Source organism: Coregonus lavaretus (assembly GCF_964263955.1).
Source record: "Coregonus lavaretus genome assembly, chromosome: 32".
Lineage (NCBI taxonomy): Eukaryota > Metazoa > Chordata > Actinopteri > Salmoniformes > Salmonidae > Coregonus > Coregonus lavaretus.
Genome location: NC_140019.1, coordinates 36,122,742 through 36,194,830, shown reverse-complemented (window position 1 = coordinate 36,194,830; position 72,089 = coordinate 36,122,742). Strand labels below are relative to the sequence as shown.

General features: G+C 43.0%; 2 protein-coding genes across 4 annotated transcripts; both read right to left on the bottom strand.

The window, feature by feature from the left end:
- Positions 1–24,097: 24,097 nt before the first annotated feature.
- Positions 24,098–34,855, bottom strand: LOC311107528 (ras GTPase-activating protein-binding protein 1-like). 2 transcript variants are annotated; one of them, XM_084150031.1, is made up of 12 exons: positions 34,711–34,855; positions 31,511–31,627; positions 31,289–31,370; positions 30,870–31,043; positions 30,652–30,742; positions 30,082–30,166; positions 28,125–28,350; positions 27,697–27,798; positions 26,080–26,197; positions 25,596–25,724; positions 25,146–25,255; positions 24,098–24,864 (listed from the first exon to the last, which is right to left on the bottom strand). In XM_084150031.1, exons 2-12 carry the CDS (start codon positions 31,603–31,605, stop codon positions 24,622–24,624), a joined length of 1,455 nt encoding a protein of 484 aa, XP_084006157.1. In that variant the 5' UTR covers positions 31,606–31,627; positions 34,711–34,855; the 3' UTR covers positions 24,098–24,621. The 2 variants fall into 2 exon arrangements, with proteins under 2 accessions (XP_084006157.1, XP_084006156.1); XM_084150030.1 differs by having other exon boundaries at positions 24,108–24,864; positions 26,008–26,197.
- A 5,661-nt stretch (positions 34,856–40,516) lies between these two features.
- Positions 40,517–67,678, bottom strand: LOC311107472 (SPARC-like). 2 transcript variants are annotated; one of them, XM_084149967.1, is made up of 10 exons: positions 67,576–67,678; positions 48,028–48,095; positions 47,797–47,835; positions 45,135–45,231; positions 43,938–44,059; positions 43,619–43,739; positions 42,615–42,748; positions 42,150–42,298; positions 41,618–41,766; positions 40,517–41,316 (listed from the first exon to the last, which is right to left on the bottom strand). In XM_084149967.1, exons 2-10 carry the CDS (start codon positions 48,085–48,087, stop codon positions 41,288–41,290), a joined length of 900 nt encoding a protein of 299 aa, XP_084006093.1. In that variant the 5' UTR covers positions 48,088–48,095; positions 67,576–67,678; the 3' UTR covers positions 40,517–41,287. The 2 variants fall into 2 exon arrangements, with proteins under 2 accessions (XP_084006093.1, XP_084006094.1); XM_084149968.1 differs by having other exon boundaries at positions 47,797–47,829; positions 67,576–67,660.
- Positions 67,679–72,089: the final 4,411 nt, after the last annotated feature.

The window sequence follows — 72,089 nt, the reverse complement described above, 5'->3', positions numbered from 1 at the left end:
GTGGGGGAGTGAAAGTAATATTCTATTGTTTCTAACCGCTGTGGTCAACGTGTTCCTCTATCTGTCCTTAACTTTATTTCTCAATTGCGTATCGTTTTTACTTTACGTGTCAAGTGTACATCATGTTGCTGTAATCAGCTCAAGCTCTTATTGGGAACGCTACATTCTAAATTCTAATTCTAAAGGGACATTTGCCATCATTTACATATCGTCATTGTTGCAAACATTTATTTATTTATTCACGTACTTATATCAAAATATGATTCATTAAAAGTGAATCTACACTGGAAAAGCATTTATTTTATTTTTTATCCAGATTCGTCCTACTCATTTCATTGAAGCTGTACGGTTAACATTTGTTTAGTTCTTTTCATAGCTTATTGCTTGTTGCCTAGTTACAGTAAAATGCCCAGAAGGCGATGGAGTTAATGAGTTAAGATTTAACAAGGAAACACCTACTGTACCTTAACAATTATTACCATGGATACATTTACACACATTAATAATGTAGCTAAACACACATGCATTATCATCATCATTTACTAAATATGCCTAAAGATATTCACTCAAAATCATGGAAAGCGGTTTGATACTTTAACAGCAATGATTAACACAATGTTCTCATTGGTGTATCATACAGTACATTTTATAGATCACTCCACTACAGTAAACCGTGCCACTGATTGATTGATTGATTTAACTAGTCAGTGGCTTGATTTAAGATACTAAAATCCATTACTTCTCACCAGGCTTTTCTATGCAATAATTAAATATATGCAATTATGTTTTATTAGCTTTACCATTTACAACACATTATAATGAATCTGTTTGAACTTGTGTGCCATCAAGTTTTTTAATCTCAGACATCACAGTGCTCATATTTCCAATGGTGGACATACATACATACATACATACATAGATGCATACATGAGGCCTTCATATCTACATCTCCAAGCATAATGTAAACTATTCACCCTCCTCCTAGCGCCATCATTCTAAACACATTTACATTAAACTACAAGTGGGCCAAGCTACAGTGGCTTTTCATATTGCATATTTAAAGACATTCTGCTCTCTGTGGCCCCAACCTCTGGCACATTGTTTAACTAGCCTGAAGTGCTGTCACCAAGCCCCAGAAATAAAGACTACACTACTGCTACCACAGGAAATGTGGCCTGCGACACGTTGTCATGGATGGGCGACTCGGACACAGTGGAAATAAACACTTGTCGAGTGAGTTTTTACATTTAACTTTAATGCCAAATGTTATTTTCCTCTACTTGGTTTTTATTCCAAACCAAATAAGTATTTTGTTAACCTATGATCATTGCCTTCCTGGTTCGGTGTTGAACATGATGACATAAGGGGAAAGATGCCAGAACACTTTTGCAACAGATATTATGCACTGGTTCAGGATATTGTTTAGGTTTTGTTGTCGTAACTTAAATCGATTCAGTTCTTTCCATTGACTTTCCAGTGTGTAGATAAAGTGCTTCCATTTATTTTTGTGGTGATATGACGCTATTCAATTAACAATATAATATATTTTGATATGAAACTTTTTCTGCTTCTTCATCCCTGTTTTATTTTCTTCTTGAAAAGTGTACTCCATTACTTTTTTAACAGGTCATAGATTTTCGAATGTGTTAATGATAGTTTGAGGTAGTTTGATGTTTGAGGCTTGATGGACTTGCACAAGAGATTACAACAATATTTTACATTTCGGTCAACTATTTCTTAAATTCATATTACTTTCCAGTTGAGGCAGTATTTTTCAAACAGACACGGTCCATGGGTAAACTGATTCGAAGGACTATGTTTTTCTATTAGTGTTATTTTATCCCAGCAAATTAACTTTTCAACATGGAGCATACTTACGTAATGTGTAATGCTTTACCCAAAACTATGCATTTATAAAAGTTAATTGCTAGAATGGGGTTAAAACATATTGGCCATTTAAAATATCAGCACGGTAATCAATATGTTTTGAAAGTGCTGGATGATTTGTTGATACAGTATTTATTTGTAGGCCGCAATATTTCAGTACAGAATTTTACCATGAATCTTTCCTCAGTTTTGACTTCCTCAGTCAAAAATATGAATTCAGTAAAATACTATCCAGTGTTGAATATGCAACTAACTAAGAACTAATCATAACATGTACCTCCACTCAACCACCATGATATTCACTCATCCATTCAATAGTCATGGATTGAACTCTTATGCCCTGACCATGTGAAGGATCACTGCACTTGGGAACATGCTATATGGATTTATTGTAACCAATTGCTTATTAAGGTGCATTATTACTAGCAACCTGTCCAGGGGGTATACTTGTACATCAAGCTGCCTCATGCTACAGAAACAGGAGATAGGCTCCAGGGTTGGGGTCAATTCCAATTAAAATTGAATTTTAATTCAATTAAGAATCGACCTGGAATTTGAATAGAATACATGCAAATTAAAAGGCAGAAGGAATTGAATTGGAATTGAATTGATGGAATTTACCCTGACCCTGATAGGCTCCTGCCCTACGGGACAAGGGGCAGGGGCTCGGACAAGGCTTACTTTGTTTATGTTATTCAAGATGGAAATTACACTTACTGCTCTGAATAGAGAACTTCAAGAAGGTCTAACGTATTCTAGAACACTGACACATTCTAGAACAAGAATTGTATGTTTAACTTAATTGCTCAGCGGATCAATGTTCAAAGTATGGAAGAGATTGGAATGTTCACTGATGGGGAAAACTCCATTGGACTGATAGGACTTCCTACCCTTCATATCAACCTGACCTATCATAATGTCAAATATTATTGACAATGAAGGAAGTTCATATAATATTTGGCATATAGGACAGTGTAATATGAACATTTTAAAAGTATGAAATTCAACTAGCATGTTATGATTTGTTAGTAATTGCTGATAACAACAGCTGTTTGGTTCTGTTTATTGTATTTGTAATATATCAGATGCCCTGGTTATGGTGATGCACTCACCACCCAGTGATAGAAATGGACAGAAATAACCAGTCATGAACTGAACTGTACACAAAAATGGAAACGTTTTTATTTATGTATTTTTATTAATTTTTAGCACAAGTTGGAATGGCCTTAATTTTGGTTTACTTGCTTAAATATTGTGTATTGGCACAAAGTGCACATCTTAATTTGCTAGTTACAGTTATCATAATAATCCAAGAGTGCACTTCAGAAGAAGGAAAAAAGTTCAGCAAATCTTTTTTATTTTTCATTAAAATGTGAAAACACTGAATATTTTGCATGAATATAAATACAATGGCAGATATTTTGGGCTTGTACAAAAATGTGAGCAATTTGAAGAAAAAAGGAATGTACAATTTCTGCTGTAAATGTATATAACTAAATATTTATTGAAATATGTCATTATAAGTAATTCAAATTACAATTAAAGGTTTTCTGAACAAACATTTCTTTACCTTTTTTTTGAAAAATTGTCAAGAGTTGGATGGTCGGAGTTGGACTATTGCTCTCTGTTACCCAGCTCAAGGATCTGTTTCCCAGATCAAGGATCTGTTACCCAGTTCAAGTATCTGTGTATAATCATAAGAAGTGTTAAAAATTGCAAACAATAAATTACATTCTATTGCTAACTAGCAAAAAGCCCTTGAGGAGACAACTATTTCTCTCTCCACTTTATGATTGAATTGGGCTTCCTATAGTTGACTTTCAAAAACATGTTACATAAATGGTAAGCATTTTAAATACAAATTGAAATTATTATATTTCAGCAGACGCTCTTATTCAGAGCGACTTACAGGAGCAATTAGGGTTAAGTGCCTTGCTCAAGGGCACATCGACAGATTTTTCACCTAGTCGGCTCGGGGATTAGAACCAGCGACCTTTCGGTTACTGGCAAAACGCTCTTAACCACTAAGCTATTGTGAAATGGTAGCCAAATGCTGTAGCCAAATAGCTATCCATGTGCTTTTTTCTCCGTGACCAAAACATGATGACTAGCGAGGGAAGGCGACTCTTCCTTGCTTTTACAAAATGAAATGACAAAAATAAAAATAAACTTTGCTCTAGCCTCCTTGTGAATTGGAGTGGGACCGGTGAGGATATCATGTAACCACAATGTGTCCGCTTCTCCAAAAATCCCACTCCCCCATGCGCATGCACATCAACAACGGAGTGAAGCTTGTATTAACCTTAAGGTGCCCTAGAACACAACACGACACAAAACAGACATGTTCCTGCCATGTTTCAGCCATGTTCCTGCCATGTTTCCGCCATGTTCCTGCCATGTTCCTGTCATGTTTCAGCCATGTTCTGCCATGTTCCTGCCATGTTCCTGCCATGTTTCCACCATGTTTCTGCCATGTTCCTGCAATGTTTCAGCCATGTTTCAGCCATGTTTCTGCCATGTTCCTGCAATGTTTCAGCCATGTTTCTGCCATGTTCCTGCCATGTTTCTGCCATGTTTCCGCCATGTTTCTGCCATGTTCCTGCCATGTTTCAGCCATGTTTCTGCCATGTTCCTGCCATGTTTCTGTCATGTTCCTGTCATGTTTCCGCCATGTTTCTGCCATGTTCCTGCCATGTTTCCGCCATGTTTCTGCCATGTTCCTGCCATGTTTCAGCCATGTTTCTGCCATGTTCCTGCCATGTTTCCGCCATGTTTCTGCCATGTTCCTGCCATGTTTCCGCCATGTTTCTGCCATGTTCCTGCCATGTTTCTGCCATGTTTCCGCCATGTTTCTGCCATGTTCCTGCCATGTTTCAGCCATGTTTCTGCCATCTTCCTGCCATGTTTCTGTCATGTTCCTGTCATGTTTCCGCCATGTTTCTGCCATGTTCCTGCCATGTTTCCGCCATGTTTCTGCCATGTTCCTGCCATGTTTCAGCCATGTTTCTGCCATGTTCCTGCCATGTTTCCGCCATGTTTCTGCCATGTTCCTGCCATGTTTCCGCCATGTTTCTGCCATGTTCCTGCCATGTTTCTGCCTAATGCCTCAGTACTTACATCCACCTGCAGTTGACTGGGCTGTTAATTGTGTTAGATGACAAGCACCACTCATACAAACACAAACACAGCTGTTAATTGTGTCAGATGACAGTTGGCTGATTGTCTGTGGGTGGTTCACCAGAACAGGTGCAGAAATGTATTCATGAATTCATCATTCAAGGAACCCAGTATACTGTAGACCTACAGACGTGTATGGATGGTATGACATATAGTGTTTTCTGACTTATAGAGGGAGACCATAGAGAGGGAGACCAATAGAGAGGGAGACCATAGAGAGGGAGACCATAGAGAAGGAGACCATAGAGAGGGAGACCATAGAGAGGGAGACCATAGAGAGGGAGACTATAGAGAGGGAGACCATAGAGAGGGAGACCATAGAGAGGGAGACTATAGAGAGGGAGACCAATAGAGAGGGAGACCATAGAGAGGGAGACCATAGAGAGGGAGACCATAGAGAGGGAGACAAATAGAGAGGGAGACCATAGAGAGGGAGACCATAGAGAGGGAGACCATAGAGAGGGAGACCATAGAGAGGGAGACAAACAGAGAGGGAGATCATAGAGAGGGAGACCATAGAGAGGGAGACCATAGAGAGGGAGACTATAGAGAGGGAGACCATAGAGAGGGAGACCATAGAGAGGGAGACCATAGAGAGGGAGACTATAGAGAGGGAGACCATAGAGAGGGAGACCATAGAGTGGGAGACCATAGAGAGAGAGACCATAGAGAGGGAGACCATAGAGAGGGAGACCATAGAGAGGGAGACAAATAGAGAGGGAGACCATAGAGAGGGAGACCATAGAGAGGGAGACCATAGAGAGGGAGACCATAGAGAGGGAGACAAATAGAGAGGGAGACCATAGATTGGGAGACCATAGAGAGGGAGGCATAGAGAGGGAGACCATAGAGAGGGAGACCATAGAGAGGGAGACCATAGAGAGGGAGACCATAGAGAGGGAGACCATAGAGAGGGAGACCATAGAGAGGGAGACTATAGAGAGGGAGACCATAGAGAGGGAGACCATAGAGAGGGAGACCATAGAGAGGGAGACCATAGAGAGGGAGACAAATAGAGAGGGACACCATAGAGAGGGAGACCATAGAGAGGGAGACTATAGAGAGGGAGACCATAGCGAGGGAGACCATAGAGAGGGAGACAAATAGAGAGGGATACCATAGAGAGGGAGACCATAGAGAGGGAGACCATAGAGAGGGAGACCATAGAGAGGGAGACCATAGAGAGGGAGACCATAGAGAGGGAGACCATAGAGAGGGAGACCAATAGAGAGGGAGACCATAGAGAGGGAGACCATAGAGAGGGAGACCATAGAGAGGGAGACCATAGAGAGGGAGACCATAGAGAGGGAGACAAATAGAGAGGGAGACCATAGAGAGGGAGACCATAGAGAGGGAGACCATAGAGAGGGAGACCATAGAGAGGGAGACAAACAGAGAGGGAGACCATAGAGAGGGAGACCATAGAGAGGGAGACCATAGAGAGGGAGACCATAGAGAGGGAGACTATAGAGAGGGAGACCATAGAGAGGGAGACCATAGAGAGGGAGACCATAGAGAGGGAGACTATATAGAGGGAGACCATAGAGAGGGAGACCATAGAGAGGGAGACCATAGAGAGGGAGACCATAGAGAGGGAGACCATAGAGAGGGAGACAAATAGAGAGGGAGACCATAGAGAGGGAGACCATAGAGAGGGAGACCATAGAGAGGGAGACCATAGAGAGGGAGACCATAGAGAGGGAGACCATAGAGAGGGAGACTATATAGAGGGAGACCATAGAGAGGGAGACCATAGAGAGGGAGACAAATAGAGAGGGAGACTATAGAGAGGGAGACCATAGAGAGGGAGACCATAGAGAAGGAGACCATAGAGAAGGAGACCATAGAGAGGGAGACCATAGAGAGGGAGACTATAGAGAGGGAGACCATAGAGAGGGAGACCATAGAGAGGGAGACAAATAGAGAGGGAGACCATAGACTGGGAGACCATAGAGAGGGAGACCATAGAGAGGGAGACACATAGAGAGGGAGACCATAGAGAGGGAGACAAATAGAGAGGGAGACCATAGAGAGGGAGACCATAGAGAGGGAGACCATAGAGAGGGAGACCATAGAGAGGGAGACTATAGAGAGGGAGACCATAGAGAGGGAGACAAATAGAGAGGGAGACCATAGAGAGGGAGACCATAGAGAGGGAGACCATAGAGAGGGAGACCATAGAGAGGGAGACAAATAGAGAGGGAGACCATAGAGAAGGAGACCATAGAGAAGGAGACCATAGAGAGGGAGACAAATAGAGAGGGAGACCATAGAGAGGGAGACAAATAGAGAGGGAGACCATAGAGAGGGAGACAATAGAGAGGGAGACCATAGAGAGGGAGACCATAGGGAGGGAGACCATAGAGAGGGAGACAAATAGAGAGGGAGACCATAGAGAGGGAGACCATAGAGAGGGAGACCATAGAGAGGGAGACCATAGAGAGGGAGACCATAGAGAGGGAGACAAATAGAGAGGGAGACCATAGAGAGGGAGACCATAGAGAGGGAGACCATAGAGAGGGAGACAAATAGAGAGGGAGACCATAGAGAGGGAGACCATAGAGAGGGAGACTATAGAGAGGGAGACAAATAGAGAGGGAGACCATAGAGAGGGAGACCATAGAGAGGGAGACAAATAGAGAGGGAGACCATAGAGAGGGAGACAAATAGAGAGGGAGACCATAGAGAGGGAGACCATAGAGAGGGAGACTATAGAGAGGGAGACAAATAGAGAGGGAGACCATAGAGAAGGAGACCATAGAGAAGGAGACCATAGAGAGGGAGACAAATAGAGAGGGAGACTATAGAGAGGGAGACCATAGAGAGGTAGACCATACAGAGGGAGACTATAGAGAGGGAGACCATAGAGAGGGAGACCATAGAGAGGGAGACCATAGAGAGGGAGACCATAGAGAGGGAGACAAATAGAGAGGGAGACCATAGAGAGGGAGACCATATAGAGGGAGACTATAGAGAGGGAGACCATAGAGAGGGAGACTATAGAGAGGGAGACCATAGAGAGGGAGACCATAGATTGGGAGACCATAGAGAGGGAGACCATAGAGAGGGAGACAATCAGAGAGGGGGACCATAGAGAGGGAGACTATAGAGAGGGAGACCATAGAGAGGGAGACTATATAGAGGGAGACCATAGAGAGGGAGACCATAGATTGGGAGACCATAGAGAGGGAGACCATAGAGAGGGAGACCATAGACTGGGAGACTATAGAGAGGGAGACTATAGAGAGGGAGACCATAGAGAGGGAGACCATAGAGAGGGAGACTATATAGAGGGAGACCATAGAGAGGGAGACCATAGAGAGGGAGACCATAGACTGGGAGACTATATAGAGGGAGACCATAGAGAGGGAGACCATAGATTGGGAGACCATAGAGAGGGAGACCATAGAGAGGGAGACCATAGACTGGGAGACCATAGAGAGGGAGACCATAGAGAGGGAGACCATAGAGAGGGAGACCAATAGAGAGGGAGACCATAGAGAGGGAGACTATAGAGAGGGAGACCATAGAGAGGGAGACAAATAGAGAGGGAGACCATAGAGAGGGAGACCATAGAGAGGGAGACCAATAGAGAGGGAGACCATAGAGAGGGAGACCATAGAGAGGGAGACCATAGAGAGGGAGACAATAGAGAGGGAGACCATAGAGAGGGAGACTATAGAGAGGGAGACCATAGAGAGGGAGACCATAGACTGGGAGACCATAGAGAGGGAGACTATAGAGAGGGAGACTATAGAGAGGGAGACCATAGAGAGGGAGACCATAGAGAGGGAGACCATAGAGAGGGAGACCATAGAGAGGGAGACTATATAGAGGGAGACCATAGAGAGGGAGACCATAGAGAGGGAGACTATATAGAGGGAGACCATAGAGAGGGAGACAAATAGAGAGGGAGACCATAGAGAGGGAGACCATAGAGAGGGAGACTATAGAGAGGGAGACGATAAAGAGGGAGACCATAGAGAGGGAGACCATAGAGAGGGAGACCATAGAGAGGGAGACCATAGAGAGGGAGACCATAGAGAGGGAGACTATAGAGAGGGAGACCATAGAGAGGGAGACCATAGAGAGGGAGACCATAGACTGGGAGACCATAGACTGGGCAGAGAGAGAGACCAGTATGCTATATGAACACAGCCAGTATGCAAAATGCATTGATCAAACACTGATCTGTTTAGTTATTTTTTTGTACAGGTTTAGAGTAGATATTTCTTTGAAATTAAATATTTTTCATTGTAATTGAAAATCATGTAGACACAAAGCTCATTAGTGCAAAGCCTCCCTATAGGTTTCAAGTAAACAGCATCTATCTGTATTATACAGTGTGAATGATCTCAGTTTCCCTCTGATAGTGCAATAAAATGCAAAGAGGCTGATGGTGATGTGCCCAGCAATCCAATTAGAAGCACTTTGGCTGCATTTAGACAGGCCGCCCAATTCTGATATTTGTTTCACTAATCAGATCAGCTCTGAAAAATATCTAGTGTGAAAAGATCTGATGTGATTGATCAAAAGACCAATTAGTGGGGAAAAGATCAGAATTGGGATGCATGTCTAAACATGGCCTACAAACAGGTTTCCATCCAACCATTTCATGAGGATGAATTAATTACCTGATGCATTAAAAAAGTCAAGACCGGGCTGATGGAAACAGGAAATGCCAGTGCAATTGTATAAATGCCGACAGTCAATTTGTTCGTTTTGACATATTTTTGTGTTGGTTGAATTAACTATGCGAAAAATAGCGGTGGAAACGCATTTATGCGCAAATATTGATATAATAACCATCAAATTGAAGTAAACTTGGAGTCACGCGATGATATATTGTGTAGTCCTCCCACTACGATTTGGGAAACCATGCAGTTTATTAGGCTACAGATGAAATAAGTTATGACGAACTTCACAGGGTGGTGAAAGTGCACGGTGATCTTGATGCTCCTTTCCAATAAACATCTTATTCTGGTGTCATGATGACGCTTATATATCTTATTCTGGTGACATGATGACGATTAAATATCTTATTCTGGTGACATGATGACGCTTAAATATCTTATTCTGGTGACATGATGATGCTTAAATATCTTATTCTGGTGACATGATGACGATTAAATATCTTATTCTGGTGACATGATGACGCTTAAATATCTTATTCTGGTGACATGATGACGCTTAAATATCTTATTCTGGTGACATGATGATGCTTAAATATCTTATTCTGGTGACATGATGACGCTTAATTATCTTATTCTGGTGACATGATGATGCTTAAATATCTTATTCTGGTAACATGATGATGCTTAAATATCTTATTCTGGTGACATGATGACGCTTAATTATCTTATTCTGGTGACATGATGATGCTTAAATATCTTATTCTGGTGACATGATGACGCTTAATTATCTTATTCTGGTGACATGATGATGCTTAAATATCTTATTCTGGTGACATGATGACGCTTAATTATCTTATTCTGGTGACATGATGATGCTTGGCTGCCGTTCGACAAATAAAACACATATCGCTCTTACCGTACTAATCTCATAATGCAGGTAGTTTACCCGCACTGTATCTCCAGGCGGTTGGCTAGTAGAGTTGAAAATGCAATGGAAACCCATTTAAATTGTATTTTTAATTCAGTAAAATGTAATTTAACCGCAAAAGTTATTTTTATGTGCACTATGTCATCACGCATAGCCTTTTATCCACAATGAGTCAGTTTGATGGAGATATCTTTGTAGGAAAATGCGCATATTGTGTCATGCAGATTAAAGAATATTCGCATGAAAACCTGTCGCAAATTGGATGGAAACCGTGCTCGTGACACTTCATTAAACCAGCTAAAACTTACATCCCAAATGGCACCATATTCACTACATAGTGTACTACTTTTAACCAGCTCTGTTCGAAAGTAGTGCACTACGTAGGGAATAGGGTTCAATTTGGTACGTAGAATAGGGTTCAATTTGGTACGTAAAGGCGCTCTCCCTCATCTCCCTACCCCCAAGAAACATATTGAGTTATGATGTAAAAATCTCCCCGCACACAGTGACTGACTGAACTTCCTTCTCCTAAACACACAGGCGGATTTCCATTGACCCAGGTTTTCGACGAAAGCAATGTGTAATGGAAACAGCAGATATATAGAATACCTTTCTATCTGTTCGACAGGGGTGGATTTTTATTTTGTTGAACTTTCTTTATTGCGACACCGTGTTTTTCAATAAATTATGATTGCCGAATAATTTTGAAGCTACACAGGCAGTCATGTCATCACGTAACTATAAAGCTCCACTTAACATTAAATTCTAAATGCCTGAACTTCCTCCTCTGTAATGTGATATTTTTAGCTGTTGGATGATGATGACCCATTAAAGGACTGGGCTCAATCATGGTTATGCACCCAAAATGGCACCCTATTTCCTATAAAGTGCACTACTTTCCCCATAGGGCTTTGGCCAAATGTAGTGCACTATATAGGGAATAAGATATATTTTGGGACATTGTCATAGCTCTGGCTCCTCTGCCCTTGTACAAGTGAGTGCCTAACAACTCACTGCCTCCCACCAGGTCCATTGGATGGCTTTGCAGTAGCAGTACACTACAGTAGACTCACTGGAATGACATTACAGCTGACACTGAAAACCTCCCCAGGGCCTGAAGCCAGTGAAACATGAAGGCTTTGACAGAAATGTGTTTCTCGGTGTATGAAATAAGAGCATTTGGCCTCCTTCTCTTGTTAAGGCAAAAGTTGGCACTTTTTAGCGTGTGATGATGGTGATAACGGTGGTAAAGTAACCCTATGTGGTTTTACCCAGACATTTGTTTCACAGTGTTTGAAATGAAAGACTTTGCTTTTTTTTTTGTGACCCTGCAAATGCTCCTATTTCACACTAACAAACAAGCTCCCTAAAATAAGTGATCTGTTTTTGTTGTGTTGATGGGGATGACTAAACCTTTGTGATTTCCCCCCATGATAATGACATTTTTTTACATTTCTTCACCCGCCAGGATGTGAACGCTAATAGATTCAAACAGTCTTAATGAGAGTCTTGATTGCCTCCAACGTGTTTGTTTGAGTGCCTGTGTGCATTTGTGTGTGTGTGTGTGTGCGTTCCTGTGTGTGTGCATTCCTGTGTGTGTGTGTGTGTTTGTGTGTGTGTGTGCATTCCTGTGTGTGTGTGTGTGCTAGAGAGACCCAAATGGCACTCCATAGTGCACTATGTATTTGGGATGCACCCTGTGAGGGGTTTGTCCAGCTGGAGGGCCGTATGCTCAGAGGGTTGTTGCCAGCTGTACCAGGACATTCTCAGCCCATGTGGGTCACAGGGTGGGGATACCAAATATAATACAGCCGGGACACACTGAGAGGTTATGTTGCATCCTCCTCCGCATCATGAATACTAATGAACACAGTCTCTGGCCACCTGCTGGAAGACCTTGTCCTTGTCAGTGAGGAAATCTACAGCACCATGTTGGGGTGCATTCATTAGAGTACAGTGTAGCAACCCTAACACTAAGTTCAGGTAGTACCACCCCGTTTCAACCCTAAGTTCAGGTAGTACCACCCCGTTTCAACCCTAAGTTCAGGTAGTACCACCCCGTTTCAACCCTAAGTTCAGGTAGTACCACCCCGTTTCAACCCTAAGTTCAGGTAGTACCACCCCGTTTCAACCCTAAGTTCAGTTAGTACCACCCCGTTTCAACCCTAAATTCAGGTAGTACCACCCCGTTTCAACCCTAAGTTCAGGTAGTAGTACCCCGTTTCAACCCTAGGTTCAGTTAGTAGTACCCCGTTTCAACCCTAAGTTCATGCAGTACCACCCCGTTTCAACCCTAAGTTCAGGTAGTACCACCCCGTGTCAACCCTAATTTCAGGTAGTACCACCCCGTTTCAACCCTAAGTTCAGGTAGTACCACCCCGTTTCAACCCTAAGTTCAGGTAGTAACACCCCGTTTCAACCATAAGTTCAGGTAGTACCACCCTGTTTCAACCCTAAGTTCAGGTAGTACACCCTGTTTCAACCCTAAGTTCAGGTAGTACCACCCCAAGTTCAGGTAGTAGTACCACCCCGTTTCAACCCTAAATTCAGGTAGTACTACCCCGTTTCAACCCTAAGTTCAGGTAGTACCACCCCTTTTCAACCCTAAGTTCAGGTAGTAGTACACCGTTTCAACCCTAAGTTCAGGTAGTACCACCCCGTTTCAACCCTAAGTTCAGGTAGTACCACCCCTTTTCAACCCTAAGTTCAGGTAGTAGTACCCCGTTTCAACCTTAAGTTCAGGTAGTACCACCCCATTTCAACCCTAAGTTCAGGTAGTACCACCCCGTTTCAACCATAAGTTCAGGTAGTACCACCCCGTTTCAACCCTAAGTTCAGGTACTACCACCCCGTTTCAACCCTAAGTTCAGGTAGTACCACCCTGTTTCAACCATAAGTTCAGGTAGTAGTACCCCGTTTCAACCTTAAGTTCAGGTAGTACCACCCCGTTTCAACCCTAAGTTCAGGTAGTAGTACCTCGTTTCAACCCTAAGTTCAGGTAGTACCACCCCGTTTCAACCCTAAATTGCCTCGTAAGGATCCGACGAGTGAGTAATCTGCCTCTTCGATCAATCCTATTAGCCAACGAACAATCATTGGAAAACAAAATGGACAACCTAAGATCAAGAATATCCTACCAACGTAGCTGTCTATTTACCACCACAAACCGACGCTGGCATCAAGATTGCACTCAATGAGCTGTATAAGGCCATAAGCAAACATGAAAACGCTCATCCAGAGGCAGCGCTCCTAGTGGCCGGGGACTTTAATGCAGGGAAACTTAAATCCGTTCTGCCTAATTTCTACCAGCATGTTAAATGTGCAACCAGAAGGGAAAAAAACTCTAGACCACCTTTACTCCACACACAGAGACGCATACAAAGCTCTCCCTCGCCCTCCATTTGGCAAATCTGACCATAACTCTATCCTCCTGATTCCTGCTTATAAGCAAAAACTAAAGCAGGAAGGACCAGTGACTCGGTTAATAAGGAAGTGGTCAGATGACGCAGATGCTAAGCTAAAGGACTGTTTTGCTAGCACAGACTGGATATATGTTCCGGGATTCTTCCGATGGCATTGAGGAGTACACCACATCAGTCACTGGCTTCATCAATAAGTGCATCGATGACGTCGTCCCCACAGTGACCGTACGTACATACCTGTTACAGGAGGGGGTCGCAGTTCCGGAGCGAACCACTAGGTGTCCTCCTCCGACAACCTTAGGCACCTCCTCACTCACAGTCTGGACTAATCATTATCCTAATGGTGTCATCTGTGTCTACCTGTTCACCTGTGTATTTATGCCCTCACTTCCCTGTGTTCCCTTGCTCTGTTTTCTCTGCTAGTTTCTCGATGCCAAACAGTACTAATCAGTGTCTGATCACGAGACGTATGTACAGGTACTTGAGAAGTGTTCTTCCTGTTTCATTGTTGTTTTAAGTCGTAGTTAGTATTTCGTATGTTTGCTGTCAGCCTGTTTTTGGAGACCAATTTGCTCCTCCTTTATTTTATCATGACAAGTCCATTATTTTGTATCCTGGTTTTGGGACCACCATTAAAGATCCTTGTTTCACCATCTCTGCCTACTGTCTATCCTGCACCACACCTGGGTCACACCTCACACCAACGCTTACAGAAAACAGAGCCAATATGGACCCAGCGGAGGCAGCACAGTATCGTAGCGCATTGGCAACGCAGGGAGCTATGCTGAACCAGTACGACCGCAGCCTGCAGCTGACGATCTCCGTGCAGAGCCGGGTGGACACCCGACCAACCCCGGCAGCCGGCGGAGTGGAAGCCGCGGCAGCGGCGTCTCCAGTCTCACCTGCGACATCGCGGGAACCCCGCCTACCACCTCCGTAGAGGTACGACGGACGTCCAGAGGGCTGCAGGGAATTCCTCACCCAGTGTTTCCTGGTATTCAGCCTACAACCCTCCTCCTTCCCGACGGAGCAGGGCCGGGTGGCCTACATCATCACTCTGTTGACGGGTCGGGCCCTTTCCTGGGCTACCGCGGAGTGGGAGAGCCAAACTCCGGCGTGCTCCGACTCCTACCAATTTACCCGGGAGCTACGCAAGGTGTTCGACACCTCTCGGGTGGTGTCGGGGCACAAGGCCGGGAGGCAGCTCACGGCCTGTCGGCAGTGTGATCGTTCGGTGGCGGACTACTCCGTGGAGTTCCGGACCCGGGCTCGAGAGGCAGGATGGGAGGAGGCCGCACTGGTTGTCCTTTACGCGCAGCGGCTATCGGAGGGAATGAAGGACGAACTCTCCTTCAGGGAGCTGCCTGAGCGACTGGACGGCCTCATCGACCTCTCTGTGCGGGTAGACAATCAGCGTCATGAGAGGGCGCACGAGAAAGGGATGACGCAAGGTGCGCTTGTCCAAGATGGAGAAGCAGCTACGTCTGTTCCAGGGATGTTGCCTGTACTGCGGCCAGACAGGTTACCACTGCGACTCATGCCCGGAAAAGCCGGGAAACAGGAGGGCTCGCTAATATCGGGAGGGTTGCTAGCGACCCGGAACCAAAACCCCAACCCCAGAGACTCCCAGACTTTTCAACCCGTCAGGGTTCAGTGGGCCCGCACTGCGCGTCGGGCGCACGCACTGGTGGATTCGGGGGCTGCGGGAAACCTGATGGACGCGGGGCTGGCCCAAGGGTGGAGCGTTCCGTTACTCTCCCTCTCTGAGCTGGTTCCGGTCATGGGCCTGGACGGCCGGCTGTTGGGGTCGGGCTTCATCACCCGGTACAGTGCGCATCCGGGTGGCAGGGGGGCTATGGGAGGATATCCTGTTTTTCATTGTGGACTCTCCGGAGAGGCCGTACGACTGCGCTATCGATCTCCTGCCGTGCCCCATGCCCACACAAGGACGATTGTTTTCTTTGTCCCGGCCGGAGACACTGGCCATGAGGGAGTATATCGACGAGGCACTCGTTGAGGGTCACATCCGTCCCTCTACCTCATCCGCGGGCGCGGGCTTCTTCTTCGTGGGGAAAAAGGACGGTGGGCAGCGGCCGTGCTTGATTACCGGGCGCTTAACGACATCACGGTTAAGAACCGCTACCCACTCCCCCTGATGACGAAGGCATTCGAGTCGTTGCAGGGAGCCCGGGTCTTCACCAAGCTGGACTTACGAAATGCCTACAACCTGGTGAGGATTCGGGAGGGGGACGGGCGGAAGACGAATTTTAACACACCCAGTGGGCATTACGAGTACCAAGTCATGCCGTTCGGTCTAGCCAACAAGCCTGGAACCGTTGGTCAATGACATGCTCCGGGACCTCCTGAACTACAGCGTCTTTCTGTATTTGAATGACATCCTAATATTTTCAAAGGACGTTCCAGCAGTACGTTTGGCAGGTCCTCCAACGCTTCTCCGTCACCAGCTCTACGTGAAGGTGGAGAAGTACGTGTTCCGCACAGAGACAGTCTCCTTCCTGGAGTTCATCATCACCCAGGGGGACCTACGGATGGACTCAGCCAAGGTCAGCGCGGTACTGGATTGGCCCCGGCCCTCATCCCTCAAGCAACTACAATGGTTTTTAGGGTTCGCAAATTTTTATAGGTGATTTATTCGCAATTTTAGCTCCCTAGCCGCTCCCCTGACGCCCGTCGGATGTGGCAGGGCTTGCAAACTATTACAGACTACAAAGGGAAGCATAGCCGCGAGCTGCCCAGTGACACGAGCCTGACAGACGAGCTAAATCACTTCTATGCTCGCTTCGAGGCAAGCAACACTGAAGCATGAATGAGAGCATCAGCTGTTCCGGATGACTATGTGATCACGCTCTCTGTAGCCGATGTGAGTAAGACGTTTAAGCAGGTCAACATTCACAAGGCTGCAGGGCCAAACGGATTACCAGGACATGTACTCCAAGCATGCGCAGACCAACTGGCAAGTGTCTTCACTGACATTTTCAACATGTCCCTGACTGAGTCTCTAGTACCAACATGTTTCAAGCAGACCACCATAATCCCTGTGCCCAAGAACACTAAGATAACCTTCCTAAATGATTACAGACCCGTAGCACTCATGTCTGTAGCCATGAAGTGCTTTGAAAGGCTGGTCATGGCTCACATCAACACCATTATCCCAGAAACCCTAGACCCACTCCAATTTGCATACCGCCCCAACAGATCCACAGATGATGCAATCTCTATTGCACACCACACTGCCCTTTCACACCTGGACAAGAGGACCACATACGTGAGAATGCTATTCATTGACTACAGCTCAGCGTTCAACACCATAGTGCCCTCAAAGATCATCACTAAGCTAAGGACCCTGGGACTAAACACCTCCCTCTGCAACTGGATCCTGGACTTCCTGATGGGCCGCCCCCAGGTGGTAAGGGTAGGTAACAACACATCTGCCACGCTGATCCTCAACACGAGGGACCCTCAGGGGTGCGTGCTCAGTCCCCTCCTGTACTCCCTGTTCACCCATGACTGCATCGCCAAGCACGACTCCAACACCATCATTAAGTTTGCCGACGACACAACAGTGGTAGGCCTGATCACAGACAATGATGAGACAGCCTATAGGGAGGAGGTCAGAGACCTGGCCGTGTGGTGCCAGGATAACAACCTCTCCCTCAACGTGATCAAGACAAAGGAGATGATTGTGGACTACAGGAAAAAGAGGACTGAGCATGCCCCCATTCTCATCGACGGGGCTGTAGTGGAACAGGTTGAGAGCTTCAAGTTCCTTGGTGTCCACATCACCAACAAACTATCATGGTCCAAACACACCAAGACAGTCGTGAAGAGGGCACGACGAAGCCTATTCCCCCTCAGGAGTCGGAAAAGATTTGGCATGGGTCCTCAGATCCTCAAAATGTTCTACAGCTGCACCATCGACAGCATTCTGATTGGTTGCATCACCGCCTGGTATGGCAACGGCTCGGCCTCCGACCGCAAAGCACTACAGAGGGTAGTGCGTACGGCCCAGTACATCACTGGGGCCAAGCTTCCTGCCATCCAGGACCTCTATGCCAGGCGTCAGAGGAAGGCCCTAAAAATTGTCAAAGACTCCAGCCACCCTAGTCATAGACTGTTCTCTCAGCTACCGCACGGCAAGCGGTACCGGAGCACCAAGTCTAGGTCCAAAAGGCTTCTTAACAGCTTCTAACCCCAAGCCATAAGACTCCTGAACAGCTAATCATGGCTACCCGGACTATTTGCATTGTCCCCCCCACCCCACCCTCTCTTTTACGCTGCTGCTGCTCTGTTTATTATCTATGCATAGTCACTTTAACTCTACCCACATGTACATATTACCTAAATTACCTTGACTAACCGGTGCCCCCTCACATTGACTCTGTACTGGTACCCACTGTATATAGCCTTCCTACTGTTATTTTATTTTACTGCTGCTCTATAATTATTTGTTATTTGTAATTTTTTACTTATCTATTTTTTACTTAACACCTTTTTTCTTAATACTGCATTTTTGGTTAAGGGCTTGTAAGTAAGCATACCTGTTGTATTCTGCGCATGTGGTAAATAAAATTTGATTTGAAGTTCAGGTAGTACCACCCCGTTTCAACCCTAAGTTCAGGTAGTACCACCCCGTTTCAACCCTAAGTTCAGGTAGTACCACCCCGTTTCAACCCTAAATTCAGTAAAGTTCATGCAGTACCACCCCCGTTTCAACCCTAAGTTCAGGTAGTACCACCCCGTTTCAACCCTAAGTTCAGGTAGTACCACCCCGTGTCAACCCTAAGTTCAAGTAGTACCACCCCGTTTCAACCCTAAATTCATGCAGTACCACCCTAAGTTCAGGTAGTACCACCCCGTTTCAACCTTAGTTCAGGTAGTACCACCCCGTTTCAACCCTAAATTCAGGGGCAACTTAAAGTTCATGCAGTACCACCCCGTTTCAACCCTAAGTTCAGGTAGTACCACCCCGTTTCAACCCTAAGTTCAGGCAGTACCACCCGTTTCAACCCTAAGTTCATGCAGTACCACCCCGTTTCAACCCTAAGTTCAGGTAGTACCACCCCGTTTCAACCCTAAGTTCAGGCAGTACCACCCGTTTCAACCCTAAGTTCAGGTAGTACCACCCCGTTTCAACCCTAAGTTCAGGTAGTACCACCCCGTTTCAACCCTAAGTTCAAGTAGTACCACCCCGTTTCAACCCTAAATTCATGCAGTACCACCCTAAATTCAGGCAGTACCACTCCGTTTCAACCCTAAGTTCAGGTAGTACCACCCCGTTTCAACCCTAAGTTCAGGTAGTACCACCCCGTTTCAACCCTAAATTCAGGGGCAACTTAAAGTTCATGCAGTACCACCCCATTTCAACCCTAAGTTCAGGTAGTACCACCCCGTTTCAACCCTAAGTTCAGGCAGTACCACCCGTTTCAACCCTAAGTTCATGCAGTACCACCCCGTTTCAACCCTAAGTTCAGGTAGTAACTAGGGCTGTTGTGGTGACCATATTACCACCAAACCGGCAGTCATGAGTCATTACTGCAATAAAATTCCACGTTACAATAGAGTCACGGTAATCTCATTTTATGCACTCTGGACATGCGTTGGTAGTACTCAATTTGCTAACGACCATCATGTCGCTAATGGCCTGGTACTCAGGGCTCGAATGTCCCTATAACCACTCTGATGCAAATGCATTCGGAAATCACATCAAACATCAAAACAATATATCGTTTTTTTTTTTTTTACTTCACTTTGATTTAAAGAAAGAAGTTCAACAACAAGTTCAAACTGAAAACATGGTCGTTGTGGATGTATTACATTGTTATTGATTACTGTGTAGTGTATGAAGAATTATGACTTTGCTAATGTTTTCAAGTGGAACCTGAGAGGATGTTTATTCAGTTTTAGAGGGAGCCGTTTTAGAGGAACACCATAGAACAGAGGAAGTCTGTTGTGTGGAGATAGGTGATTGGTCTGTAGGGGAACACCCATATCAGATTACATAGGATATATACCACAGTGAGGACAGAGGAGAAGCAGAATAATCATATTAGAGATGGGGCGATTATTCTCCGGGTATCTGCAGGTATCTGTAAATCGACGCTGTAACCCTTTGTTATGAATAAACCTTATGATAAAAATACAGCATCAGCGGGTCCTCCTTGGTCATCACAGCATAATTAGCAACGTTAACTGGACACTACAACTACATTGTTGGGTTTTGAGTTTGCAAGAAAGGCATTTCACTGTTCTTGTGCATGTGACATTAAAACTTGTTTCAAAGCCAAACAACGAAATGGACAGTCTTTCTAAGGTGATAATTAATTCAAAACACCCATACAAATATTAGATCTTTGCATATACTGTATATGAGCCCAAGTCCGAGAAAAATTATGAATGAAAATGATTATGCCTTTATACAATACATAGCATACAGCATATTATGCATGGCAGAAAAACATTTGTTTTTTAAAAACTGATTTAAGAAGTCTTTGGTACATAATTGGTCAAGCCTATACCCCAAAATTAAACACATTCTAGTAATGCCTTTGAGTGTGGACTGTATTATCATGCATACTGTTTGGACTGGTTACCTTATGCTACGCTCCAAACTTTCTATACATGAGTCTGGTAGAGAACATATAGACCTAGGCGATGCTGCTTGTTCATTGATTGTGCAGCGCATTTAAGATAGTGAATTTGTATTTGAATAGCCTAGTAATAGGGCATTCTTAGATTCTTTCATAATGAATAGGCTGACACATGACCTTTTTAGCTACAGAATATCTCAACACCGTGCCGTTTCCATATCCTCATTACTTTTTACAGAGAGAGGGGGTGTCAACAGTTTAATGAAATATGTTTAATTGTGAAAACATGTTACTATGGATGTTCCCGAACAGATTTCACTTGGTTTCCCAAATTGAACACTGGGTAGCTGCATGAACAGGGTTGGAGAGCCCCATGGCATACAGAGTTTGGGTGGAATATCACCTGTCGCGCAGCAGTGGCTGCAGGCTCCTCATAACTTTGGTTGATGCCTAGCGTGAAATATTCAAAGTAGCCTACCCGGTGGGAAAGGGACCTCCATTCGCTATTTGAGTGCATATGGATGACACTTTTTCCCCTAGCCCCTGTTCCTTCCCCTTTGATAATGGGCCATTCTAAATCGAAACAAATTTAACATATTACTAAAGATAAGATTCAATTGAGAACAGTCTGATGGGTGAAAATATGATCACTTGAAGAGAGAACTGTGTGCAGCCTGAGGCAAGGAACAGAGTACAAGCTTTTGTGGTGACTTTCTCAAATCATCAATAGCCCATATGCTTTGATTTCTAAGGTTTGTATCATTCACACCTAAAGTTTCCAAATTATTCTAAATGTAGCATGTTTCAAATGATCACTTTTACGCTCAACATATGCGCACTCGCGCCGGAATGGGAAAAATATCATTTCTATTGTATTCAGCTAAGTTCAATTATATTCTTCTTACTATAAAATCATATAATATAAAATAATGGCACAGGACTTAAGCATATCTGGTCTGCTAAATTAACAAGCCTACAGCATGGAGCATAGCCAGATAACATACAGTAGGCCAACTCATATTCTGTTCTTCTGAAATAAATTTTCTTCATATGTTTCTTTGGACCTGACAATTTTTTTTAAATGGAGTTATTGTGATGGTGTATATTAAATTGATTTGACTTGTTCGAAAGGTGCGCATTAGCAGATTGTATGCGTCTTGTATGTGTGGAGGCCTGGCAATGCTAAACGTGTCTGTTACTTCCAAAGTCATGGGCATTAACATGGAGTTGGTCTCCCCTTTGCTGCTATAACAGCCTCCACTCTTCTGGGAAGGCTTTCAACTAGATATTGGAACATTTCTGCGGGGACTTGCTTCCATTCAGCCACAAGAGCATTAGTGAGGTCAGGCACTGATGTTGGGCAATTAGGCATGGCTCTCAGTCAGCGTTCCAATTCACCCCAAAGGTGTTTGATGGGGTTGAGGTCAGGGCTCTGTGCAGGCCAGTCAAGTTCTTCCACACCGATCTCAATAAACCATTTCTGTATGGACCTCGCTTTGTGCACGGGGGCATTGTCATGCTGAAACAGGAAAGGGCCTTCCCCAAACTGTTGCCACAAAGTTGGAAGCACAGAATCATCTAGAATGACATTGTATGCTGATGACATTGTATGCTGTAGCGTTAAGATTTCCCTTCACTGGAACTAAGGGGCCTAGCCCGAATCATGAATAGCCCCAGACCATTATTCCTCCTCCTCCAAACTTTAATAATAATAATAAATAATATGCCATTTAGCAGACGCTTTTATCCAAAGCGACTTACAGTCATGCGTGCATACATTTTTACATATGGGTGGTCCCGGGGATCGAACCCACTACGCTGGCGTTACAAGCGCCGTGCTCTACCAATTGAGCTACAGAGGACCACAGCACTATGCATTCGTACAGGTAGCTCTCCTGGCATCCGCCAAACCCAGATTCGTCCGTTGTACTGCCAGATGGATAAGGGTGGTTCATCACTCCAGAGAACGAGTTTCCACTGCTCTAGAGTCCAATGGTGGCGAGCTTTGCACCACTCCAGCCGATGCTTGGCATTGCGCATGGTGATCTTAGGCTTGTGTGTGGTTGCTTGGCCATGGAAACCCATTTCATGAAGCTCCCGACGAACAGTTATTGTGCTGACGTTGCTTCCAGAGGCAGTTTGGAACTCAGTAGTGAGTGTTGCAACAGAGGACAGACGATTTTTATGTGCTTCAGCACTCGGCGGTCCCGTTCTGTGAGCTTGTGGCCTACCACTTCGCGGCTGAGCCGTTGAAGCTCCTAGACGTTTCCACTTCAAAATAAAAGCACTTACAGTTGACTGTGGCAGCTCTAGCAGGGCAGAAATGTGACAAACTGACATGTTGGAAAGGTGGCATCCTATGACGGTACCACGTTGAAAATCACAGAGCTCTCCAGTAAGGCCATTCTACTGCCAATGTTTTTATACACTTGTTTGCAACGGGCGTGGCTGAAATAGCCGAATCCACTAATTTGAAGGTGTCCACATACTTTTGTATATATAGTGTATGTTGACCTATTCAATTATATTCAAAGGTAGTCCCCAAGAGGGTGTTGGCCTGACAATGGTGTGCCCTTTGAAACCCTATAGATAGATAATGACGCTCCTGAGTAGCGCTAGAATATACTTTTCTTACATATAATATTGATCTTACCCATGCCATGGCTATAGTGCACTGTACTACAGCATCTGGTTGTCTGGATGAAAAGTCTTCCAGAGCTGCCTGTCGTCCATTGCAGCCGGCAATCTCCTCTTCCTTCTCCAGTCCGGTGTTGCTCGTAAACTGGTCCACATGACCCTCTTCCCTGCCCCTTCTGCAGTTTACATGACCATGCTTTCATGTTAGGAAGGATGTAAATCGATGCTACCCATTTTATGTAGGAAACACTGACTGACCTATAAGGAAAAATACTACTTATACATCTCTCCATTTCCCATCTCGGCAATACATTTTCTCAGTGTTAAAGAATTACTTCCTTCCTTAATCCTCTTGGTTCCTGTGTGGAACATAAGGCTTCGACTAGAGCGCTAATGCTTCCGATCTTCTGTCTTTTTGGAGATGGCATCTCCTCCTCCACGGCTCGTCTCCAGGTTTCCTTAGGGCGGCAGGTAGCTTAGTGGTTAAGAGCGTTGTGCCAGTAACCGAAAGGTCGCTGGTTCTAATCCCCGAGCCAACCAGGTGAAAAATATGTCGATGTGCCCTTGAGCAAGGCACTTAACCCTAATTGCTCCTGTAAGTCACTCTGGATAAGAGTGCCTGCTAAAATTCCCATAATTTCCCCCAAAATAAATATTGGCAGTTTCCCGGACACAGATTAAACCTTGCACTAAAAAAAGAAAACTCAACAGATAATCTCCATGCTTTATAGTCCAGGAGTTGGCTTAATCTGTGTCCAGGAAACCAGCCCATAAAGATCAACTCAATGTATAGACTACAGAAGTCAGGTTTAAAACACTAAATCATGTTTATTCAGTTCTCTCATCAGCTGATTGGTCATGATGAAGTGCATCAGTGAAAAGGCAGACAGGATGTTACATGCTCGATAATAACCATTCACAAGCATGACTCAACTCCACAAATTTAAAATAAAACCATACTTGCATTTGACCTGAAAAGACAGTGGCGGCAATACACAGGACTGCCCAAGCAGTACATACACGTTCCTTTAAGAAACAGGGAGAGAACGCCAAAACCAAACTGGATTGTTCCAATTCAAGTAGTTAGTTTAGAGCCTTTTTTGACTTAGTTCAGGATGATGTGAAAGACCAGGAGAGAATTACAGATCATGTCAACGTCGGGAGAAAGGAGCGATGGATCACATTCCAGAATCCCAATGTAGAAAACTAAAAGCAGAGGGAGGGATGGAGAAGCCATCTTTGTTTTATAATACTCAAGAGTCGGGGCAACTGACAGCAGTAGTAAACTGGCACGGTAGTGGGACATCAGACCAACTTCAGAGTGACGTTCACTGACGAGGTCCCGTGTAGCGACCTCCCTCGCTGGGTCCAGTGCCTCGTCCAGAGCCAAAGCTGGGTTTCTGTGCCATGCCACCCCTGGTGGGGGGGCCCCTGGGCCCTCCTATCCTCTCTCTGGGCCCTCCAGGGCCACCTTGACCCCTGGGGCGGTTGTCACGCCGGTCCCCTTCCCGGGCAGAGCGAGTCTTCTTTTCCTCCACGTTCAGTCGGATGTCTCCTCGGAACTTAATGGGCTACAGATGAAAGAGGACTGTTAGTACATTCATTCATTGAAATTATCATAAACAGATGTAAAAATCACAGAGTGGGCTTTTAAAAGAGGATTGTGTCTGTACATGCATTAAGATAATTTTTGAATAACATTTACTGCTCCCAAATGGATATTTATGGGAATGTGAAGCACCCTTCTACCATCATTGAAATGGAGTCCAAGGCTTTACAAAATGGAGGCGAGTTCATCAAATCAGTAATTAAAACACTCAGACTTAACATATATGTTGAATATAATTATTACCCGGTTGCTTAGGATTTTCTGTACAGGTTCCGAATCGTCAAACACCACGAATCCAAAGTTGGGAAGCTTTCCTCCGCTGTTGATCCGTAGCTCAAGCACAGTACCATACTCTGTAGGAGGAACCAGTTCGTATTAAAATTACATATCAACTCTTTCAATCAATTACTTCAATCAGTTCCTGCAACGCATGTACCGTATTCTGTTACAGGGACGCAGATCATTTAACATTACAGATCAATGATTCTAATCAATTATTTCAAACCCTTTTACAGGTCATTGGGGGAATATGATCAATTAAGACTAAATCTGGCACTACTAAACCTCAGTCCTGTCAGAGTTATTGATTACCATGTACTGTCCCTGTTTAATCAATTATTTGCCAGTTGAAACCATACAAAGTAATTAAAATGCTTTTTTGCAGACCATTTTGAAATAGAATAAGTGACATACGTTGGAAAAACTCCTTGAGCTCTGCCTTGTCCACATCATGGGGGACGTTTCCTACAAAGAGCTGGTGAGCGTCTGGATACCTCACAACGCGGCCAACGTCCGACGACTCTCCCGGTTCTCCTTCCCTCACTGCAAACCAAGAGCAGACAGTCATGCTAAGAGCAGATGGATAGAGGCATGAGAGGGTCATGCTAACGCATCCACGTCTGATGTTTCCTCAGTGTATATGACGCCTATTCTTTAAAGAGGGCATTCAGAGTTCAGACTAACACAGACAGGTTTACATCCAACGTAGACTGCATACTGTAGCAAAACATTTTATTTTTTACAACGGAAAACTTAAATCTGTGTTCTTATTGGACGAGGTCAGGTAGTACCTCCCAGTTTCACTTCATTTCAAGACGTTTTCTACCTCCTGAACATGACCCAGCTGTCTGGTGGATGGTACTGGGTGTTGGGCGAGATGCTGTCTGGTGGATCGTACCTCCTGGTCTGGGTCCTCTGTTGACTGGTGGTGGGCCTGGCCTTGCTTCCCGTGGTCTCTGGTCTCCTCTCGGTTGTGTTCTCTGTGCTGCAGCTTCTGTTTTCACCTCCACCCTGGGCTAGAGCACAACACACAGAGAAACCAGGCTAGAGCACAACACACAGAGAAACCAGGCTAGAGCACAACACACAGAGAAACCAGGCTAGAGCACAACACACAGAGAAACCAGGCTAGAGCACAACACACAGAGAAACCAGGCTAGAGCAGCAAGACAACACACTCAAAACTCCAGGCTAAATCACCTGTTGATTGTGTTCGTTGCCCTTTAAGAGGAACGTTGATTAAAAGGCCACCAAATGTAAGTGTTTCTGATACCTAATCATTAATATAGTACGTGTGGTCTTTCAACTGGTAGGATACATGCTAGATATGTAATAAGTGATTTTATCCCCCTTAGTAATCAATATACACTGCTCAAAAAGATAAAGGGAACACTTAAACAACACAATGTAACTCCAAGTCAATCACACTTCTGTGAAATCAAACTGTCCACTTAGGAAGCAACACTGATTGACAATACATTTCGCATGCTGTTGTGCAAATGGAATAGACAACAGGTGGAAATTATAGGCAATTAGCAAGACACCCCCAATAAAGGACTAGTTTTGCAGGTGGTGACCACAGACCACTTCTCAGTTCCTATGCTTCCTGGCTGATGTTTTGGTCACTTTTGAATGCTGGCGGTGCTTTACCTCTAGTGGTAGCATGAGACGGAGTCTACAACCCACACAAGTGGCTCAGGTAGTGCAGCTCATCCAGGATGGCACATCAATGCGAGCTGTGGCAAGAAGGTTTGCTGTGTCTGTCAGCGTAGTGGCCAGAGCATGGAGGCGCTACCAGGAGACAGGCCAGTACATCAGGAGACGTGGAGGAGGCCGTAGGAGGGCAACAACCCAGCAGCAGGACTTCTACTTTGTGCAAGGAGGAGCAGGAGGAGCACTGCCAGAGCCCTGCAAAATGACCTCCAGCAGGCCACAAATGTGCATGTGTCTGCTCAAACGGTCAGAAACAGACTCCATGAGGGTGGTATGAGGGCCCGACGTCCACAGGTGGGGGTTGTGCTTACTGCCCAACACCGTGCAGGACGTTTGGCATTTGCCAGAGAACACCAAGATTGGCAAATTCGCCACTTGTTTTAAGGACATTACATCAAAGTTGGATCAGCCTGTAGTGTGGTTTTCCACTTTAATTTTGAGGGTGACTCCAAATCCAGACCTCCATGGGTTGATACATTTGATTTCCATTGATAATTTTTGTGTGATTTTGTTGTCAGCACATTCAACTATGTAAAGAAAAAAGTATTTAATAAGATTATTTCATTCATTCAGATCTAGGATGTGTTATTTTAGTGTTCCCTTAATTTTTTTGAGCAGTGTAGTATGAAGTCTTTCAAAAATGGTAGGATACATGCTAGATATGTAATAGGTGATTTTATCCACCTTTAGTAATCAATATAGTATGTGTGGTTGTTTCTTCTACAGGTATTTAATACATAAATGTTGGCTACAGGAGGAGTGTTTTTACATAGAGAAAAGTAACATTGTATGTTTAACGTACCGGTGCCGACGGGACTTTGACTACGTGAGGGGGGACGCCCGAGACAGGCACAGCTCCACTAGGGGGGAGGTTCTTACTGGTGACAGACGCCCAGGAGAAAGGCTGGAGGAGAGACGAAACTATGACGTTATTAAAACGAACGAGGTTTGGCAGCTGTACAAGGAAAGCCCTAGAAGCTGGGCAAACCTAATGAAGAACATCCAAGGGCAAAATAAAATAAACAACTACTATTGCTGAGAAATTATCTACAAAATTAGCTATCAAAGCTGATGGCGATACAACCAAAAATGGTTCTTAAACCAAAATGGAATAGCCAGAGATGTAGAAAGGTCACATATTGCGTTGTGACCTCTTGACAGTGGATAACCAGCTAAAAAAAAACACAGCATCCAGAGAGGAATAGACAGCCAGGTCACACATAGCCCTACCCGGTTATCTTCAGCGGCAGGTGCAGGGTCAGCAGTGGCGGAGGGCAGGGGTGAGGAGACCGGACACTTCTCTCCCTGCTCCTCTGTGGTGTGTTGTTGCTGCTGGGTCTCTGGCTCCATGTCCCGTTTTCCATCCACCACGTCTGGCTCCGGCTCCACCTCAGGTTCAGCCTCAGGCTCTGGGATTACAACCACCTCCTCCTCCTCTGGCCTCTTGGCCTCGGTGCTGAAATAGCCCAGACACACACATTTCTCATATTAACCCACGAGCATATTCTGGCCATAGACTTCTCATTAAGAAACAAATCATTCTAATTTGAGATTAGGAAAAGGAGAATATCCCTTGCAGCATGCTACCATCCATGTTACTGTAACACATATTCTAGTGAAAAGCATGAGCTGGCACATTCCCAAAACAGTTTTAGGTGCTGACAGAGAGTAAACTGTAGGCAAGAAAAACAAAGTTCCACACTAGATAAGTGGCAAGTAATGTATTGGGTAAACCACCAACGTTTCGGCATCACAGAAAAAGAAAAGCCGATAAATAAAATTGTTAACGGCCAAATTGTCTGGGAGAAGAAACAAAATAATGTTGATTATCAAAGTTCCCAGTGTGCCCGCCGAGACGGGATTCTTTCTCCAAAACAGTAAAGACGGCCTCAAGATCGCACCTTCCTGAGGACAAAGTAACAAGGCTGATGGGCATCGCAGGCTGCTTTAAAAGGAGTTGGACAGTTTTGATTTCCCAACACTTTGAGCAGGCCAAGGACCACCGCAAACGCAAGTATATTAGAGGCAAATTGCGTTGGTCAGGCCGGTCCTAGCAGTTCTGCTTCCCTAGGTAAGATCAACATGTCGCACGTTTCATGTATAGTTTCTATAAAGTTTTGGAATAGATTGATAGACTAGAGTAGAGTAATGATGTGTATAATTTGGTGCATGTCAGTTGAGCGTATTAGGTAGCCAACTGCCTATAGCAGGAAACGGAGTTGTTATCAATAATCCACGTATATCACACACACACGACCACACGAAATTACATATTATAATAAACATATTTCATTAACACCATCCAGTAGAACTGTAAACATATCAAATTTGATTGGACAACATCGGTTTTATAATTTCTTCATTTTGTGGCTGCCTAGTATTCCCCTTCATTTGCTGTGGTGCAGAATTGCGGCCCGGTCACGGCTAGAAGGGATCCAGTTTTTGTCAAATGAACGTCAAAAAGTTGCATTTTCGCTAACCCTAACCCTTTTCCTAACATTAACCTAATTCTCTAAACCTGCTGCGTAAGTTCTCCTAACCTGATACGAAAAGTCAAATCTGATGTTAATTTGACAATAGCTGGATCCCTTCTAGCCATGACCGGCTGGCCTTGGTGTTTGTAGACAGACATGTTTTGTTATTTAAAAATGTTAATGCCAAGGCTAAATCAAATGAGAAAGGCCTAGATTGTACTTGAAAACAGCTCTGTTGTGTTATTTATTAATAAAAAATGTTCATACAAATGGCCTACAGGACAGGTTAGCAACTTATATTTGGAGTTGTCTTTTAGTACTGTGTAGGTGACTTGTTCTTCAAGGCTAAATGTTTTTATTTTATTATATTCATTTAGGATATATAGCAGGGATGAAGACTCAACAATGTTTTGCTTTTTAATAAAACCTGTCATGTTGGATTAAGAGCATCGTTCTACTGTTTACATTCTGTTAAGATTAATGACAATAATCTAAATATGTGATTTTGAGCACCCTGGGTGGACGCCTCTCGCACTCCCTCTCTCATGAAGGGCATGTTTGCCACCATTCATGCTATAGTAATACATAATCAACATCGAGGATGAAGTGGAATAGGATTGCTGATGTAGCACTGTCAAAGCTGTACAAACATTTTTAATGAGAAAGTCAAGACTATGATGCTAAACTAAGAGAAGATGGATGCGTTTCCTTACCAGGGTGTCTGTTCGTAGAAGGCTGCAGCCTCTTCCTGGACCACCTCCGGTGAGGGTACTCTCTCCTCCATCTCCTCATCAGACTCTGAAACACCAAGAACATGAGTGAGTCCCAATTACAGCAGTTTCAGGGCTGAATCCAATACCTGTTAGATTTTAGTCATTTAGCAGATTTACATTTACGTCATTTAGCAGACGCTCTTATCCAGAGCGACTTACAGGAGCAATTAGGGTTAAGTGCCTTGCTCAAGGGCACAGACAGATTTTTCACCTAGTCGGCTGGGGGATTAGAACCAGCGACCTTTCGGTTACTGGCACAACGCTCTTAACCACTAAGCTACCTGCCGCCTCATGGTGCCACCAGATGCTGCTATACCCCTAAACAGTGAAGACCTATTATTAATAATAGTGTTGACCCATATGTAAGGTACTGTATGAGTAAAATGCACTGCAATGGAGTTCAATAAGAGCAACACCTCTAGCCATTATGTATTAGTCATGAGAAGTAAATTACATATGAAAGAAAACCAGCTAACCGTAAAGTAGCTTTCTAATCTGTAACATGCTCACCTTCAGGGGGTTCTGAGTCAGAATCCCCAAACACTTCGTCTTGGTAACGGAATACATCGTTGTGAACGTAGAACTTGTTTGCTACAGTGCCCTGAAACACCAATGTCATTGAGTTCAACACAATTAACCCTTTAGCTGAACTGGACACTAATACATAAATGAAAAAAAGTTTCAAGGACACATTTCCAATTTCCATCTATACAGTTGAAAGGACCTACCTCAGGGGCCAGCACGAATGTCTGCATGAATTTGCGCATGGGCTGCATGTCGTTGGACAGCTCCCCCATCACTTGCACCACAACGCCCTCCTTCAAGGTCGCATGGGCGTCCACATGTCTGATCTTGGTGTGGCAGTCACGGAAGTTCAGCGCCAACACTTTTTTATGGATCTCCTTTATACATAAAATAAAGACCTTGATGAAAATCTCAAACTTAAAATGTGTTAGCCTTGTTTCACAAAGCCTAACTGAAAATATATTACCCATCTTTAATAAGAACACACTGATAGAGGTATGCCATAAAATCATGTGGCTGTGTCGCATTGGATATTTTACAAAGTAAACGTATAATACTGCCTCACTAAGGTTTCATGAAGTATTGCAAATATAATTTAGGGAAATTGTATTGCAGTACTCACCGACTGTCCGTAGACTGATTCAACTGGTTTACCATTGTTGTCCAGACCTCCATGTACATAGGAGGAATTTTTCCCATAAAACCTCAAAACATAAACAAGTTTAAAATCAGTTACTTCTTCTCTTAGTAGTAGAGGCATAGATCGCCCACTAATATTTGAAAGCAGATCATCATGGAATAGATACTGTTTGGGAAGAATGTTCTAGTAGTGTACTGGCTTTACCTGTGCAGGTAGTCGGGTGCTTGGTTGAGTAGTGTGTAGTACTGTCGGACAAACTCCCGCCCGACGAGCTGGGCACTTGGCTTCTCCATCACCATTTCTTTGGTCAGCAGGAGAGAACTGCAACAGGGACAAGAAGGTGTGGTTGTCATGGTGTGGATCATTGACTGGATGTGGATACTGGAGTCTGATCTGCACCTGTTCTGGTCACCATCCGTTTCTGTTCTGTCTGACAAACCCGGCAAGCCATATCTCCCAGCTATTTATTTTGCAAATCATGGCGACAAGTACCATTAGCGCTAACGTTATAGGAGGCTGTGCAACATCAGAAATAATTTGCATTCCAGCTAGTCTGTGGATAACTAGCTAGCTAGAAATCTAGTCAATTCAACCAATAATAGGTTTCAGTTCATAGTATGAAATTCAGTGTGTATAGACTGCTTTTTGGGTCTTTGAGTGTCAAAAAAGATACACGTCAAATAACACTATTTGACGCGTCAAATAACACTATTTGACGCGTCAAATAAGTTTGTTGACCAATCAGGACCTGAATATGACCGCACGTCACATAACAATTTAACACCTTTATTAAATTTTTACGTAGTTATTACACATTGGATTACACCATCACTCGTAGGTCATATGTTGCAACGATTCATCGATACGTATGCTATGATGCTGGTAAAGTTGTCTCTCGCACCTGCCCTCCCCCAAGCTCTGGACAGTGCTGGTCATAATTTTTTTTGCTGATGGATGCAAACAATGTTCTCCCCCAAAAACGACAATCTGTTTTAGTAGCTATAGTTAGCTAGCCAACTATCTTGCTAGGTGTCATCATTTAAACTACCCCTAATTTATAAAACTGTTCTTATTTGATTAATGGTGGTCGGACACACCTATGTGAAGCTAGCCACAATAAGGATAAGCCACAATAGTGGAATTTGCGGATAGCCTTCGAAATAAAATAATGTCATTGACAGTGATGCAAACTAATACAAATAATGGATTTTATGCCATGGATCATGCTAAACGATGTTGGAATGTTATATAAATTCAACAAAATAATTAGTTAATTTGACAAATCCGTTGAAATCACACTGGATGTATTAGACTTCAGAATTGCATTGGGGGCATACTTATTTTACTGTACAGCCATACTTATGGATCATTGACATGGAGTATCAGTCTATTCTGTGAAACCCAGAGAACATTAGCGTCGTAGCTCTTATTGCGGGACTCTGAAACCACTGTGAATTGAGCCACATTTGTTGTACCAGTCAACCTACTATGTGTATTGAACCCTATTCCAGAGGAAAAACAATACAACCTGGAATTTTGGGAGTCTGATGACTGAGGAGGACGTTGGAAAAAAAAGCACTTGGGTACTGAGTAGACTGATACCCAACTTCATTGGATCGCCAATCCTTAGGTAAGGCTGTACAGTGCAATATGAATCTCAATACGCACAATAGGCTGAATGGAGAGGTGATTTCACAGTCCCGCGATAAGAGCTACAACGCTAATATGTGTAAACTCTTCACAGTTGTGTTCTGTGGGTGTCACCGAGTAGACTGATACCCCATTTCATTGCTCCACATTCCAACCTTGTTTAACATTATCTAGTCTCAATATTGCATGATTCCACCAATTGTAACCTTCTGCGTCACTTTCAAAGAGGAACTTTTATTTTGAAGGCGAACCGCAAACGCCACTATTGTGGCTAATCCTTATTGTGGCTAAATTCACAACACATAACCCGGTCCGGTCAAGAATCACCACAGATTAAGTTTACTGGCTGTTTATAACGTTAATTTGGGCAACAGGGTTAATTGCTGGCTAGATAGTTATTTTCATGAACTGAAGTTCAATTTCAAGTGGTTACCTAGCTAATACTTACTCACATGGATTCCTAAATCATTGCTAAGAATATTGAAAATGACTGCAGTTTATATTGGTCATTGTGTTCTCAGGCTTGTTGCATTGGTGCTAGCGAGGTAACGTTACCAAGCTAAATCTAGCTAGTTACCCACCCCAGAAGTTGCTAATAAAATCTGTATCAAATATATTTTCAAACATTTATGATCCTGCTCGTTTGATCCGGTGGTATTGTAAGCACATCGTTCTGTGGCCGGTGTGTGCTTGTTGCAGACTTTTTTGTTCAGCTTTGACAGTGCTACTGATCCTAGTGGTGGCGCTTGGCTTGCACGTCCAAATTCAGCACACACAACATTCTATAATAGGATTGTATTATTTGACGTGTCAAATTAAAAGTTTAATTTGTTGAAATAGTGTTATATGACGTGTATCTTTTTTTTCCCACACGCAAAGACCCAAACGGCGTTCCATATTTGTGTGAGACAAATGGGTCGCCCAGACACACCCAGCTAAACTGGTTAGCTAACGTTAGTTAGCTTCTGAGCTGTGCTTCTATGGTCTTTGCCTAGAAAGGCCGAGTTGCAACACCGGTCACGCCATGGATAGAATACAAAAAAAAAAGTACCGAAATGTGACGATTTTGGCCTGCAAAAAGGCATGCCAGTTGTGTAGCTGGCCAGACAACAATATCCTATTACCTAATCAACTCTGCTAGTTGGAACTAGTTAGCTAATTACGATAAAAAAAAAAAAAAAGTATAACCAGGTATAACCAACACGTGCGGCAAATACAATGCTGGCTAACTAGCTAATTTCCTAGGCTAGCCATGGCTATTTTCCGTTCAGAGTTTATTTGGCGAGCTAACGTGTTACCTAATGTAGCAGACTAAACAGCAGTCAACTGTTAATCTTCGACATCAAACTGATATTATCGTAAACATTTAAACCAAGAGGCGTTGGTAAGACAGACAAACATCGCTAACTGGGCAACCATGGCTCGCTAGCCATTCCAGCTAGTTAGCTAAAGCCATTCTTTCAACCACCCCATCGGATTAGCTGACAATTTCGACAGTCCACTCAGGCATTGACTGACTGGTTTAACCCACGGCATCCAATTCAATAGCATTCGTGGCACATCAAACATTGAATAAATTAAGGCAAGAATGTCCTAACTAGCTAGGTGACGTTAACTGGCTAGCTAGCACAACTCCAAGAAGGACTTTAGCTTTATCATGCGAACTTGCGTTAGCATCAAACAACACCGTAAGATTACGAATATTACAGCAGCGGATATTTATTCAATAACTCCAAACAGGGTATTGTACTTACCAGGAGGCAATTGTTAAAACTGTTTATTTAAAAAAAAATGTGATTTCACTGAATCACCTCCGCTCTACCAGGCGGTAGCTAGACAGATTGTTCTAACAGGGCAGCGCACAACGTGTTCCGCTGCTCTTTCACCGGTCTGAAATGTGGGAAATGGACAACCTACCATGAATTTACACTCTAGACGCATGAACCAATGAATTTACGGTGAGAGGAAATATGTCACCAATCAAATGTATGTACTCTGAGATGTTTAGTGTACAACCAATCGTTGTGGAGTATGTGTAGACCTGTCATTCTAAATGTAGCCAATAGAAAGACGAGTGTGGTGGATTCCCGATCATGGCTATGGTTGGTTAATATCTTTACAGAGCGGCACACGCTGGATCATGCCCCGGTCGAAATTGATGGGGGTGTTTTTCTCTGCACTTGGTTTAGCTCTCCCAGCACACATTTTTTATTTATTTATTGGGTGATGTGGATTTAAGATACTGTTTGAAGAGGTATGGTTTCAGATGTTTTCGGAGGATGGGCAGGGAGCATGAACCTGCAGGAGCGAGTTTGATGTTTGCAGAGAACAACAGGGCTAGTTGCATCGGTGCTAGCTAGGTAACGTTACAAAGCTAAAGCTAGCTAGTTACCCCAGAAGTTGCTAATAACATCTGTATCAAAGATATTTGCAAACATGTATGATCCTGCTCGTTTGATCCTGACCTTATTTGAAATGCGCACACAGACGTTTTCCCATTCGGTCGATCAAATAATGCCTTATTACCAACGTGGTATTGTAAACACATCGTTCTGTGGCCGGTGTGTGCTTGTTGCAGACTTTTTTGATTCAGCTTTGACAGTGCTACTGATCGTAGTGGTGGCGCTTGGCTTGCACGTCCAAATTCAGCACACACAACATTCTATAATAGGATTGTATTATTTGACGTGTCAAATTAAAAGCGAGCTAACGTGTTGCCTAATGTAGCAGACTAAACAGCAGTCTACTGTTAGTCTTCCACATCAAACTGATATTATCGTAAACATTTAAACAAAGAGGCGTTGGTAAGACAAACAAACATTGCTAACTGGGCAACCATGGCTCGCTAGCCATTCCAGCTAGTTAGCTAAAGCCATTCTTTCAACCACTCCATCGGATTAGTTGACAATTTCCACAGTCCACTCGGGCATTGACTGACTGGTTTAACCCACGGCATCCAATTCACTCTGGGAGTGGGACATCGTGGCGTTGTCGATCGTGATGGAAACGTCTTGGAGTGGGCAGGCCTTTCCCAGGAGAAAGAGCAGCTCCGTTTTGTTGAGGTTGAGCTTGAGGTGGTGGGCTGACATCCAAGCTGAGATATCTGCCAGGCATGCAGAGATGTGTGTTGCCACCTGGGCATAGCCGTGGGAAGTAGGGGTGCTGACGGTGGTGCAGCACCCCCTGAAAAATCAGATGATATATTTTTTTAGCATAAACATTTTTGAAAAAATTACAAAATAGATATATTTTTGCACAAAAGTAGTGCGCTGGGCCTTTAATAGTCCTAAATTAGTAGACCTAAATGGCAGTCTGCAGCGCCAGCACCGGAAAGAAAAGATTTGTACAAGATTTGGGAAGGAGAAAAGTAGTTGAGTGTCATCCGCATAGCAATGATAGGAGAGACCATGTGAGGATATGACGGAGCCTATAGGTGTATAGAGAGAAGAGGAGAGGGCCTAGAAACTAGCCCTTGGGGACACCAGTAGTGAGAGAACGTGGTGCAGACACAGATCCTCTCTACATCACCTGGTAGGAGAGACCTGCCAGGTAGGATGCAATCCAAGAGTGTGTAGAGCCTGGGACGCCCAGAACTGACAGGGTAGAGAGGAGGAACTGATGGATCACGGTGTCGAAGGAAGCGGCTAGATCAAGGAGGATGAGAACCGAGGAGATAAGTCAGCTTTGGCAGTGCAGAGAGCCCTCTGTGACCCAGAGAAGACCAGTCTCTTCAATATTCACATCAATATATGAAAAGCAAAACACAATCATAGAAAACAAACACATTCTAAAGGAAAAAGGTCCTCAATCAGCCTTTTGAATTGCGCTAGAGGCACCAAGTCATCCAATTTTAGAGAGCCTTGGAGATTATTCTACAAGTAGGTGCAAAAAAACTATCTCATACGTCTGTAACAATGAAGTAAGGTACAGTGGAAGTTTATGCAGGAGGGCTTTATAAACAAAAAGAGTGCAATGGATCGATCTACGAGACTTCAAAGAGGGCCAGCCTACTTTCTGATAAGGAATGCAGTGATGTGTCCTGAACCCATCCAGTCATTGACTGAACCCATCACCCGTAATGAAGCGTAGTGCGCTAAGATAAACTGCGTCCAATGGCTTCAACACAGTGGCAGCTTCACCTGGTGGGCAGCGTTCTCTTTCAGCGCCAATGGAATGAACCCAAAACTGAAACTTTTGTGCCCAACAGGTGCGACAGGTGAGTTAAATCAAGCGTACCTATAAATTCTAGAGAAGTTATGCATTCATCCACTGGGAGGCGACACAAATCCACCCAGACCTCTTCGTGTCACATGGCGTCTGGACTGAACTGTAGCCAGTTGGGGTTATTCTCAATCCCTAATTGCATGATTATGAATTTGTGTTCATCTGATGGTTGACCAGTCATATGGAACCTTATTTTATGAGAACTTTTGCCCAATGTCATCCTCCCTCCATTCTTTTAACTGTCATGATCTAATTCTTGAAGATATTACATTTTGCAAAAACTTAATGGGTTGGGTTCAAAACGTAGAATTTTTCAATTTAAATTCTTATACAAAATTCTTGTTATATATATATTGGGGATACAACCTTCCCAGCTCTGCAGATTTTGCTGCGAAGATACAGAATCATTGGATCATTTATTTTGGTACCTTCCCTATGTAGCTTGTTTTTGGTCACAGGTCCAGGAATGGCTGAAGAATTGCAATATTTACCTGGAGCTAACTCTGCAGACAGCACTACTGGGGGATTTGAAAAGTTATAGTTAATCGATCAATAATATAATAATACTTTTAGCAAAAAAAGATATACTTAATTTACAATCTGTAGAAACTATGAGAATAGAAAGGTTCAGAACTTTTGTGAAACTTCACAGTACAGTTGAAAAATATATGGCAAATAGAAATCCAATATGGATGGTGTTAAGAGATAGATGGGAGGGGTTGAGTGGAGCTGAAGGGTGGGACTAATAACAACAAGATAACTCATGTAAAATATACTGTGTCCATGAAATGTATATATGTTCAGAACTTTTGTGAAACAGCACAGTTAAAAAAATATATGGCAAATAAAAATCAAACTGGATGGACATCAGAAATAGATGGGAGAGGTTGAGGGTAGAGGAAGGACTGAAAACAAATAAAATATAACTACTGTAAAATAGATTGTGTTCGTAAAATGTATATAGTATGTATAAGATGGAAGTAGAAGCCTAAGTGTTGTTGTTCATTAGTTTACTCCAATTAGGGGAGGGATGGTAGGGTTAGGGGAAAATAATAAAGGAAAATATAGATTTTAGCTTGTGAGGTGTGGAAACACTGTTGCTTTGATGTATTTTGTTTTGTTGCTTTTTGTGCTATTGCTCTGTCTGCGTGCTACGTGTTGCTTGTTCTGTGTTGCTCTGTCTGCGTGCTACGTGTTGCTTGTTCTGTGTTGCTCTGTCTGCGTGCTACGTGTTGCTTGTTCTGTGTTGCTCTGTCTGCGTGCTACGTGTTGCTTGTTCTGTGTTGCTCTGTCTGCGTGCTACGTGTTGCTTGTTCTGTGTTGCTCTGTCTGCGTGCTACGTGTTGCTTGTTCTGTGTTGCTATGCCTGCGTGCTACGTGTTGCTTGTTCTGTGTTGCTCTGCCTGCGTGCTACGTGTTGCTTGTTCTGTGTTGCTCTGCATGTTGCTCACTGCTCATTGTTTGTCTGTATTGTAATAGTTTTTAATAACCTGCCCAGGGACTGTGGTTGAAAATTAGCCGGCTAGCTAAAACCGGCACTTTTACTGAAACATTGATTAATGTGCGCTGTCCCTGTAAAAATAAACTCAACTCAAATATATATACTACCGGTCAAAAGTTTTAGAACACCTACTCATTCAATGGTTTTTCTTATTTTTTAAAACTATTTTCTACATTTTAGAATAAAAGTGAAGACATCAAAACTCTGAAATAACACATGGAATCATGTAGTAACCAAATTGAGATGGTTTGGGATGAGTCAGATCGCAGGGTGAAGGAAAAGCAGCCAACAAGTGCTCAGCATATATGGGAACTCCTTCAAGACTGTTGGAAAAGCATTCCAGGTGAAACTGGTTGAGAGAATGCCAAGAGTGTGCAAAGCTGTCATCAAGGCAAAGGGAGGCTATTTGAAGAATCTTGATTTGTGTAACACTTTTTTGGTCACTACATGATTCCATATGTGTTATTCCCCCCCCCCCCCCCCCCCCCCCCAAAAAAAAAATACAAACAAACAAATAATAATAAAAACAATAAAAACAACTTTATGGGTTGGGTTATTAGTGGTTGGGTTATTGGTGCATCCTGTGAATGATCAGTATCTCACTAGAACGATGCAATTGATCTCTGGTCGATTCAACATTGAACATCATGATAAAGGTGAACACATTTTCTTCTAGTAAGATAAATCAAGAATATGCCAAAGCATTTATTTAATTCACATTGTTTATCCCCCCCAAAAACTGTGGGAATTGTTATCAATAATATAATCGTTTTCAACTCTTATTTCCACCGTTTGTCTTGGAGAGAAGGGAGGACATTTTCCCCTTGTGGAAGAAGGGGCGGTGCCTCTGGCTGAGCCTTTGTGGACGAGGCTCGACAGTTGTTCAAGAGTCCCTGCCCTTCTGTACTGTCTGGCTGAACGGGTGGAGATGGTAACAGGGTGCTCTAGTAATGCCCTATAGGCTTCTCCATTCCTCCGACTCCCATGGGACCTTTCTTAGATTCTACAGAGAGGAAACTCTGAGCTTGTTCTAGTTTTTGACCAAATATGGAAATATGGTAATTTTATCTTTTTTTTTTTTTTAGAGGATACATTAAATTAATGTCTCTGAAATTTAGAGATGATTATACAAAACGAAACTAGCCTTGTCCTGGCAAATCTATTCTTCTGGGTTCATTGGGACAGGGTGTCCAGTTGGTTTTTACAAAGACGATGAAATTCAATGGTACAGTATTTTTCTCATAAGTCATTGCATGTGTGCCACAGAAGCACACTGGACTTTTTAACCGCATGGGGTTATTGGTCTCATAAAGAAGTTATTATATATGGTGGCTTCAAGCATATGCAAAGTGCTGGTTTGAACTTTTAAAATAGACTCTTAAATATAGGGTTAGAAAACTTTTGCATTCTGGTATACCAATGTTTTGACAAAACATACTGGATTCAAGGGTCAGGACTACACTCTGGGATTCTGAAATGAGATGATGAGTCATCACAGGATGTTGAGATGTGTACTGAGCCTGTACTCATAAGACTAAGGCGTAGCCTACAATGCAGTACGGAACACCTTGTACTGCAACTGTACGTGGCATTTATTTTAGGGCAAGGTGATTTCTTAAAAATTTCATTTAATTGATACTTCATGATGATGTACTTCATATCTGTAATATGGACGCTTTAGAGGTAGTTTTTCAAAACTACCGTGTAAAGACAACTAATTTAATGTCCCATGAAATGTTCTAGTCAGCGTTAGATGTTTTCCATTTGTTCCAGTTGAAATGTATCAACATTGTGAGGATTCTGAAGAAATGCAGATATGAACGCATGCAACAGTGTTGGACATTTCAATAACTTTTATTTGAGGAAAGACTTCTATTGTGCTCACATGGTGTCACAAACGCTCAACCTGCGAGATGCTTTCCTCGTAGAGTTTAAACAATATTTCCTTTTTATTGTCTCAATAATTTTTCAGTACACTTATGCCCTTGTTGTGTGACAGAATCTATGTAAGGAAACAAACCTGTGGATAGTCAGGCCTTAATTTAAAACAGTAGTCAAAAGTCAATGAACTAGCAAACAAAACAACAGAGATGACAAAATGAGTGAGTCCACCACCAAAGACTGCAAAACAACTAAATATGTTTAAAAAGCAAAAGGAGCATTTATTTAGAAACTTTATTTTTGATTTTACAAATTTGTCTCCTTCAAATAATTTTCAAATTGATGTTATAAATCCAAGCACTGATAAAGTGAGAAAAAAAAATTGAAATGTGATAAACAACCATTATCACAACCCATTCAACATACAGAGTCCAGTCATACATTTACATCTCCCTCCCGTCACAAGTCTCTTTCTGTTACTTCTTCTAATCTATATGGTTAAAAATGATTATTTATTTGCACAAACAAGACACATTTGAAGTTGCATCATGACCACGTTTCGTGATTGTTAGTTCAGACTGTGCACGTCTCTTTTTCATCAATTGCAGTGGTATAGGTAGGTCGTTAATTAGTTGCAGTTAGCACCGTTACTGTGTTTCTTTAATTTAGGGATCAGCTTAGCACCTCGTCCCAAAAGACTAGTTGTCATAGGTCAGCTGATGAGTTTAGATGACAAGGTCCTTGTCGACATCCTCTGAAAACAGAACAACAAGCCCCCGCATTAACAAGCAGTAATGAAATGGCCTGCTCTGAACCATTTTAGTAAAATAGACCGTAGAATAGAAGGAAGACATGGCTTGCGTCTGAAATGGAACCCTATGCCCTATATAGCCTATAGGGCTCTAGTAAAAGTAGTGCACTATGTAGGGAATAGGGTGCCATTTCAGACACAAACAATAAAGGCATTGTAACAGAGTGCCTTGGTCCTCCTAGTTTCTTTTGAGGCAGTAAAATAATGAGTGTAAACTGTGAATGAGGTTTTTAAAACTACTCACGCTCCTTGATGCTAAAGCAGTTGGCCCACTCCTCCAGGGCGATGTACTTGTCATTGTCGGCGTCGCACTGCTCGAAGAAGCGAGTGGTGCAGTGCTCCATGGGGATGAGAGGAGCGCGCAGGGGGGCCAGCTCTGTGTGGGACAGGAACCTACAACGCCACAGAACGAACACCTGTTATGAAGCATCTATGTAGGCCTTATAAAGGATTTATAAAGGCTTTGTAAGCTGTAGTTTTAGACCCCAGAAAACATCATAGAGAAACATGTTACCCATATGATCCTTTGGCATTTAAAAGTCAGTATTGTGAAGTATGAACAGCCCCAATGTAGCACTGTCAGTCGCTTTTTTGCTCATAAAACAATATATTCAGGCATGCTGCTAATATCCTTTCTGAGACATTTTAGAAATGTTTCAGTGTTGATGTCCTGGCTGGCACAGAGTTGAGTCAAAGGCCCAAGCAAGCCTGTATTTGTGTGATGTTGAAACAATCCAGCTGAAGCAGAAGACAAACTCTTCTTCTCCTCTACCTACCCATCGACGGGGTGCTGGTCTAGCTGACCGAACTGCCAGTGGACGGGGAAGATGTACATGTTGTAGTTCTTGTCAAAGTCGTGTGCCAGCAGGTCCAGGGAGTGCTCTCCAGCCTGCAGTCTCTTCTCATTCTCATAGATCTTCCTCACCTGCAAGGCAAGCAACATTTCTGCAAACATTAGTTTGTCTAATACTCATTTGAATAGAACAAACGGATAAATAATTCCCAGTGGGATTCGATGCACAAAAGGAGTCGACATCATAGTGAGAGCAGAACATCAAATCCTATAATCATATTTGGTTTATTCATTATTTTGACCCATCTGCAGAGTTTCGGTAAATGAACGCAAGCAAAATGAATCGGTTCTGTGCTATGTTTTAATAATGATTTTGACCCATCCTCAGTAGGCAAACAGTAAATGGGTTCTGTGCTGTGTTTTTATAGAAATGGCAAAGTGGACTTACTCTGAGCTTCTGCTTCTCAGTCAGGAGGTTGTTCTCCTCATCGCGCTCGTACAGGGTGACTAGAACGTTCTTCAGCCAGTCCCTCATACGCAGGGGGAACTCATTCAGCTCAGCATCCATGCAGGGCTCGATGACTGGAGAGACACACAGGAAGAAACATTAGGTATGGTCAGAGAGAAAAGGAAACGGGGAAGACCCAGGAACAGCTGGAGAAGGTTTGTTCAATGACCTATGGTCCCCAAGGAGCCAAAGGGTTTCATTTTAATTAAGTCAAGTAAGTCATGGTCAGAAAGTTGTTTTGCAAGTAGGACATTCAAGTCAAAATCTCCAATCCTGATCTCAAACTGTCTTTTGTCATAGAACATAAAACCCACAACTCACACAACATTTGACATTTCTGTCCATTGAAATGTATGGTTGATGCACACATCCGTTAAGGCAATTATTTTTTACCTTTTGTTTTATTCCTTGGTTGAATACTGTACCTGACATTTAGAGGCCACTAGTTTAAAAAAGTGTTATTTTAAGTTTTTGGATCCACGACATGCAACAACATGATCTCCATCTGTGCCCTTCAGTCCTAAGGTACTCATCACCAGCAGAGAGAGATGCATGGGCTTGGTTCTGTTATTTAATGAGAGACATTTAGCTGCAGATTCAGCAGTAAATTGAGAAGGGCAGAAATGCAGAGAGCATGTTACAGCCTGCCCTCCACTCTATGTGCTGGGGTCCTTAAGGCGAGGTCCCTCTAGTTCAGCCCATTCATCATTCTCTGTGGAGAAGCTTTCAGCTCCAAGACAGCATAACCAATCACACTGGGAACGGACTCTCAGAGGAAAATATGTCTTAAGGGGTATTCTCAAAAAGGTGAAAATTATTGCACTGAATTAAATGGTTTGATTAAAACGTTCTCAATGGCCCCTGGGAGGGTTAATACATTGAATTGAAATTAATTAAATAAACATTCACTCCATGAATGTTTGTAACTATAAAGCATAGCTCACATTTGCATGGCCCGATGTAGTCTAGGTGCAGCTTGTGGCCCTTCTTGGTCCCCTCCAGACTGCACTTCTGGGCAAAGAAGTGGCAGGAAGAGTCGTAGGTTGTGTTGTCGGTGGCGCAAACCTGGGATACACAGATTACATTCATGAATCAGATATAGTCAGAATTTATATCAAGAATGAGCCAATGATGCATATCAGTAGTATCATTATTGTACAGGTCAAGGTTCTATTAGGAACAGCGTTATATATGAGACATATCTAGACCTACTGGATGTCGGTCTGAACAGAGTAGAATATGATTTCTATGATGATAACTCACATGCTCAAACTCTCCAAGGGCAGCGGGGCAGGAAGTGGGGTCCTGGCAGACACACATGGGGGTGTTCTCCTCATCCACCTCACACACCTTTCCCTTCTTGCAGTGGTGGTTCAAGCAGGGATCTACGAAGGAAAGTGTTCAAACATTCTGGAACATTACAAATGGAACATATCGGAAGTGTTCTTTTGCCCTTGAATTTCCTGCTCAGATATTCAACAGATAGATATTCCTGGCGGTAGTTGTGCAGAGGAGGAGTGTGGCGGCACCCCTGCCAATTAGGAGAAGGGTTTATTTTCCGTTTCCAAGAAGCTTGGGTGGAACCATTGGGTGGAACACATGATGATAGGTCTCTCTTTTGAGACAGAAGCACTCTGTCATTACCAAGGTGTTCCCCACCTCTCTCTCTCTCTCTACCATCTAGCCAACATCTCACAACACAGCTGCTGCAAAGGAGCACCAACACACAGCTTCATTTGACTGATGTTGTCACACCTCTACTAAAGCTAATGGTACCTAAGCAGCCAAAAATATATAATAATATATATATATATATAATATATATATATATACTAGCCCAGGGATCATCAAGTAGATTCAGCCGCGGGACGATCTTTTCTTGAGTGGATGGTCAGGGGGGCTGGTACATCATTACAAATCATTTGTAGACTGCAAATTGACCACAAGAAGCCCAAACGGATATAATATTTGACTAAAACATAATAATTTCAAACCTTGCTTACATTTGTATACGATCACATATATCTCTCTATTATGCGTGGGAATATCTTGGAACAGATTTCCCAAATTAAAATCACTTGGAGCTGATTTGCTGGTGTTTTTACAGTCTCTTATTTCCAACAACGAACGTTTATTTTCCTTAATTTTGCTTTTATTTCTTTCACTTAGATAACTTGGGGGCCAAATATAATCACCCGTGTACCAAATGTGGCCTGCGGGCCGCCAGTTGGGGAACCCTGTACTAGCTATTGTGTGTTTAACTTTACAATAATAGCAATAATTTACTGTAGCCATGCAGACTGTTAGCTTGATGAATGTTCCCAATTATCATTGAAATATGTGCTAAACTAGGACTTTATAAGCTGTCCATCACAGAAGGCATTGGTGATTAGGTATTGTTTTCTCACAGCGTCTGTCGAGCGACAGTAGTGATTAGTGATTACAGTGGCTATTACTCACTCTCAGCGGTGACCTCCTCCTCCTCCTCCACATCGATGGCCTCGTCAAAGTCTCCGATCTCTACCTGCACTGGGTTGGCCCCCACCTCTGGCTGTGCCTGAGACAAACCAATCACAACATGGAACCATCAATAGAGACACAGTTTGACTCATCACATTTAAAGTGAATATATACCATATCAAAGATGACAGTGTTGTACATAAGCTATGGGCAATGTGCATGAGTTGGTAGCACAACTTTAGTACCAGAAAATGAAGCTGTAGCTAAATGGCATATTATATTATTATAAATCTCTTTAGTTATCAAGGTGCAGAAGAAAGTGTAGCCAACATCTGTACTTCAGACAGGTCTAGAGAGAGGTCTAGCAGAGATCTGTATTTCAGACAGGTCTAGAGAGAGGTCTAGCAGAGATCTGTATTTCAGACAGGTCTAGAGAGAGGTCTAACAGAGATCTGTATTTCAGACAGGTCTAGAGAGAGGTCTAGCAGAGATCTGTACTTCAGACAGGTCTAGAGAGAGGTCTAACAGAGATCTGTATTTCAGACAGGTCTAGAGAGAGGTCTAGCAGACGTCTGTACTTCAGACAGGTCTAGAGAGAGGTCTAACAGAGATCTGTATTTCAGACAGGTCTAGAGAGAAGTCTAGCAGAGATCTGTATTTCAGACAGGTCTAGAGAGAGGTCTAGCAGACGTCTGTACTTCAGACAGGTCTAGAGAGAGGTCTAGCAGACGTCTGTACTTCAGACAGGTCTAGAGAGAGGTCTAGCAGACGTCTGTACTTCAGACAGGTCTAGAGAGAGGTCTAACAGAGATCTGTATTTCAGACAGGTCTAGAGAGAAGTCTAGCAGAGATCTGTATTTCAGACAGGTCTAGAGAGAGGTCTAGCAGACGTCTGTACTTCAGACAGGTCTAGAGAGAGGTCTAGCAGACGTCTGTACTTCAGACAGGTCTAGAGAGAGGTCTAACAGATGTCTGTACTTCAGACAGGTCTAGAGAGAGGTCTAGCAGAGATCTGTATTTCAGACAGGTCTAGAGAGAGGTCTAGCTGATGTCTGTACTTCAGACAGGTCTAGAGAGAGGTCTAACAGACGTCTGTACTTCAGACAGGTCTAGAGAGAGGTCTAACAGAGATCTATATTTCAGACAGGTCTAGAGAGAGGTCTAGCTGATGTCTGTACTTCAGACAGGTCTAGAGAGAGGTCTATCAGACGTCTGTACTTCAGACAGGTCTAGAGAGAGGTCTAGCAGAGATCTGTATTTCAGACAGGTCTAGAGAGAGGTCTAGCTGATGTCTGTACTTCAGACAGGTCTAGAGAGAGGTCTAACAGACGTCTGTACTTCAGACTGGTCTAGAGAGAGGTCTAACAGATGTCTGTACTTCAGACAGGTCTAGAGAGAGGTCTAGCAGACGTCTGTACTTCAGACAGGTCTAGAGAGAGGTCTAGCAGAGATCTGTATTTCAGACAGGTCTAGAGAGAGGTCTAGCAGACGTCTGTACTTCAGACAGGTCTAGAGAGAGGTCTAGCAGAGATCTGTATTTCAGACAGGTCTAGAGAGAGGTCTAGCTGATGTCTGTACTTCAGACAGGTCTAGAGAGAGGTCTAACAGACGTCTGTACTTCAGACAGGTCTAGAGAGAGGTCTAGCAGAGATCTGTATTTCAGACAGGTCTAGAGAGAGGTCTAGCTGATGTCTGTACTTCAGATAGGTCTAGAGAGAGGTCTAACAGATGTCTGTACTTCAGACAGGTCTAGAGAGAGGTCTAGCAGACGTCTGTACTTCAGACAGGTCTAGAGAGAGGTCTAACAGAGATCTGTATTTCAGACAGGTCTAGAGAGAGGTCTAGCAGACGTCTGTACTTCAGACAGGTCTAGAGAGAGGTCTAGCAGAGATCTGTATTTCAGACAGGTCTAGAGAGAGGTCTAGCAGAGATCTGTATTTCAGACAGGTCTAGAGAGAGGTCTAGCAGAGATCTGTATTTCAGACAGGTCTAGAGAGAGGTCTAGCAGACGTCTGTACTTCAGACAGGTCTAGAGAGAGGTCTAGCAGACGTCTGTACTTCAGACAGGTCTAGAGAGAGGTCTAGCAGAGATCTATATTTCAGACAGGTCCAGAGAGAGGTCTAGCAGAGATCTATATTTCAGACAGGTCCAGAGAGATGTCTAAAAACAGCAAGCAGCCTGCAGCTGGATGGGATGGATGGCGCCTGAGCCACATGTGGTGAAGCCATTAAAACGTCATGGATTCCTTTCCTCTGTATTTATAACCTGTGGGATTCTGCTCTCTCTCTCTCTCTCTCTCTCGCTCTCGCTCTCGCTCTCGCTCTCGCTCTCTCTCTCTCTAGCTTAATTGCAGGAAATGGTCAACATTCAAGGGAAAACTCCTCTGCCACAAAATGGTGGAGATAAATTATTTTAGTCAAAGTTGTTTTTGTTTGTTAACTTGCTTTTTATTCCTAACTCGCTCCCACCTCCCCACTGGGCACAGACATCAATTCAACATCTATTCCACGTTGGTTCAACGTCATTTCATTGAAATGACGTGGAAATAATGATGTTGATTCAACCAGTGTGTGCCCAGTGGGTATGTTCAAGTTGTGTGATGTTGTTTTTCCCCTAAGCACACCTGTCCATAGAATTCTGTAAACAAGTCAATGAACTTACCTCCTCAACAACATCATCAACGATGGGCTCCTCCTCAGTCTGAAATGTTTATGATGATGGTGTTATTATGATTGCGTACCATGTTTTTTCAGTGACAATACAAATGAACGCACGCACGTACCCAGCAGGCACACACGCACACACATGCACACACACACACACACACACACACACACACACACACACACACACACACTCACACACATATACACACGTCAAAGGGACACTTACAATGGAAGCGGTGAAAGCCTGGCCAGCTAGGCACAGTAGGAAGACGATCCACACCTTCATCGTTCAGTCTAGAGAGGCACAAAGATGAACATTTAATACACATTAACACACATTCAATTCAACTGACGTTTGGTTTATAGAGAGGTGCAGTTAAGGTCATATTCCTTTCCAGTTTACCGCCTGTCTAGATTGCACCACTATGTACTTTACTATACACTGTGTATAAAGTTTATGGGCCAGACACAGTCCAGACATTTACTCAGGCGTGGTCAAACAAATCTTGCAGGGACAATACAAGACGCTACTCCAAGAATCACAAAGGCTCATGGGTAACATTTGGTTTCAGACAAACCGTTCACTGTCCTGTCTGATTATAGGGAGATAGCTATGTTCACATTATTTGTGGTTAGCTCAAATGACTCCCTTCAATTCAATCACCGGAGCTGAATTCAATCTCCTGTTCGACTTTGTATTTCCACCAAGTTAATAGATAGTAAGAGAAGTCATTTTGAATGTAGTCTAGTGCTAGTAGTCTACAGTATTACATTTGAAGTCCACTTGTATAGACTTTTAGTGTAGACTTTGATCACAATGCATCTTCTTTATGGACAGCCATCCCACTGGGCACACCATGTCATTTGTGGACATTTTTGGTAATATTTGGTTGAGACGTTTCAACCTTTACTCACCCACTCAAACAGATTGATGTTGATCAATGAGATTACAACCTATTTTCAAACACTCAAAAAGACAACCAGAAGTTTGTTGAATTCCCAATGTGTTATCACTATGCTTTCAACCATTCCAATGGAAAAACAATTTCAAATGTTTGGTTTAGTTGTCATCTAAATGTGTTGTCACTGCACTTTCAATGTCCGGTATTTAGCAGTTATACAACAACTTAATGTGTTATCACTGTGCTTCATCTAATAGAACAATCAAATGACCTGGATTCCAGTTGAGATTACATTAATAGTACATTAAAAGCACATGATCAATCCTGTTCGAGATTCTGCACAGCTTATTATAACAATTGTGAAGATCTCCACAGACCTGAAACATTTGCATGCTATCCTGAGCAATGCACCGCTTTCTATGATTACAAAATAAGACATTTATAGTTGCAGTAACCTCACGACCATGGATGTGTTCCTCATTTTAAGGTTGAATAAATACATTTGTTTGTAAGATAGCCTTAACTAAAGTAATATTGAATTGTGATTGGTTGGCAACCCAACCAAATATCAACTAGGTATATAATGCTTGGATAGTTTCATCTGAGCTACTGGTTTAATCCTTCTCTTTAACTTTTATTTATGGTTTAGTTGGAGACTTGAATCCAACGTATCGTTTGTTAATCAGTCCCGAGATCCCCCCAAAAAAATTGCCTTTTCATTTATCTGACTTTCATTTGTCTGCATACTTAGCCTCACAAAGAAGTGTTTTACCGTGTTCTTTTCCATGGATACAAGTAGAACACAAAATCATTTGACATAAACAGTTGCTTTCATTGGTTTTAATGACAAATCTGATAAAAATGAAACTACATGAACGCTGTAAGTAAAGACATTTGCTCAGTGGGAAATTAATGTCGAACTAGTCAGTGACAACTGTGTGGAGTTTGGAGTTTGTGACAGTAACTATGTGAGCTTATTACAGTATTATAGACACTATGACCTGGGATTTCCTATGATCTTCTATGTAGAAGAACCCCTTACCTTCTAACGACTCTCGTGTAGCTTGTGAGTGACATTTGTGAGTAAAACATGTTACATCTGCGTATTCGTGAGATTCTCAGCTTTTCATAGATAGCTTTTAATAGTTTGTAGCTCAAACCATTCAAACTTTACAGACGTTTTCTTTTAAAGACCCGTCCCCAAGCCCCTTCGGGATCTACCCTTGTCTCACACACACTGCTCTAGCTCAGCCCCCATTAATCACACAGACTAAATGTTTTGGTTGAGATGGAGACATGAATCCAACATATCAATGATTCATTTGTAGACAAACTGGAATTAAAGCCAGACTAAGTCAGTGGCACAGATGGAACTATCTAAGCAGAAGATACTGTACATTTCCTTTAAATGTTGATATTTGGTTGCATTGACAAACAAATAAAATTCAATAACCAGTCTTTATATGCTTCCCTTCCTGTCTAGTCCCATTACACCTGTTCTATATGCTTCCCTTCCTGTCTAGTCCCATTACGCCTGTTCTATATGCTTCCCTTCCTGTCTAGTCCCATTACGCCTGTTCTATATGCTTCCCTTCCTGTCTAGTCCCATTACGCCTGTTCTATATGCTTCCCTTCCTGTCTAGTCCCATTACACCTGTTCTATATGCTTCCCTTCCTGCCTCATCCCATTATGCCTGTTCTATATGCTTCCCTTCCTGTCTAGTCCCATTACACCTGTTCTATATGCTTCCCTTCCTGTCTAGTCCCATTACACCTGTTCTATATGCTTCCCTTCCTGTCTAGTCCCATTACGCCTGTTCTATATGCTTCCCTTCCTGTCTAGTCCCATTACGCCTGTTCTATATGCTTCCCTTCCTGTCAAGTCCCATTACGCCTGTTCTATATGCTTCCCTTCCTGTCTAGTCCCATTACGCCTGTTCTATATGCTTCCCTTCCTGTCAAGTCCCATTACGCCTGTTCTATATGCTTCCCTTCCTGTCTAGTCCCATTACGCCTGTTCTATATGCTTCCCTTCCTGTCTAGTCCCATTACGCCTGTTCTATATGCTTCCCTTCCTGCCTCATCCCATTATGCCTGTTCTATATGCTTCCCTTCCTGTCTAGTCCCATTACACCTGTTCTATATGCTTCCCTTCCTGTCTAGTCCCATTACACCTGTTCTATATGCTTCCCTTCCTGTCTAGTCCCATTACACATGTTCTATTTGCTTCCCCTCCTGTCTAGTCCCATTACGCCTGTTCTATATGCTTCCCTTCCTGTCTAGTCCCATTACGCCTGTTCTATATGCTTCCCTTCCTGTCTAGTCCCATTACGCCTGTTCTATATGCTTCCCTTCCTGTCTAGTCCCATTATGCCTGTTCTATATGCTTCCCTTCCTGTCTAGTCCCATTACGCCTGTTCTATATGCTTCCCTTCCTGTCAAGTCCCATTACGCCTGTTCTATATGCTTCCCTTCCTGTCTAGTCCCATTACGCCTGTTCTATATGCTTCCCTTCCTGTCAAGTCCCATTACGCCTGTTCTATATGCTTCCCTTCCTGTCTAGTCCCATTACGCCTGTTCTATATGCTTCCCTTCCTGTCTAGTTCCATTACACCTGTTCTATATGCTTCCCTTCCTGCCTCATCCCATTATGCCTGTTCTATATGCTTCCCTTCCTGTCTAGTCCCATTACACCTGTTCTATATGCTTCCCTTCCTGTCTAGTCCCATTACACCTGTTCTATGTGCTTCCCTTCCTGTCTAGTCCCATTACACCTGTTCTATATGCTTCCCCTCCTGTCTAGTCCCATTACGCCTGTTCTATATGCTTCCCTTCCTGACTAGTCCCATTACGCCTGTTCTATATGCTTCCCTTCCTGTCTAGTCCCATTACGCCTGTTCTATATGCTTCCCTTCCTGTCTAGTCCCATTACGCCTGTTCTATATGCTTCCCTTCCTGTCTAGTCCCATTACACCTGTTCTATATGCTTCCCTTCCTGTCTAGTCTCATTACACCTGTTCTATATGCTTCCCTTCCTGTCTAGTCCCATTACGCCTGTTCTATATGCTTCCCTTCCTGTCTAGTCCCATTACACCTGTTCTATATGCTTCCCTTCCTGTCTAGTCCCATTACACCTGTTCTATATGCTTCCCTTCCTGTCTAGTCCCATTACACCTGTTCTATATGCTTCCCCTCCTGTCTAGTCCCATTACACCTGTTCTATATGCTTCCCTTCCTGACTAGTCCCATTACGCCTGTTCTATATGCTTCCCTTCCTGTCTAGTCCCATTACGCCTGTTCTATATGCTTCCCTTCCTGTCTAGTCCCATTACGCCTGTTCTATATGCTTCCCTTCCTGTCTAGTCCCATTACACCTGTTCTATATGCTTCCCTTCCTGTCTAGTCCCATTACACCTGTTCTATATGCTTCCCTTCCTGTCTAGTCCCATTACGCCTGTTCTATATGCTTCCCTTCCTGTCTAGTCCCATTACGCCTGTTCTATATGCTTCCCTTCCTGTCTAGTCCCATTACACCTGTTCTATATGCTTCCCTTCCTGTCTAGTCCCATTACACCTGTTCTATATGCTTCCCTTCCTGTCTAGTCCCATTACGCCTGTTCTATATGCTTCCCTTCCTGTCTAGTCCCATTACACCTGTTCTATATGCTTCCCTTCCTTACTAGTCCCATTACACCTGTTCTATATGTTTCCCTTCCTGTCTAGTCCCATTACACCTCTTCTATATGCTTCCCTTCCTGTCTAGTCCCAGTACACCTGGTCTATATGCTTCCCTTCCTGTCTAGTCCCATTACACCTGTTCTATATGCTTCCCTTCCTGTCTAGTCCCATTACACCTGTTCTATATGCTTCCCTTCCTGTCTAGTCCCATTACACCTGTTCAATATGCTTCCCTTCCTGTCTAGTCCCATTACACCTGTTCTATATGCTTCCCTTCCTGTCTAGTCCCATTACACCTGTTCTATATGCTTCCCTTCCTGTCTAGTGTAGGATTATTTTATGTATCATTATGACGTGTAGGGAGATGCCAAAGGTAAAATGTAATAAACATGTTTGATGTTGTATAATTAAGAAATATGTTTAAATAAGAAATGTAGACATTAAGTGTATGCTATGTTTTAAATGAATGCATGTGTTCTTTCACAGAGGCTTTCAACAGTGTGCATTGCATTAGTTCTGTTTTAAGAAGGGGGCCTGCGTTACGCAGCCAATAGAATGATAGAATGAAAAGGCTTCATATAGAAAAAGCATTCATGACCTTTTGGAGTGGACATTATGTGACAGCTGGATGTTGAAAAAGAAGGGCGGTGCAGAACTAAAATAAGTTAGGAATGTGCGCATGTTTGTTTATTTGTGTGTATAAAAGAGATCTCTAAGCCAGAGAGAGACAGTTTATCCATGGAGAAAAAACTCAGGCTTTTTGTTATGCAATAAAGAGTCTAAATTCTTGAATTCACAGGCTTCCGTGTCTATAGAGATATTTTGTTTGAGTTGATTATTTCTTAGTCAAATGTTTCTACGACATATTTGGCACCCCAGATGGGACCTGATAGGGATCAGAGACGGTGTGCATCTGCGGTTGTGAAACGGCTTGGACGGACCATACAAACAAAAGCGGCCGCTTTTAAAAGGTAAGCCAAGTTCTTACTAATATAGTATAAACGTTTGTGTGGTCCGATCCGGGGCTCGGCAACATCTAAAGAAATACCAAGTAGGTCTCTCCAAATTTAAGAACCAGAAAGTTAGACACTAGGAGCTTTTGAATTTAAGAATACATGTCGCTGTTGTTTGTCAGAACCGTCTGTTCAATTGATTTGATTCATTTGATTCAGTTGATTCAGCTGATTCATCTTGCTGATTGCTCTGTCCGGGTCATTTCGACACGGGCGGCTGTCCAGCTGGTTGAGTGATCAGGAATAACATGTTAAGTCCTTCGAATACCGCTATGAACGTGTAGCAAAAGTATATCGTTTATAGGCTGCTTAGGAAGGCATAAATCCTGCGGATAAACGCTTTGGAAAGCTAAAATTCCAGAGGACTGAACGGGCAGGTCATCATCCTGTGTGTGGTGATGCCAAACTTAGGTCTTGAGAAAGCTTGAGACCTAGGGGGCTAATAAATATAAATCCTGTGAATAGACGCTTTGGGAAGCTAAAATTCCAGAGGACTGAACGGGCAGGTCATCATCCTGTGTGTGGTGATGCCAAACTTAGGTCTTGAGAAAGCTTGAGACCTAGGGGGCTAATAAATATAAATCCTGTGAATAGACGCTTTGGAAAGCTAAAATTCCAGAGGATTGAACGGGCAGGTCATCATCCTGTGTGTGGTGATGCCAAACTTAGGTCTTGAGAAAGCTTGAGACCTAGGGGGCTAATAAATATAAATCCTGTGAATAGACGCTTTGGAAAGCTAAAATTCCAGAGGACTGAACGGGCAGGTCATCATCCTGTGTGTGGTGATGCCAAACTTAGGTCTTGAGAAAGCTTGAGACCTAGGGGGCTAATAAATATAAATCCTGTGAATAAACGCTTTGGAAAACTAAAATTCCAGAGGACTGAACGGGCAGGTCATCATCCTGTGTGTGGTGATGCCAAAATTAGGTCTTGAGAAAGCTTAAGACCTAGGCGGCTAATAAATATAAATCCTGTGGATAAACGCTTTGGAAAGCTAAAATTCCAGAGGACTGAACGGGCAGGTCATCATCCTGTGTGTGGTGATGCCAAAATTAGGTAGGGTGGGACAGGTAAAAAAGTTGGGTCATCTTGAGTAGGTGAACGGGTTAAATAATCACAGGGGCTCAAACTTTTTGATAAAGTGTAAACCAAGACTAGGTCTGCTCATCTGCTCATGAGTGGTTTACCTTGGTGGCTGTGAGTCATTCAACTGTCTGATTCATTTGGGCACAAGTGGCTACTCATCTGTGTGAGTGAGAATAATATGAAATCCTGCAAGTAAATAGCCTTTCTGTAAGGAAAGGAAATCTATTTGAGGTTGTTTGAAGCTTCTGTCTGATGGACAAAGGGTGTGCCCAATCTCACATTAGGAAAGAGAAGAATAAATGGTGCGTGGATATTCATTGACCAACTGAGTGTAGAAAATTCACGTTACCAGGAGGGGTAGAATAAATCCTGTTGGAGGAACAGGTCACATTTATTGGTGTGGTCATACGACGTCTATGCATTGTAATTTGATAAATCTGTTAGGGTATGTGTCTGACATTATATTTAGAAACTTTAGAGGTAATGCAGTATTATGATAAATTGACTACGTAAAATAATAACTAGAATAGGGTTAACACTTCAAATTTGGGCCTTTTGATAGAATAAAATATTCCTGTAGGTTATACAAAGTAATTAAGGGCGTTTAAGAACAACATAAATATGGAATAAGAGTGGTATAATGATGTAAATTGGTCACACTCTGAAGTTTGAATGATGAGATATAGAGGTGTGTTTGATAATTATATATACATTGAAATAATAAGCTTTTCTTGTATATGATATCTTGGAGTTTCGTACAACAATGCCTGTCATAGAATTTTGTAAGATCGGGGAATAGTGACCAGCCTATATGATTCTAGGAGGATTCTATGACTAAGGGAAAGGATTTGAGTAATTTGTTGTTTGTTCTGCTGAGACTAGATGGTGATTAACAGATTGTGGCAATAAAGAATAATTAGAAACATGAAGGGTTTGGTAGATATGAATAAATTGGAGTATAATGAATTTTATGTGGGTATGGTAAATATGAGGGATTGGATAAAATTATAGGTGTTGACTTGCTCAAACACGTAGACAGACGTGGAAATGGGAGAGAGTACATAGGACATGTGGTAGAATTAAGCAATATAATAAACTATCTATTATTTCAGAAGCATATATATAATTCATTTGGTTAGGTTGTTAGATCTGTTTCCAAATCAATGAATGTGGGGTTTGACTTGTTGACTGCTAAGTTGAGTACGTTGAGCGTGTGAGATCTGTGTCCTTCAAAGCTATTTTCTGATAAAGTGTGGTATGTGTTAGATACTAAAATTACTGACCATTATCATTGGAATAACAGAGGATTAACTTGTCATTTCGATAAAGCATAGATTCTGCATCGCTGAACAGAGTCTAGGGTTTCTAAGTATAGTTTAGCTATAGTTGTGGGGTGTTTAGATTGAAGGAACAGTCAGGATAAGATTGGAAGATCTAGTAGCCTGCGTCTTTTCAGACTGAAGGACTCACTTATTCAACGGGAAAGGAGGAGTGTCTATAGTCTAAATCAGAAAGGACAGTTACATTTGAATAGCGGACTGGCAATTTGGATAAGAGATTTGGCCATAATTTGAATTGTTTAGGTAGACTGGAATGAAAGTAAGGTAGTTTAATATATGAATATACATATATTATTAGTTATTGTTGGGATGTGAATAGACTTTACTAATGCCATGAATTAGTTTCCGGTTAAAAGAGAGTCATACTTGTTTGACTGTATCGAGCTGAAATAGTTATTTAAAGAAAGTTTGAATAGCTGGATGGAAAAAATTTATTTGACAAAATTCTAATTGTTATTACTTTATTCTATGGTTTGCGTGACATCAGTAATGTATGCGAATATTTGGTGAATTTTAGAATGATAATGTATTTTTATTACGTGAACTAGGGGATGCAAGGAGCGTTGGCTTTTTTGCTGAGGGAATAGCATCAATTTATAGTGGGTTCTGGATTTGTTGAATAAACAAACTTATATTTTAAACTAAAGTAATGCAATAGGCTACAATTATAACATTATCAGAAAAAGGCACTATATGCTCATCTGTGGTCCGCTGTAGCTCAGTTGGTAGAGCACGGTGCTTGCAACGCCAGGGTTGGGTGTTCGATTCCCAAGGGGGGCTAGTATAAGTATAGAAAGGTATGAGCTCATGAATGGAGTGTTGTTTGGAAAAAGAGCATCTGCTAAAATGATAATGGGTATGGAGAGGAGAGTACGTGGTAGTCATTGAATAAGGTTTTGTTAGATTAAACAAATGACAATGGTGGAAGGTGTAGTTAACTTAATAAAATGGGTTGTTATCTAGTGTCTTCTAAGTGGGAGTTTTCTTTTAAGGATTGATGGGAGTCTCCTATATTATTAGGTTAGGGGTAAAGTAGGGCGACGTATCAAACAATTTTAAATGGATGCTGGGGTTAATGATTGTTGATGAGATAGGACTGGGGATATGTATGATGTTTTGTGTGTAATTACTATCTTTGGATTGTTGATTATATGTTAACGACATGTATACTTTCTCTTCCAGGAACATGGGGATTTCTTTAGTGGGAGGTTTAAAAAGTCTGTAGGCTAGGGTGGAACTAGATAGTAAAATTAAGTAGTTTTATTTTTAGGTTGTCATAGGGAGCTACAAAAATAAATAAGGCCTGGCCATTTTTGTTTGTTTATTGTTTTACTGTATGGTGTTCAAATAACCACAAACAAACTACTTAGTATGAAAAGTTAGTTGTATAGGATTTTTATTTCTATTTGGTTTTTTTGACAGGATGGAAGTGAAATATCTTAAAGGGGCATACACATGTAATTTGGGTTATTTACTGAGGGATAAGTAAATATGTATGATTTATTTTGAAAAGAGCTGTACTAAGGAATTACAACATCTATGAAAGGTTTTGATGGTTGTTAGAAGTAGTAGACTATAGGATGAAACAATTCATTGAATGATTTCAATGACCTCTGAAATCTGTCCTGGCTTCATAGTGTGACCTGATCACCCGCACTATGAATTCTAGAGGCATGCTGAATTAAGGGGTTAGATAAAATAAGGATAATTGTGAAGAAGTTTACAAATTGGAAAAATCCTATATATAAATTAGTCTAAACAGGACAAGGATGAAGTGAGAGAGTTAGTCCTGAAGGAGAAGTATTCCTTGAATAGTGTTATAGAATACAGTTAAGTAAAGATATGCTCAAGGGTTGTCATTTTAAGGTTAGTTATTATGTTAGGTTTGATAGGCAACATTGTTTTGTTTTGTTTTTTGTACACATGAATCACGATGTGATGTATGTGTCCAAGGGGGGAAGTATGCAAGGAGTATTAAGGATGTGAGCAGTAGTAATAATGTGTTATGGGTTAGGTTAAATCATTTTTGTTTTTGTAATAGGAGGCATGGTGTAGAGGTGGTCTGTCTATGAAATAAGTGGATGACAACAAGCTGGAAGCAGGTGTGCTTCATAATCTCAAGGCTTCTCTTGACGGATGAGAGGACAGGAGTAGCATACTGTGTCTCACCTAACATAACAATGTTCTTAAGATTTTATTTTCATGAGTGAAGATAACTCTGCCCAACTGAGTAGGATAATCTGAGTATTTTCTGTGCCCTGGAGACTATGTGATGGCAAAAGACTACAGAAGAAAGAGCTGGAAAGACCCTATGTGGAGGGGCCTGCACCAGGGTTGTAGGCTACCTTAATGATGGTAAAAGTGGTGGAGACAGATACTAAGATCCATGTTCCCCACTATAGGAGTGTTCCAACCTCAGCCATTGGGTAGCATTGTTGTCTTTTGTGTGTGTCTGTGCTTGTGTCTTTGCAGCAGTAACTCTGAGCTTCCCTATGGGAAGGCTGAAAGAAGGACACTTTTCACAGACCGATGTTTATAGATTGAGAGGGACTTTGGCTGATCCGGAGACCCTAGTGACGGGGGAAGGTTAACAACAGAAGTGACCTACATATCGTTGTCCAGGTTATACCAACGATGGTACTGATAGAGGGGAGTATTGGGTATCATCTTAACCATTGTACCAGAGTGAGGGAACTGATGATTGAGAGATCCCAGACCTCCAAGACGCACCAGATATCCTTATCATTGATTAATATGTACTAGACTAGTTACCTGAGAATAAGGGGAATGGAGTACTGATAATAAAATAAAGAGCAGAAGAACAAGACATAGAAGGGATATAGGCAGGAGTAGAATGTAGATTCTTGCACAGGCAGGAACCATAACTAAAAATACAGGAAGGGATCACTATTAAAATACAAGGGTTAAATAGTATTGGTGTGTGAGAAACCAGCACAAAGAGTATGGGGAAGTCACATGGGGTAGTGTGACTTTAGGGTAATGAAAGAAAGAGACAGGTGAATCATAGACATAAGGAAAACAGTCCAATACTTAGATAAACAATTTGATGTAGTATTTGGTGTTAGATTTCCAGGGGAAAGTGTTATTAGAAGAGAGAAGTGTAAGCAATTGGTATGAGCAAAAATATAGGAATGTTACAATAAAACAATTGGGTTATATAATTTGGAAGAATTCAAGGGAGAATGTGAAACATAATGATTTGTCATGTAGACAATGTTAATAGGGATGTTTTGGATTGGAAATTAACTCAACTGAACTGTTATGATCTGTCCTTTCCTGAGGTTACAACGGATGGTGTCGTAATGCATTGCAGAGATCAATTGGCTCAGAACGGTGTAAACCTCAATAAAAACCAAAAATCCTCTACTCGGCTGAAGAGGAACAACAAAGGCGTTGAAGATGTTCCTGTCTGACCCACCTCTGACCTGAATTCAACATCAAATCAAAGCAATCAAATGCTTTCTCTTTTGTGCTTTTTCTTTCAAGAATGTGAGGAAAGATGTCTATGCAAATGCAACATTCTTCCTAATTTGGGTATACTGGTTTGCACATGGACAAAACAGGATGATGGTGGAGGTGTGGTGGTTCAGGTGTGACATTGGAATATGAACTATGAAGAACTATGAAGGACATAATGAAGACGCCAGGAGATTGAGTGCCGGTAGAGGAAGGGAGTGTTTGTTGATTAAGGAGGTATTATACACTACTAAATTTATAGTAATTGGGACAATGCATTAGGGTACTGATCTGATGTAATTCTTGGTATGAGGAAGTTAATGCTAGAATTATTATAATATAAATGTACATTCGGCCAGTATCGATATGTGCCAAGGTGGAGTTTGTGTTATGTTTGGAGATGAATGTTGTACTTTTATCCCCAATAATACTGCCCCGGATGGTTCTTTCACGGAAGCAATGACTAAACTCAAGGGACTACGAAAAGAGGTTAAGGATAATGCTGGGTATGATGTTCATGTTTGGGACTGGATGGAATTAACTTTGAGAAAATGGGGTGCAATGTTTACAAAGATGGGAATAATGATAGGAATATCACTTGTAGTAATGGGAGTAGTGTTTTGTTGTATACTACCTCTGATCAAATCACTTTTGATTCAAACCACAGTAAAACAAATGACTGTACAGACAAATGTTACTATTTCAGCCAAAGAAATACACCCAGTTCAGGGAGTTCCAGGACAGTATGTTAATAAATTTGGGAAATCTTGTAATGTTAAAGGAGGACCAATGGACTGTCCATTTGGGAATCCTGAATGTCTGTATGGAGTTGTCCCTGGGGGTGGATGGGTCTGTCATGGTTACAAAGCCCAACAGGAAAATGTGGAGGTTAATTTAGAGGAGAACCTTCCTGACTTGTATCCAATACCTGACTGGGCTATGGGTCCTCATCAGGATGGGTCAAGTAATGAGGAAGATATATTGGGTTGAATATGTGTGTGTGAAGTGAAACCAAATGTGGCAAGGCTAAGAATAAGTAACTGCATATGCTTACATATATTTGGTAATTAATCTTTGTATTATTTGGGACAATATTGGAATGTCCCATAGGGGGGATATGTAGGATTATTTTATGTATCATTATGACGTGTAGGGAGATGCCAAAGGTAAAATGTAATAAACATGTTTGATGTTGTATAATTAAGAAATATGTTTAAATAAGAAATGTAGACATTAAGTGTATGCTATGTTTTAAATGAATGCATGTGTTCTTTCACAGAGGCTTTCAACAGTGTGCATTGCATTAGTTCTGTTTTAAGAAGGGGGCCTGCGTTACGCAGCCAATAGAATGATAGAATGAAAAGGCTTCATATAGAAAAAGCATTCATGACCTTTTGGAGTGGACATTATGTGACAGCTGGATGTTGAAAAAGAAGGGCGGTGCAGAACTAAAATAAGTTAGGAATGTGCGCATGTTTGTTTATTTGTGTGTATAAAAGAGATCTCTAAGCCAGAGAGAGACAGTTTATCCATGGAGAAAAAACTCAGGCTTTTTGTTATGCAATAAAGAGTCTAAATTCTTGAATTCACAGGCTTCCGTGTCTATAGAGATATTTTGTTTGAGTTGATTATTTCTTAGTCAAATGTTTCTACGACACTAGTCCCATTACGCCTATTCTATATGCTTCCCTTCCTGTCTAGTCCCATTACGCCTGTTCTATATGCTTCCCTTCCTGTCTAGTCCCATTACACCTGTTCTATATGCTTCCCTTCCTGTCTAGTCCCATTACACCTCTTCTATATGCTTCCCTTCCTGTCTAGTCCCATTACACCTGGTCTATACACACACACACACACACACACACAAGCTATCTACTGGGAGGCCAGCCAGTCAAAGTGAGGCATAAAGGATAAAGGAATATAAGGGACTATATCTCTGTCCTGTAGAACCCCTGTCTTCCCTCTCTCTGAGTGAGCCCTCTGAAGAGTTTGATCTGTGCTTCAAAATAAGGGCCCTTTGTCTCACAGATGCACTTCACTTCTCTCTCTCTCTCTCTCTTTCTTTCTCTCTTTCTCTCTTTCTTTCTCTCTCTCTCTCTATCTCTCTCTCTCTCTCACTCTCTCTTTCTCTCTCTCCCTCTCTCACCCTCTCACTCCTCTCTCTCTGTCTCTCTCTCTCTGTGTCTCTCTCTCTCTCTCTCTCTCTCCCCTCTCTCTGTGTGTCTCTCTCTCGCTCTCTCTCATTCTCTCTCTCTCTCTCTCAATTCAATTTCAATTTCACTCTCTCTCTCTCTCTCTCTCTCAATCTCTCTCTCTCATTCTCTCTCTCTCTCTCTCTCTCTCTCTCTCTCTCTCGCTCTCTCTCTCGCTCTCTCTCTCGCTCTCTCGCTCTCTCTCTCTCTCTCTCTCATTCCCTACCCACAACTGAGATACACTGAACCAAAATATCAACGCAACATGCAACAATTTCAAAGAGTTTGCTGAGTTACAGTTCATATAAGGAAATCAGTCAATTGAAATAAATTCATTAGGCCCTAATCTGTAGATTTCACATGACTGGGAACACAGATATCAGGGATGAAAGTAGATGTAATTTATTCCGGGTACGGGACCTTCGCCCTAGGCGAGACAAAACATTGCACAACGTTGACATCAGCAAACCGCTCGCCCACAGAGACGCCTTCTGCCCGGTACAGTTGAAACCGCAATTCATCCATGAAGAGCACACTTCTCCATCATGCTAGTGGCCATTGAAGGTTAGCATTTGTCCACTGAAGTCAGTTACTACGCCGAACTGCAGTCAGGTCAAGACCCTGGTGAGGACGATGAGCACGCAGATGAACCCTCCCTGAGACGGTTTCTGACAGTTTGTGTAGAAATCCTTAGGTTGTGCAAACCCACAGTTTCATCAGCAGTCCGGGTGGCTGGTCTCAGATGATCCCGCAGGTGAAGAAGCCGGATGTGGAGGTCCTGGGCTGACGTGGTTACATGTGGTCTGCGGTTGTGAGGCAAGTTGGACATCCTGCCAAATTCTCTAAAACGACGTTGGAGACGGCTTATGGTAGAAAAATGAACATTAAATTCTCTGGCAACAGCTCTGGTCGACATTCCTGCAGTCAGCATGCCAATTGCATGCTCCCTCAAAACTTGAGACGTCTGTGGTATTGTGACAAAACTGCACATTTTAAAGTGGCCTTTTATTGTTTAATAATTGTGGAACTTGGAATTCTGAACAGGCGAGAGTAGAATGTGTCAGAGGGTCACTTATATCACAACAGGTCACTGCTGATGAGGACCAGATGCAGTTTGGGTCATGTTCCGCAAACGCTGAGTGACAATGTAAGCAGCCAATCACAATGGCCTAAGATGTCACAACAACCAACCATGCCAAGCCTGTTTAGTCTGTTCAATCCCCATTCACATTTATGTTTGGACAGGGAGGAGAAGTACCCAGTAGGAGAAGGGATCAAGGCCCTGGTCTAGAGATGAGCCGAGTCAAGCTATGTGTCCCTCTGCTGGGTCTGGAACTCTGGATGTGGGAAAAAACAGTGACTCTGGCAGAAGTTGCAGATGATGACGTCTCCAAATACTGTGCACAAGGAAAGTTCTCTCTGCTTTGAAAAATAAAAAAAATGTGTTTTTTCACTGAGAACTTGGACAACCACCTCTAACAAACATATAGCTAGGTAGTGTCTGAGAGGAAGCTAGTGATGTGAGAACCCACAGTGAAAACAAAGATACTGGTATCATCTCCAAGAAATGTCCATATTTAGCTTGGAGGGCTACTGTGTTCCCAAACTTCCTATCTAATGATATTTTAACATATTCATACTTAGTCTTGTTTTCTTAAATGATGTGGAAGTCAATCAGTTCAGTGGGAGGATGACTGACGTAACAGCAAAACAAATTATTTTATTTGGAAAGCGGTGCTCATAATCAAACAGGGTAGAGGTAGAGGAAACCGCGGCATAAAGAGGCCCTTTTTCAGCAGGTATTTAATTTGGAGGTTTGTTGGGTTGGTGCATAAACTAAAAACTATGAGGGAAACAGCCCAGGCAGATCTGAACGGTTTTCAAAGAGGCTTTAAAGGCTGCAGGATTAGGGAATTCTTTCTGCTTCTCCAGGGTGATATAACCGGTGGTTAAATGTCTAGAAAAAGAAGCCTGGCGGCTATAGCGGGACTAGGGGCTAGCCTCTGTGTCCTGTTAGTCAGAGGAGGACCTCAGCATGGTAAATAGACAAACACTGGAAAAGTCCCTCTCAAAGACTCAATGCACTTTTGAACTCATGCACTTATTTAGAAATAAAATGTAAAAAATCTGATAAATTCATTACATTAAATTAATCTAGTCATACAGTGATAGTCTTGAGAAATATACTAACAAAATAGTTTCTGAATGAGTGGTGTTTCTCTGGACAACTAGGCCCAATGAGATACATGATGAATGCACCAATTTGTAAGTCGCTCTGGATAAGAGCGTCTGCTAAATGACGTAAATGTAAATGTAATGCCATACAGGTAACAGGTGGTATGGAACCTGTCACAGGACACACCTGTCCATTCCATTCCAGAACCCTTACTACAATCCTCAGAACATGTAAAATGTTGAGAACCTATTCCAGAACCTTTACTGCAATCCTCAGAACATATACAATGTTGAGAACCTATTCCAGAACCTTTACTGCAATCCTCAGAACATGTAAAATGTTGAGAACCTATTCCAGAACCTTTACTGCAATCCTCAGAACATGTAAAATGTTGAGAACCTACTCCAGAACCTTCGGAAATAGATATGTTCACAATATATATCCCTATCTTGATGTTGTTGTTCTTTGAATAGCAAGCTACTTGAATAGCAAGCATCTTTTACCACGCTTGAAATGACACCTTTGACAACAAATCAAAGTGCTCCATCTGAGGAAAAAATCTCAGGAGGGGCAAACAAAAGATGCTCTGAAAAGGTTTTCTATTGACACCCATTGGTCATTCCTGACGCATGGAACCTCTAAGCTACACAAAGGAGAGGGGGAGAAAAGTAAAGGGTTGTTGTATGGTGTCCATGTAACCCCAGTGAAGACTTAGTCACCTGACCCTTTTAAATCATCCCCATCGCCTCTCTCATTCTTTCTGTCTTTCTCAGGGGGTTAACCTTAAAGCAGTGGGTTGAAACATGTGACTAAGATACATATCTGAAGGGAATTCCTGAGTCCTTTAACTTTCTCTGTCATTCTTTCTGGACTTAATCCTCTCAGTTCGTCTACTGGCCCCAAACTTCAAACACACGCCTGTCTCACATAAAACACTGCTATCAGTTTCCTAATCCTTGAGTTACATCATTTAACAATTTACCACAAGCTGTAACTAATACAAAATCTGTGCCAATCAGGTGTTTGAGTTCGTATTGAGTATGGAGTTTGCTGTAAATGTGTTTCTTTAATATGTGCATCAAACACATTTCACTCTAAAGTCTGGCCTGGTGTGGTATACAGTATGTTAGCCATTTACTATGTAACACAAAAGCTATTTTGTCATCTACAGTGGGCTAGCCAGTCTGTATCTCCCTCTCTCTCACACCCACCCCCCTGGGTTTCCATCCCCCTGGGTTCCCACCCCCCTGGGTTTCCATCCCCCTGGGTTCCCACCCCCCTGGGTTTCCATCCCCCTGGGTTTCCATCCCCCTGGGTTCCCATCCCCCTGGGTGTCCACCCCCCTGGGTTTCCACCCCCCTGGGTTTCCATCCCCCTGGGTTCCCACCCCCCTGGGTTCCCACCCCCCTGGGTTCCCATCCCCCTGGGTTTCCATCCCCCTGGGTTTCCATCCCCCTCCACCCCCCTGGGTTTCCACCCCCCTGGGTTCCCATCCCCCTGGGTTTCCACCCCCCTGGGTTTCCATCCCCCTCCACCCCCCTGGGTTCCCCCCCCCTCTGGGTTTCCACCCCCCTGGGTTCCCATCCCCCTGGGTTTCCACCCCCCTGGGTTCCCCCCCCCTCTGGGTTTCCACCCCCCTGGGTTTCCATCCCCCTGGGTGTCCACCACCCTGGGTGTCCACCCCCCTGGGTTTCCACCCCCCTGGGTTTCCATCCCCCTGGGTTTCCATCCCCCTGGGTTTCCACCCCCCTGGGTTTCCACCCCCCTGGGTTCCCCCCCCCTCTGGGTTTCCAACCCCCTGGGTTTCCACCCCCCTGGGTTCCCCCCCCCCTGGGTTTCCATCCCCCTGGGTTTCCACCCCCCTGGGTTCCCCCCCCTCTGGGTTTCCACCCCCCTGGGTTTCCACCCCCCTGGGTTCCCACCCCCCTGGGTTCCCCCCCCCCCCCCTGGGTTTCCACCCCCCTGGGTTCTCCCCCCCTCTGGGTTTCCACCCCCCTGGGTTTCCACCCCCCTGGGTTTCCATCCCCCTGGGTTCCCCCCCCCCCTGGGTTTCCATCCCCCTGGGTTTCCACCCCCCTCCACCCCTCTGGGTTTCCATCCCCCTGGGTTCCCCCCCCCCTGGGTTTCCATCCCCCTGGGTTTCCACCCCCCTCCACCCCTCTGGGTTTCCATCCCCCTGGGTTCCCCCCCCCCCTGGGTTTCCATCCCCCTGGGTTTCCACCCCCCTCCACCCCTCTGGGTTTCCATCCCCCTGGGTTTCCACCCCCCTCCACCCCCCTGGGTTTCCATCCCCCTGGGTTTCCACCCCCCTCCACCCCCCTGGGTTTCCATCCCCCTGGGTTTCCACCCCCCTCCACCCCTCTGGGTTTCCATCCCCCTGGGTTTCCATCCCCCTGTGATTTTGTAAATTTGCTTAGTGATTGAAGAAGTAAAGGAGCGAGCTCCGGCGTTCCTAGTTAGCTAACACTCTATGCTTAATTCCATTGATTTTTTATGCTGACTTTGGCATGAGGACAATAACTTCCTTCCTGTCGAGGATTAGAGTTTTCTTAAGGTTGCCATGCAGCCAATCCAAAATGTCCACAGTCCTTTCTCTCTTTCTTGAACTGATTTAAACTTTAAACTCTGCACAACAGTAGTTACCCTTCAGCACATCAAACCAAACAACTATTTTTGTTTTGGGAAATGCAACCTCCTCTCATACTAAGTGAAAGACAGTTAAATAAAGTATTTAAATTCACCAAAAGGCAAGAGGAAATGTGAAGAAAAAAACATTCCATTGCGTAAACAGTTTGTAATTCAATAGTCTTTAACTCAAACCTGAATACGTCACTCAGTTCACTGCTAGACTGAAAAAATAGAAATAGATCCTAGAAGCCAGCTTTGATTTCTCAACGGGTGAAATGTGCTTTTCCTGAAAAGCTGACAACTTCAAAACATGAAGAAAAAATATTGACACATTGACTAAATCCTAATAGAGTTATATCCTTGTAAAAAAAAAAAAGGCAATTGAGAATAGATGGTTATCAGTTTTCTTTGTTTTAAAAGTATTTCTTTGTGTTAAAAGTTGCAGTTCTTCTCAGGCAGAACAGTGGACAGACTGTGTTATGTATGTCAGCCTTTCTGTGAGAGTTTGTCAATCAGACAGACATCTGCAAGATCTCACAAAGCCCCTAAACAGCTGGTGGGGATTGCCATGGTAACGTGCATTCCTTTTGATGGAAGTAATTGGGAGTGGAGGGAGGGATCTGTGTTGAGAATAGCTTGTCTCCCTCTCTCTCTCTCTCTCTCTCTTTCTGTCTTTGCATCTCTCTCTCTCGCTCTCTCTCTCTCTCTCTCTCTCTCTCTCTCTCTCTCTCTCTCTCTCGCTCTCTCAGGCTTTGTCGAGCCCCATCCCCCTCCACCACTCCCCCTCACTCTCACTCCTCCCAGTGACTATGTGGCACACAATACTTCTGGAACATTGTGCTGTTCCAAAAGAGAATGAATGAAAAAGTACATAAATTGTTTGACGATAACGTTTCTATATTCTGTTGAACTAAATATTCTATTGACAATAGTTTCAAAATAAATATTTACTAATTTCAAAGTTTGCACTAAAACCTTAACATATGCACCATTCAAATATAGTAGATCATCTTTTGTCGTGTCATTACTCTCTCACACGATATACTTCAACTTTCAAGGTGTGATCAAGCAAAAACTATGAATTTCAAGCATAACTTGAATATTACTACTATTTTTACAACCACAGGAAAGCCTCCAATCACTGTTGTGCAGGTAAACACTCTGAAAACCCTCACATAGTTCAAGTATCACAGCAACTCAAAACATTTCCAATGCCACGTTAGCTGAGAAATCCTTACTGGCTAAATCACAGCAAGTCCTTGTAGAGGATGCTCAGTCTTACCTTCAGAGCACCAACAAGCAGAAAAGACAAAAGAGAAGTCAGCTGTGCAGGGACCTGGGACAATCTAACTGCTACACAAGTTCACACAGAAGACATTTGCAGTGGGCAGGCCCAAGCAGCCCCCCTGATCCCCTCCCTTCCTCAGGGGGTGGGATGGTCTGACAGACGCTCCTAAATTTAACTCTATGCTGCCGAGGTTAGCTTTTTAGTAATTTTTTTGGGGACATTATTTAGAGACTGGGGGGGATATGCAGTTCAGAAGTGATTCACATTTTCTATTTTACAGAAGATAGCAGATATGTTACTATGTATACCTTTTACTTGACAGTGAAAACATTTGAAAAACCACTCCTATTTACAGCTACTATGTTGTCTGAAGCAGCTGTCTGGAGCTGTCTGGAGCAACTGTCTGGAGCAACTGTCTGGAGGAGCTGTCTGGAGCAACCGTCCGGAGTAGCTGTCTGGAGGAGCTGTCTGGAGGAGCTGTCTGGAGCAGCTGTCTGGAGGAGCTGTCTGGAGCAACTGTCTGGAGGAGCTGTCTGGAGCAACCGTCCGGAGGAGCTGTCTGGAGGAGCTGTCTGGAGGAGCTGTCTGGAGCAGCTGTCTGGAGGAGCTGTCTGGAGCAGCTGTCTGGAGCAGCTGTCTGGAGGAGATGTCTGGAGGAGCTGTCTGGAGGAGATGTCTGGAGGAGCTGTCTGGAGGAGCTGGGAAACCAGGGAGAAGTTCGAATTACTGTAATTACTGTGACGTAACTGTTAGTTCTGACCAGGGTCATGTCATCGTGGTTCACCCCTAACTAATTAGGCCTATGGGTTTCCATCCTCAGCATGATACACAGAACCACTAGATGACATTTGACAGTGACTCCACAGGCCAAACAATATAACTATTGAAAGAAGTTACAAAAAAATTGTCATGCGTTTCACTCTTAATTTCAATGTCAGATTAGATGAAATATTGATTCATATTACTGTTTCTATAAGGTTAAAAGATAGTTTAAAATAACATGATAATTTCTCATAAACCACAAGGGAACAAATTGAGAGGCAACGTGGAGATCGGTAATCTTATTGGCCGCTGCAACAATTTCTTTATCATTGGGGGAGTCAGTGACTGGTGTAGCGTTGAACCATCAGACAGAAATAATAAATCTCAAATCCAATTTTTGTGGGTTATAGCAGTGTTTCCCATCTCCAGTCCTCCAGTACCCCCCAACAGCACACATTTTTGTTGTAGCCCCGGACAAACTCACCTCATTCAACTCATTGAGGGCTTGATGATTAGTTGATGAGTTGAATCAGGTGTGCTTGTCCGGGGCAACAACAAAAATGTGTGCTGTTGGGGGGTACTGGAGGACTGGAGTTGATAAACACTGGGTTACAGATACATATATATCGGATGGTGCCTCTCTGTGGTGGATTACTAATGTCTGTTCCTCAAGTGCAGACCCAGTCAGCCCAGCGTTGAGGGAGAACAACATCTGGATGAGACAAGGGGAGGAAAAATAGCTGCTCTGCAACGTGGCATTTTCCATTCTGTCTGGAACAGATTCTTAAACCCCGGACCCAATGCATAGAGAGAGGGGGAAGGAGGCGGTGTAATTACACTGAGTTAAATTGAGTCTCACGGTTCCCTGTAGACGTGGCAGCAGTACTTTCTGTACAGGCTGCTGTGTCTGAAATGGCACCCTATTCCCTGTGAGGGCTCTGGTCAAAAGTAGTGCAGTACAGGAAATAGGGTGCCATTTGGAACACAGCCTGTTTCTAAGGCAACAAGTCCTCACAGAGTTGGTTATACAGAAGGGCTGGAATCTAGTGTATAAATGCCATTACAGTTTGAAGATTGAGATTCCCAGCTGCCTGCCTGCAGTACAGATAACTAGCTGTGTGTGAGCCTCAGATTACTATATACCCCTTCATTCTCAAAATGATTATCTGAGAAAGAAAGAATTAGTTGGAAAAAGTTGGCAGCAATCACTTAGAGACGGATATCAATAGCTAGGTTTCCATCCAATTGGTGACAGATTTTAATGCAAATAATCTAGAGTCTGCATAAAGAAAATATGCGCATTTCCACAAAATGTACTTGCTGAGGATAAAAATCAGTGCGTGATGAAGTAGTGCACATAAAATGTACTTTTTCGCTTAAGTTTTCATGTACCGAAAAACAATCTGTTGGTTGTGTTTCCATCGCATTTTCAACTCTACCGATAGTTTTAACACAAAAACTGTTGCGTTAAATAGCAAATGTGCCCACTCTGGTCTTGGCACCTGCGCTCTAGCCTACAGCTCGCAGATACAGTGCGGGTAGGGTGTGCGGGTTGGGTGTGCGGGTAGGGTGTGCGGGTAGGGTGTGCGGGTAGGGTGTGCGGGTAGGGTGTGCGGGTTGGGTGTGCGGGTTGGGTGTGCGGGTAGGGTGTGCGGGTAGGGTGTGCGGGTAGGGTGTGCGGGTTGGGTGTGCGGGTTGGGTGTGCGGGTTGGGTGTGCGGGTAGGATGTGCGGGTTGGGTGTGCGGGTTGGGTGTGCGGGTAGGATGTGCGGGTAGGGTGTGCGGGTTGGGTGTGCGGGTAGGGTGTGCGGGTAGTGTGTGCGGGTTGGGTGTGCGGGTTGGGTGTGCGGGTTGGGTGTGCGGGTAGTGTGTGCGGGTTGGGTGTGCGGGTTGGGTGTGCGGGTTGGGTGTGCGGGTTGTCTAGTTTAGTTTAGCCTAGTTTAGTTTATTAGGATTCCCATTAAGCTACTGCACATGCAGCAGATCCTCTTCCTGGGGCCACATAAAACATACAAATACAGTACAGAACAATAACAGACAAGAACACAGTACTGTAACATATTACACTACATTCAATAATAAAATAAGAACTATAGGAAAGACATCAAGAGACAACAAAAATACTATCTAGTATACTATCTAGTATACTATAATGTCTATAAAAATACTATCTAGTATACTATAAAAATACTATCTAGTATACTATAAAAATACTATCTAGTATACTATAAAAATACTATCTAGTATACTATACAATTTTTTTTTTATAGTATACTATAAAAATAATATCTAGTCTACTATAAAAAAAAAATACTATCTAGTATACTATAAAAATACTAACTAGTCTACATGATGAGATTATTATGGATAAGAGCGAGAATATATGTATCTGTCAAACGGAAGTCAAGCATCGATCATCATGTCAACAGAATAAGACACTCGATATTTATTGGAAAGGAGCATCGAGATCACCGTGCCATTTTTCACCATCCTGTGAAGTTCATCATAATTTATTTAATCTGTAGCCTAATAAACTGCACGGTTTCCCGAGTCGTAGTGGGGGGACCACATACTTCGATATGATGGTTATTATATCAATATTTGCGCATAAAGGCTTTTCCACCACCATTTATCGCATAATGAATTTTACCTACACAAAAAGATCCCACCGTGTCAAAACGAACAAATTATCTGTCTGCAATTATAAAATGACACCCAAACTTCCTGTTTCACAGCTGTCGTGATTATTTATTTTTTTGGGGCATGACTTTACTCACTTAAAAACCCTGGATGGAAACGTGGTTAGTAGCTAGGTTTTCATCCAGTTGGTAACAGATTTTCATGCGAATATGCTAAAATGCGCATAAAAACAATCTGCACATTTTCCCACCACAAATTCATAAGTCTGTGTGTGATGAGGTAGTGCACATAAAATGACCGCTTACGGTTAAATTCCTACGTACCGAATAAAAATGGGTTTCCATCGCATTTTCAACTCGATTTATGGTTTTCTCACCATTTTCTTTGTGTTATATAGTGAATGTCCCACTCTGATATTGGCGCGTGCGTTCTAGCCTACAGCTCGCAGATACAGCTTCCATGATGAGATTATTATGGACAAAAGAGCAAGATTATTTTTATTTGTCAAACGGCAGCCAAGCATCGATGATCATGTCACCAGAATCAGTGTAAGGTTCTGTATTTATTTTCTTAGTTCACCTTGTGTTCTTGAACGTAGCCCTGTTTCTTTGTGTTCTTGAACGTAGCCCTGTTTCTTTGTGTTCTTGAACGTAGCCCTGTTTCTTTGTGTTCTTGAACGTAGCCCTGTTTCTTTGTGTTCTTGAACGTAGCCCTGTTTCTTTGTGTTCTTGAACGTAGCCCTGTTTCTTTGTGTTCTTGAACGTAGCCCTGTTTCTTTGTGTTCTTGAACGTAGCCCTGTTTCTTTGTGTTCTTGAACGTAGCCCTGTTTCTTTGTGTTCTTGAACATAGCCCTGTATCTTTGTGTTCTTGAACGTAGCCCTGTTTCTTTGTGTTCTTGAACGTAGCCCTGTTTCTTTGTGTTCATTGATTCCACCTGTGTTAGTTACTCATCTGGTCTCATCAGCTCCTTATTTAGTTCAGTTCATTCTGTTTGTGCCTTGTGAGGTATTGTTAGTTTTGACTCTACGAAGCCTTTTCCTAGCTCGTTTGTGAGAACCAGTTTTAGCCTTCAGTCCTAGTTTTTGATTCTCCTGCTTGTTTGCCT

What these genes read in the sequence shown, in the direction of transcription:
- LOC311107528 (XM_084150030.1), bottom strand. Translation starts at nt 31,605, where the DNA reads ATGGTGATGGAGAAGCCAAGTGCCCAGCTCGTCGGGCGGGAGTTTGTC. An exon ending in AATCAGTCTACGGACAGTCG is followed by an intron (nt 31,044 to 31,288) that starts GTGAGTACTGCA and finishes TTATGTATAAAG; the next exon opens with GAGATCCATAAAAAAGTGTT. An exon ending in TTCTACGAACAGACACCCTG is followed by an intron (nt 28,351 to 30,081) that starts GTAAGGAAACGC and finishes GGGCTATTTCAG; the next exon opens with CACCGAGGCCAAGAGGCCAG.
- LOC311107472 (XM_084149967.1), bottom strand. Translation starts at nt 48,087, where the DNA reads ATGAAGGTGTGGATCGTCTTCCTACTGTGCCTAGCTGGCCAGGCTTTC. An exon ending in CTACATCGGGCCATGCAAAT is followed by an intron (nt 42,749 to 43,618) that starts GTGAGCTATGCT and finishes GTGTCTCTCCAG; the next exon opens with TCATCGAGCCCTGCATGGAT. An exon ending in CTGAGAAGCAGAAGCTCAGA is followed by an intron (nt 42,299 to 42,614) that starts GTAAGTCCACTT and finishes CTTGCCTTGCAG; the next exon opens with GTGAGGAAGATCTATGAGAA.